The 72,089-nt window shown below is 35.0% G+C and overlaps 4 protein-coding genes and 1 pseudogene across 5 annotated transcripts; 2 read left to right on the forward strand and 3 right to left on the reverse strand.

Annotated features, from left to right (window-relative positions):
* Nucleotides 1-2,578: 2,578 nt before the first annotated feature.
* LOC143558920 (pectate lyase-like) lies at nt 2,579-4,185 on the reverse strand. The gene is made up of 3 exons (XM_077047658.1): nt 3,270-4,185; nt 3,041-3,179; nt 2,579-2,950 (listed from the first exon to the last, which is right to left on the reverse strand). Exons 1-3 carry the CDS (start codon nt 4,127-4,129, stop codon nt 2,729-2,731), a joined length of 1,221 nt encoding a protein of 406 aa, XP_076903773.1. The 5' UTR covers nt 4,130-4,185; the 3' UTR covers nt 2,579-2,728.
* Nucleotides 4,186-15,026: 10,841 nt separating this feature from the next.
* On the reverse strand, nt 15,027-15,664 carry LOC143558929 (BAG family molecular chaperone regulator 2-like). Its single transcript, XM_077047666.1, has 2 exons — nt 15,356-15,664; nt 15,027-15,256 (listed from the first exon to the last, which is right to left on the reverse strand). Exons 1-2 carry the CDS (start codon nt 15,609-15,611, stop codon nt 15,027-15,029), a joined length of 486 nt encoding a protein of 161 aa, XP_076903781.1. The 5' UTR covers nt 15,612-15,664.
* Nucleotides 15,665-29,775: 14,111 nt separating this feature from the next.
* Nucleotides 29,776-32,888, forward strand: LOC143558921 (putative membrane protein At3g27390). The gene is made up of 10 exons (XM_077047659.1): nt 29,776-29,966; nt 30,074-30,182; nt 30,388-30,580; nt 30,741-30,874; nt 30,967-31,255; nt 31,464-31,570; nt 31,658-31,793; nt 32,041-32,239; nt 32,312-32,555; nt 32,644-32,888. The coding sequence occupies exons 1-10, from the start codon at nt 29,873-29,875 to the stop codon at nt 32,870-32,872; spliced, it is 1,734 nt and encodes a 577-aa protein (XP_076903774.1). The 5' UTR covers nt 29,776-29,872; the 3' UTR covers nt 32,873-32,888.
* Nucleotides 32,889-34,250: 1,362 nt separating this feature from the next.
* On the forward strand, nt 34,251-38,819 carry LOC143558938 (peptidyl serine alpha-galactosyltransferase-like; annotated as a pseudogene). The gene is made up of 8 exons (XR_013139832.1): nt 34,251-34,674; nt 35,428-35,598; nt 35,693-35,936; nt 36,032-36,231; nt 36,359-36,834; nt 37,172-37,336; nt 37,485-37,728; nt 37,943-38,819. The product of XR_013139832.1 is annotated as a peptidyl serine alpha-galactosyltransferase-like (transcript).
* A 331-nt stretch (nt 38,820-39,150) lies between these two features.
* Nucleotides 39,151-39,981, reverse strand: LOC143558930 (uncharacterized). Its single transcript, XM_077047667.1, has one exon. The coding sequence runs from the start codon at nt 39,979-39,981 to the stop codon at nt 39,151-39,153; it is 831 nt and encodes a 276-aa protein (XP_076903782.1).
* Nucleotides 39,982-72,089: the final 32,108 nt, after the last annotated feature.

A 72,089-nucleotide genomic window follows, 5' to 3' on the forward strand; every position in this document is an offset into this window, starting at 1 on the left:
CTTGACAAAACAGTTGAAACCGAAGCAAGTAGGCCGGTTTGAAATTTATGTGGTTCGGTTTTGGTGGTGTAATGGTCCGCTTGACAGACTGGAAGTGTCCGGTGTAAATCCAATAAATTTTTCATTTTATGAAATTCACAATTATTTCATTTATATGTAATCCATTTTAAACCAAAAGGTCAATTACTATTTTCCAGTTGGACCAAATTGAGAACTTGTGGCATGTTTTTCTATTTTGAGAGTGGTTTAAATAGGTAAACTGAAAGCCTTACAAGAACCATAATTCTCTCCCAAATTATATCTACACCAAACAATTATATCTCTTCATCCACATACATTACACTGTACGAAAACAACTTTCAATCATTTTTTTTCACATTACATTACATTATTTCAAATTTCAAATAAGCATTCTCTCTTTACAATAAGTCCAGAGAATGTAATGCAATTTTCCACAGTTTTGAATAAAAACTTCCTTGTAAATAATCTTGCTTTTGTGCATTATGGCGCGCGGTTTGCATATTACCGCTCTAGTTATGATCGCTGTTACAGGCCTTATCATGGCTTCCCATACACCAGCACACTCCCACAAAGCGTCACCGCCAAAAGGTTCTGGCAAAAGCTCAACGCCATCTCCATCTAAAGCTCCGTCTTCTTCCGATGATTCTTCACCAACATCTTCGCCGTCTCCATCATCCTCAAGCTACGATGGTTCGTCCCCTAGCCCATTCGCTGATGAGTCTAGTGCTAGCCCACTCGCACCGGATTCTTCTGGCGCACCGAACTCTTCTGATGCCCCGGATTCTTCTGACTCACTGGGGATCGCTGAAGCACCAGGTTCAGAGGCTGATGCATCGTTTTCTGAGGATAATGCACCGGGACCTGAGGCTTATGCACCGGCTTCTGAGGCTTATTCACCAGGTTCAGAGGCTGATGCACCGTTTTCTGAGAATAATGCACCGGGTTCTGAGGCTTATGCACCGGCTTCAGAGGCTTATGCACCAGGTTCAGAGGCTGATGCATCGTTTTCTGAGTATAATGCACCGAGTTCTGAGGCTTATGCACCGGCTTCTGAGTCTTACGCACCAGGTTCCGAGGCTAATGCACCGGCTTCCGAGGCCAATACACCAATATATGAAGATGATACTGATGATGAAATTCGAGGGCATGACACTGCTGATATCTTGAAGGCTGCTATCGCCGATGGCGTTGAAGCGATTGCAGGTCTATTTCTCTTCAAAATTCGATTGTCGTAGATGATAGAACAATTTAATTTTTTTCATATTAGTATGTAAATACGTATATTATCTACATAGGAACCCAATTTTGGTAAATATTCCACTTTATATATTACAATTTACAAGATTTGATACAAATTATTTTAATTTTAATAACTTTTAGGTTTCTAATTTTAATAAACATTGTTGGATATTAAATAATAGGGGAGGGTTTAACGGATAACTAGGGAACCATGTCTTTTACATGTAAAAAATAATATAAAACTCGATTTCACATGTAAAAATATAGTTTTAACATTTCAATAAAAAAATATAATTTTGTAAAAAATGTTGCTTTTTTTTACCTTTTTTTAACTGCTTTTTTTAATTAAAAAAACTTCTTTTTAATGAAAACGACTTCTACATATATTTATACGTAAAAGCTAAAAACAAGATTATGTAAATATTTGCTTTTTACATGTAAAAATAAATTTCTTATTCTCTCTTACATATGGTTTCTCAGTTCTCCATTTTTATGGTTTTGTTTTAAACCTGCACCTTAAATAATAAATAAGTATTAAAATTATTTATTTATTTATTTATTTTATTTTATCAGGACGGGGGTAGTATATGACAGGCTGAATTGAATTGCTGAAAGCGATTGTTTCTCCTATCCACCCATGATTGACGGCCCAATAGCTCTACTTCACCACCACTTTCTATTAGAGGAAGACAAAAACAAGACTTGTATTCTAAAAACATTTGCTAAAACAAATATTTTAAAAGAAGATATGTATAGACTATTTACATGGTCTACTTAAGTAGACAAAAGTATTATAACTGAGTTTTCTTATATAAATTGTAGACGTTTGGATCGGGTTTTATGCATAACTAGGTTGTTTCAAACATTAGGCCTCTTCCTACTTGGTCCAACATTGGACTCTTGTGTTATCACATCTGAATATGTGAATCAATTTAGCTAAATGAGTCGCGTTCAAATTGACTTGTTAAATTTGTGAGTAGACTTGTTTATGTTTTTTTTTAATTCTAAAAAAATGCTTTACGTCGTAACGTTAACAAGATGAGCCACTTTAAGCATAAATGTTTTATACACATATTAGTATTTTTTTTAGTTCTAAGGTGCAAGAAAAACACAAATTAAAACAATTTTTCAGGTTTAAAAGGTCATGTTCAATTCTTGTTAACTCAAGAAAGTTGGCGTTGTGATTGGCATGATTTTTCATGTTTACGTCAACTCTCAAACATGATCCGTTTAACATCTCTAGGCTAGTTATTTTTTGGATTAATCTTATATTTTTCCTAAACGACAGATATTCAAATAATCAACTCTTATGCACTTAATTTCTCAATACATACGGGTTAACTCATCTTAGTTCATATGCAACCAAGCACAAAGGTTGACTTCTTAGTGAAAGCATGAACAACATACAACATCCAAGAAACTCAAAATGTAATACTGTTTGATATATGATTTAAGCCATAATCCACGATCAACAATGAGACCCTTTTCTGCAAATGAGTGCACCGGCGCTCTGCGTCATGGCCCCAACTAGCGTCGATGGCCTGCCACTTAAACTTGAAGCTCTTGCAAACGATGAAGCGGCACCTCTGCCGGATTCCCTAAAATATGCACCATTTAACATCAAGTCCCCTTCAGATCTCCAATTCCAGTTCTTCCATTCACTTTCGGGTGCATTTTCATGCTTCGTCACCTATACATATACATTCATCCGCTATTTAATTCTCTATATGAAATATACAAAACTTGTAAACAAAAATCACTTATATGCATGCTTGCATACCTCCTTGTCAAATCTTGTATTAGGTGCCAAAAATCTATTGCCTTGGCTATATATGGTAGGAGATGCACTACCTCCAATTGCATACATCTCCCAATGAGTATAATCATTATTAACCACATGGAAATACCCATGTCTACATCTACAATATTTCACATTCAAAAGTAAAAAATTTAACTACCAAATGGTTAAAGCAACTTGTAGACCAAAGCAATTATGTGGTAACTTTTACCTTGGCATTCTTTGAACAAGACCTTCACCAAAATGGTTAAAAGCAATGGTGACTTGCATATCTTTATCTTGTGTATAACTATCACTATGTCCCAACAACATGACTTTATCATGATGAGTCATGTAATTGTTAGATATCGTGATCGCGGTGGACCCATGTATGACATCAATGAGCCCGTCATGACAATTCGACAACGAACAATGATCGATCCACACGTGTTTGCTAGCTAGAATCGAGATCCCATCACCGTCGGATTGATCCCAGTGTCCTGCATGATGAGGTGAGTTTCTAATGATACCATTACCAGCCTGCTGACAATCATGTATGTGAATGCCATGTATGATAATATTATTAGCATCATGAATAGTTATGCATGGGCCATTAGCAATATGAACATTAACACCTCTTCCATCTATGGTTTTAAACGAGTTCATAACAAGTTCTTGACGTAATTGTATAACCATGTCACGTTTGAATATGATCCATAACGGTTCATCTTGAATAACCGCATATCTAAGTGTCCCGGGAACCGGGTTCACTGGATCATCATTCCCGGGATCGGTAATGACGTATATTCGCCCATTTCGGCCGCCAATCGCGTTCTTTCCAAACCCGATGGCGCAATCAGCTAACCGTTGGCGATTAGTTTCCCACTTGGGGTCACACCGCCAGCAGTCGTCAATGGGGTTGCCCGTGGCACAGGAGAGATAACCCAAGTTTCTCTGGGAAGCGTTGATGCTCCGATGGACTTCATTGACGACGAACTCGGGTGTTTGATTAGGTGGTGATGAAATGGCAATGGCTAGTGAAGAAAGCATAAGGATTAATGGAAGAAATGTATTGGCCATTTTCAAATACATTTTATCCTGTTGTTAAGGGTTTTAAGTCAGACCTGAAGCGTTAAAAAACGCTGATAGGAAAAAATTGGGAAGGTGTGAGATTAATGAGTGTATGAAGAGTGTTTAAATAGTAATAAATGTGCCGTGATAAATGGCGTAATTAGTCTGGTATTGGAGAACCACGTGTAACTTGTGGTTAAAAACCTTAAATTTTTCTTGTAGTTCTTATTGTAGGTCGTTTATTCGGTTAATGTTTAAGCTTTTTCAACAGATTTCTGGTCAATGTTTATATATTTTATTTATTTATATATTATACTAGGTTACTAACCCGTGTAGTACACGAGTGGAAAATAGAAAATTCGTCACGTAAAGAAATTTGATTATATATTTGATTATTATATTATTCGTCTAATAAACACAAATAATTTTAACTGACAATATCGCCCGTTCTTGAAAGTAAGTTCATTGAACTTGTCTAAAATCGAAGGATACACAAAGTCTATTAAATCATATACTGGATATAATGAATTGTTAATTAGAAGATCATCGGTAATTTGTACATTCATTTGTCGTCATTTGGACCCCCACCCCCAACATTCCCTTCATCTATATCCAATAATTAATTCGCAAATTATTTTATCTCTTCAACATGTAAGGATTGTGAGCCTCATGTTTTTTTATAGTTTAATTACATTTCACTTTGACAAGATGTAGGAATAACTTATTGAAGCGTAATTTAAAATAAACACGAACAAAAGTCTATACAATCTAACTATTTATTTAACAAAAGTATCATAAATTTAATATTTACAACTCCCTAAATACTTCCTTTTATACAAGGTTTATACTTTAATTTGTAGCATTTCGTTGTTGTCAAAGATTAATATAAAAAATAACAAATTGGTTTTTTTAATAGCTAATAACTAAACACTTAGAAACATCAATTGACTTATATGACTTGAACAACTCATAGAGCCATACTTTGTATACACTCTAATATTGACTTGAACTTGTTATGACTTCAACTCAAGATGCTAATAACCCATCTGGTATAATAGTATTTTTCATAATACCTTACCGGAAAACCGTAATAGTTCAACATCTCCATTGAATTTTTTATTTTGATATGGAACTTAAAGAGATTATAAGAAAGTTATATAATAATGAAAATCAATACAAACAAAAAGGGGAAAAAAAGAATTGTTAATGAAAAAATGAATAATATGAGAATCAACTATTAGAGTATCAAATTAAACCTTACCGGAAAATAATTAATCTCCCTTACCGGAATTGGCGATAATGGAGATAGTAATCCGAAACAGAGAGAGAGAGAGAGAGAGAGAGAGAGATTACAATGGTTAGGGTTTTCAACCTTAAGATTTATATAATGTAAATGAGATGATTTAGTATATTTTTGAATTCTAATAATAATTAAAATAATTAATATCATAATTACATTAATAGGTTTATTATGGATTGTTTGATCAGATTGTAAAAATATTTAAGTTATTGTAAATTTTAAAATTTAAAATTGGATATCTTTTTAGTATAATAAATTTTTAATTATGGTACATTTAGACATTATGGAATGCTTGACCAGTTAAATTTAAAAGTTTAAAATTTAAAACTGAAAATCTTTTTAAAAATAATAAGTTTCAATCGTAGTAATGTTACACATTATGAAATGTTTGACCATTGATTTACAAAATTTACCTTTAAGTTACAATTTAAAGTTTTAAAGTTTATAAAATCATTAAAAAATGACATAAAACTTTGAGGACTATGGTTATAATATGGTGACACAAAATAAACATAGCTAAAGTTCATTCTGCTGGATTCAAACATATATATATATATATATATATAGAATATTTAGAATTGGTTATCGGAAATATATGGGTTTTATTTAAGCCATAAATCTTGAATTTAGACATTATTTACATTTACACGTAAATAAAATGTAAAGTTTGATGATATTGGAAACCATAAAATCATATATATGTATCTATTATAATTTTAAAGAAATGTAGATGTCAAATTAAAAAAAAAGATCATTTTATATTAATTACAAGATGTAGCATTTATATTTTAATTCAAATACAAAAACATACAAAGACAATCAGAGATAAATCAAAATTTAAAACATGTTTATAAATAGAGTACAAATAACACATGTTAATTAAAACATAATACTCAAATGAAATCAACATAAAAATGTATTGTCTTAAACACATTTTGCATTACTAATTTGACAACAAATATAAACAATTTGTGTGTGTGTGTGTAATTAATGAGTATCATAGTTTTTTTATAATATCGGTTTTTGTAATCTTAAATTTCAAACAAATAATCATTGATAAACACACGACTGGCAGCTGAGTCATAAGAATTTGGGACATAAACTTTTTCTACGAATGAAAAATATAATAAAAGTTAAAAATTATTATATGTTGTACGTAAACTTTTGAAAAATCTGAAAAAAAAGTCCGTTTTAAGAATTTTTGAAAAAGTAAAACGTCTAATTGTGTCATAAATTTCTTCCAAAATTGATTTTAAAAAAACGTCATAACTCATAACTAATAAATTAATTAGTGGTCAACATATATTGTAAAAGCTTAAAATCAAACAATTTACATATATAGAAAGTATAAATGGTTTTGAAGTTGGCAAAATATAGTATCATTAATTATGATTATATCATTTTGGTCAAATGGTATAAGATTAAAGGTTTGTTGAGATTGAATACATTAATATTGATAGTTGTAATTAGAAACTATAAAAAAATATTTTAAATTTATCAATTTCTGTATTTAATAGGATCTAAATTTGTTATACTTGAGAGTAAATTGATGGTCAAATTTCGTAACTTATTAAGGAATCTGAATTAATTTCCATAACCAATTGTATTAAATATTTTTTTAGAATTCAAAATTTTTAAAACTTTCCATTTTTTTAAGTTGACTAGCCAAATAATATATAGTTAAAATAAATAAAAGGTAAATGTAAAGTTTAATGAGATTGAAAACTATAAACATCTTTTAAAATTTTCAATTTGCGTATTTAATATGGTATAAATTTGTTATGCTTAATAGATGGTTATATTAATAAAATACATTTAATATTAATAGGAAATAGTATGTAAATAATATAAAATTTTACAACACCATAAGAACTTCACTTAATACAAGAAACTTTTAAGTAGAATTTGACCTATAATAAAAATCATGGAAATGTGAAAATAAATGAAAATCATGGAAAGTTTATTATTGTATTTATGTAGCTAAAATCATGAAAATATATTAAATAAAATTTGACCAATGAAAATCATGAAAATATATTAAATTGGATTTGGCAAAGATATTTTTTAACAAATGGTGAAATTCAAACTCTATAATATATTTTTGTAAATTTCATATAAATGATGAAAATTGAATTTTGATATATATATATATATATATATATATATGATATTTGAATGGAGAAAATCGGTTTCTAAAATGCCATATCAAATGTGTATAAATCTAAAAATGTAACGTAAGATAATATTGGAAAATATAATAACGTTTTAAATTGCGTTGACATTGGTAAATTAATTGGACTTTGACCAACAACAATATAAGATTGATTATCTTACTATAGATAATTTAATGTCTTATAGAATAATCAACTAAATTTCATTTCCGGATTATATAATAATCAATTGAATTACATAAATTGTGAAAAATAAATAAATACATGAATACTAACAGAAATATACATTAATATTAAACAAAAATAAAAGGCATCTTATCAAACAATCCTCAATCCATGAAATTAATTAGCTATATCAAGTTTGGGACAATAACCTAAAATGATAAAATTAAATATTAATATTAATATCACATAATTAATAAATTACAAATTATGGAAGAATTGAATCATGTGAAAAAATGTAAAATTGATGCTAGGATTTACAACCGAAAAATTTGAATCGTGTTACTGGAAAAACGAAATAGTGAAGATATTCATTGAATCTTCGATTTGATATATAACCTAAAGAGATTATAAGAAAAAAATCATATAATTATTAATATAAATACAAACAAAAACATAAAACAAAAATAATTGTAATTGATATAAAACATCATGCTTGGGAATGCAAGACTTCCGTACATAGGCTTGAATTCTATTACCCTGAAACATTAATATTAACATTAGTAAAAAATTGTATGAATGATATAGAAAAAATAAGAATGTGTAAGAATACCATTTCGTCTTGCACAATCATTTCGATCGACCAATCCTCCTCGGGCTTTGAATTGTCCTTCAGACGCCAATACACTTTGAGGATACACTCACTGTTAAGAACATCAAGTTGGTTCAACATGGTGATATTTGTTGGCTCCATCTTACCATAATCTTGCTATGGTGAGAAATAAAAAATAAACAAAACATTAATATCTGAACAATAACAATTTTAAGCCAAAAAATAAAAATAAACATGGAGGATATAAATAGAAGAAAAATTATAAACCTTAGAAACAAAGATAATCGTTTTTGCTAAAGCGGGTTTGATAGTGTACGAATTACCCTATGAAAGACAAGTATTTATACGGATTGAACTTTGGTAGAATGGATTATAGAAGGAATGTATATAGAGAATTAATTAGAAACAAAAAGTTAGGGAATTCAAATTAAACCTAAATTAAGGTCGAAAATTAGGCAATTAGGATTAATGAATTTTGAAAATTTTAGGGTATATCTATATTGTTATTTGAAAATTTTAGTCAATTAGGTTTAATTTACAATAATATAATTAATCATCAATTATAATACCGTATATCTAATATATAAAATTATATTATTAATATTAACACAATTTTATCAATTTAACACAAATTGGTTTTTATTTATTACTAATAACACAATTTTAATATAATTGAACATCAATTATCAATTACAATATTATCAATTAGAATATTTAAAAGTAAATTGTTTACAACTCAGAATTCCTCTATTTAGCATCAGTCAATGGGTCAACATTCTTATTTATAGTAAACCTTAAAATGGCTTAATCAATTCCTTAATCATCAATCCTTAATCAAATGAATTACAAAAATTAATTTAAATATACAACTTCCGTAATTAAATAATTTTGGTGATGCTAAATAGAGGAACTCTGTATTTATAGTAAATGTATCAACAATAATTAAATAGTTAATAGTAAATGGGTCAACATCCGTAATTAAAGATCCGTATTTATAGTAAACCTTAAGTATGGTTAATCAAATAGTTAATAGTTAATCAAATAATAAACAATAATTAAATAAAATATAGAAATTCCATAATTAAAGAATTCTTGAATCAAATGGTTAATTAATTCCTAGATTCCTAAAATTTAATATTTGTATAGTTAATTGGTGAAATTCATAAATTTTCATAAATATTATATTAGAACCAATTATACTAAAGTGAAATTGATAATCTTTGTATATTGAATCTTGTAACCTCTGTATATTAAATCCTATTGATAATTATCAATTAATTATCTAAATTTGTATTATCTAAATTACATTAAAGATGGTGGAAAGCATAATTATGTGAATGAAATCAATCAAAATTAAAAAATTTCATAAATTTTCAAAAATATAATATTAGAACAAATTATATTTAAATCCGTAATCTATATGTATTTAATCCTATTGATGAAATATCAATTAACTATCTAAATTATCTATTATCTAAAACACAAAATTGAAAAATTAATTCATTATGAAATTTGTGAACGACAAAAGATATTATATCAACCAAAGATATTCAAATTTGTGAATGAAATCAATCAAAATTAAAAAATTAATATTAATTTTAAAACATAACTATAATTTGTAATTAATTATGAATTATAATTAGTAAGTTGAAAGATAATTATAAAAAATTGAAGATTAAAGATTAAATAAAAAATGAAAGAGAATAATTAAATAGAATTAATTGTATCTTACTTAAATTTATTATTGATTTATTTTATTGAGATGAAAATTAGAGAAGTGATTCATATACATGGAAACTATAATTAACAGCCAATAGGAAGGGAGGAAATGGATTTAAAGCCTATTGCTTTAATAGTATAGTTAGATTGTTATGAGTAAACTAGAAAATTAAACTCGTTATATAAAAAATATTTAGATCGTTGTAGCAGAGAGGGAGGATCATTGTATGGTGTGGTTAGAGAAAATCGATGAGAGCCATCCGAGCGGAAGAAAACTTTAACAGAATCAGGTAACACGCAAAATCTGGATTTAAAACATAAGACAATGATTCTCGTTCTTGTGGTATAGTAGTAGGAATCGAAAAGGTAATGTTCCAGGATTGAGTTAAGAACCTTCTATAACTCTATTGTATTTGTAGGGAAAAGATCCAATACAATAATGTCTTAACGTACATTACGTACGCAAATCCATTTTTTCATGAATTGATCCATGAAATCACATCCAAACATCTCGGAATCGTCAATACATATCCAATCAATCATTGGTTCACCGAAAAACACAGTTTTGGGTGGTTAATCGGTCAATTTTTCACTTTTTTTTTCACAAAGACCTATTTTGAGCGTTTAATGAGCGTTTAAGTGTTTGTGAGTGTTTTCTGAGCTTTTTAGGGTTTTGCCTTTGTTTTTTGCCTTTGAGTATCTCGTGTACCTACCGTACGTTAAGGTATTAGCGTACAATAACTGCACCCTGTATTTGTAATGCTCTGTTTTATACTTTTATGTTTTGGCTGTTTGTTAAAGACTGTTTTTGTTTTATATAATACCTCATTTCATAAAAAAAAGGCGAATAAACTCTTTTAATAATGACGTATCCAAAGGAAGAATCAACGTCATATGGTGGCAATTGGATTTTTGACTCGGATGAGATGGAAACAAAGTCAACTTTTTTTCCAAAATAGGCGGACAAATCTGATTAGCAACGGATATAAAGTATAAACAACCATCCATTGAGGAGATAATTTCACACTTCCAGGAATTTTTTTTTATGAGAAGGGTTTTTTCAAAGGGTTGATAACCATGGGTTTTATTAGATAGCCTTTCACAGTTACTAGTGATGAAATAGAATGTGAAGTTGCTTTTAAAAGAATGTAAAAAAATACGTTAGAATATGTTATTTCGTCACTAGAAGAGGCCAATTAATTAATTCTCAACAATGAGTTGTAAATTAATTCAACACCCTAACTTGCTAACTGGGAATTGATGTTGATTTGCCACTAGGGTGTTGGATTAGTCTGCCACTCCTAGCAAATAATTAGTTAATTCACCAATCCTGGTGACGAAATAATATATTCTATGACACATTTGCTTATTGTATCTAAAAAGCAACTTATACATCTTATTTTGTCATTAGTATCCGAGAAATACCCACATGTGAATAAAACTAAAATAAAGCCTCACAGTGATCAACCGTTTAGTGAAAGCCTCATTTATAAAAAAAAATCTACTTTCAATAAATACACCTTTCACTAAGTCCAAGTGTTATGTGTGCGGGGCACTCCGTTTCTTCATAATGCATTGGCGACTAGCGTATGGTGTTGTGTGGGTGAAAAACACCAAGATCAGACAATGCCACATTTAAATTCCTCAAACGATTTTGGGAACTTTTGAAAAGGATTTCAGTTAATCATAGAGATTTTTTTTGTAAGTGGTAGAATAAACCAAAGATGTAATTGATAATCGCTTTGATTCCCAATGTAAGTGATACTTTACGGCTGACAGATTATCGACCCATAGATCTTATAGGCCGCATTTATATGGTGATAGCAAATATACTTGTAAATAGACTAAATAGTAAACTACCATTTTCGTCTATGTGGTTTAGTTACTTTCACCCATTTTTTCTTCCTTGTGTACACTTTGCGAAACATCATAACCGTGGTGCGACCAACAATTGGATCTACACAAAAAAACATAGCCTCTTTATTAACAATCACAGCGAAAGTCTTAAGCCCTTTGCAAGGGTACAATAAACTTGAATTAGGTTATATATATATTTGCACCTTTAAAAAATAAAATAAAAAAAATAAATTTTGAATTAGGCTATGTCTATTAGGGTTCCTTGTGTCAAATACTGCTTGTCTCAGATAACCACGTGATGCCTTCTACGAAACTTATTACTCTTATCCTAAGAATTACATGCTAAAACAAGTCAGCTTTCGTTGGTGAGTTTTATATTTATAGTTGTTAAAGAATAAAGTATAAAATGCTTTAGGATACAATATAAGTTTGACACTGAAATTTAATTCAAGGTCACAGTTTAGATTTTCAAGCCGCTCATCTGGTGTTGGTTGCCTATTAGAGCCACCAGCTCTACGGTTTAGAGTTACCTGCTCTGCGACAACCTCTACCTAAGCGTTGTTGGGTTTTGGTTATCTATTAGAGCCGCTAGCTCTACGATAACTATGGCTGTTCAAAAAGCTCACGGCTCGAAGCTCGCTCGAAAAAAGCTCGGAGAAAGCTCGCTCGAAATCGGCTCGATTGTAAACGAGCCGAGCCTAGCTCGACTCGATTTCTAAACGAGCCGAGCCTGAGCTAGCCCCGGCTCGACTCGAGCTCGCTCGATAGGCTCGCTCGATTGGCTTGAACTATTTTATTTTAATTTATTATATATATATACATACATACATGCATGCATATAATATCGAGCCCAATTATTTTAACACATGGGTTTTCCTTTAATCCAGCTCAATTTCCTTTTTCATTCATAATTCATATTCATAATTCCATATACAGAGTAACTGAGATATGAGACTTCATAGTTCACACACTCGATAATTAGTATACGTTCCATTTTCCACCCTAACCCTAGCCGCTCATATTCACCTCCGCCGCCGGCCACCGCTCATATTCACCACCGCCATCGGCCGTCGCTCATAGATAATACTTCTCTGTTTAATTTTGTATTTGGTTTGGTTTAGACTTGTTGAACATATTTTGTTTTCGATGGTGTTATTAGACGTATTTATTTAGTTAGTATTTGGTTGGTGTTGATCTTAACGTCATATTTATTTAGTTTAGCTTGATAGTTGCATATAATTTTTATTATTACAGGTAAACTCGAGCCAAATCGAGCCGAGCCGAGCCGAGCCGGCTCGATTTAAAACCGATCTGAGCTTGAGCTCAAATTTTTAGCTCGATTAAGAGCTCGGGCTCGGCTCGATTTAAAACCGAGCCAAGCTTGAGCTCAAATTTTTAGCTCGATTAAGAGCTCGAGCCGAGCCAGCTCGATTGATTATCGAGCCGAGCTTGAGCTTGCCTTGGCTCGGGCTCGACTCGGCTCGTGAACAGGCCTAACGATAACCTCATCCTTCACCAATCAATCCCAATGCAACCAGCAAGCTAAGCAGAGCTCCTCACATTCAGTGTCACTAAACAAATCAACATATAGTTTGTTTGATTTGCAGTCAAGAACAAAGTTGAAAAATTGTTCGTAGGTACTCAACATCTCCCAACGCTTTCCAACGCATGGAACCAAGGCGGATGGGCGGCTATGTCCTAGGCGTTCGAAACTTTTAGAAAATAAACATTTAAATTGCAATAATATATATATATATATATATATATATATATATATATATATTATCTCAATACTTATATTAAACATTTGAATTATATAATACATATCTATATCATTAAACAATGTTCTCTGTCTCATCTCTAGCTCCCCATCCTTGTTTCTAACTTGCGGGTGCTATTGAGATTGGTTTTGGATGGTTATATGACCATCTAATCGTCTTACTACACTTGCATCTTTGATAAAATAAACTATTTATTTAAAAAGGTTAAACTTAACACCCCATGACCTATTTTGTAACACCATAAAAGATAAAAACCTTAAAAACAAATCCACAAAAGGAATTGTACATTTGCACCTACCATTTTTAAATGAGGAATGTTAGTCATAGCCCCACTCCCAAAAGTGGGAAACATCAAACATATGGTTTTTTGCTTCTTATTTGAGGTTGTACAAAAAGACATCATCATTCTTTACAAGAATTTTGCTTGAAAAGAAAGCCTTATTCCTTGCATAAATGAGCATCTCCCTGTATACATTATTAAATTAAACAGTTGTGTCATGTCGTTCCATATATAACAGAATATAGTTAAAAGATATTTTGTTAGTTACATGATTAGAAACCTTATGTTTTCACCAACTATCCCAATCTACTTTCGTATTCTTCGATCTAGAAATCACTTAAAGAAAGCTTTGTTAACTAATATGATTATAAAAATATATAATTATAATGTATATCTAGAATTATGGGCCTTTGTTGAAGCTTTAGAGGAAGCATAAGTAACGTAGCTTTATGTAATTAATAGTTTGTACAACTTGGGACTACTCAAAAGTAGATTCATTTTCAAGACTCCTCATTTCATTTCCAATATTTCTTGGCCTATGAATGAGTGCACACTTCCCCTAATTTCTCATTTTATATGCTAGTTTATTTCATTACATATAATTATTTTATTTGTTAAATCATATATAGAAATATAGAAACAAATGTATGTAGGAGTAAATTGCAAATGAACATCTTCACTTGCTTATGGTTATGATTGTTTACAAACTAATCTTTATTTATATAACTTTAAGGAATTGTAATCTTGTTTTCTCCTTAATATCTATAGATTTATATCTTATAATGTTATTTTATAACTTAGTTGATTTCTAGTCAATAATGGATTTTTTGACAACCTTATAAATACTCAAATGATGTTAATAACTTAATATTAATACTAAACTCTTACACGGGAAAGCAATTATAACACGAAAACGTTATAACTAGTCTAGATTTAGGTCGACCAAACGAATACCAAAAACAACATTGATCAACATATGGCATCAAGATCACATAAATAAATTAGGATTTTTTGTTTCTTGAACAATTGGTGTTATTATACACTAATTGCATGATTAGAAGCTCCATTGTGATTTGTGGTAGCTAATAACCCATGTAGTTTCTTCTCTTTGATGGCTGGATCTTCCAACACTACAACCTTGTCTTTGTCTCCAACTCCAACCATGTGTAGATGTTCCACATCCTCCCTCTCTTTTCCCTTAAACAACACCCTTTGCTCCTTTGGCTCCATGCCAGTCACTATTGATAACAACATCTTCAATTCTCCTATTTCAAACCAAATGATATACAAAACATGAATGATATGCACATAATTAATGGTATAAGTTAAGACCATGATGTCGTTTATTTATCGAGTGGGCGTACCAAATGTTGAAGTTGCTTGGATGGATATGTCATGCCATTTGGAACCATTTGCAACTCTAACCAAGATATATCCTTCTTTTTCAACACTTTGGTTATCAATGTCTCTCTTTTGAACAAGCATCCCTCCGGGTCTTAATTCCCATTTGATCTCTCCGGTGATGGCGTTGCCACACTCCTTGTCTCCGTTGCTACCGTGACCGCCAATGCGAAACTTGGAAAGGCTCCTTTGGAATCTCTTTGACTTCAACTTTATCATCTTTAACTGTTTTTCTTTCCAAGAGGGAGACAAGTAGTAATATGGTTGGGGGTGCTTATATAGCACCCAAAAAGACTGGGGGTTTGGTGTTGGACACTTGGACCCTTGTAAAAAGATGGGCAACCACATGGGGGTAAATGGCCAATAAATTCAACTTTTTTTTTTTTTTTCATTTTGTAGAGATTCTTGAACAATCAAGAAAAATATTATTATTTTGTAGAGATAGATAACTCAACAGTAACCTTTCAATAATAAAAAAATTATAAAATAATAATAGTAATAATAATAATAATAACAACAACTAAAATAAATAAAATATATTATGTTGTTGACAAAGTTTATATTATAAATATACAAAAAAATAATTATATATATATATAAAATAATTAATATTTAACAAATGAATTAAGCTCGAGTTCAATTAATATAGTTCAATTACAAAGAAAAAAATGTCTTATAGTTATAAAATTTTCTAATACATTCATCTATAGTCCCGTACATTTGTCACAATTTGCTAGGACCAAGGCAGATTTTCGATATCATATTTTAGACTTAGTTTAACCTATTAATGGAACTAATAAAGATGTATAGTTTAACCGATTGTTGCTAGGCAAGACATGTTAAAGACAAAATCAGGAAAAATTGTTAAGCACAAGAAGACATGTGTCGAGAAATAGCACGTCTTCATTCCTTTTGATACATTTTGGTCTCTTGCCCCCGATGTTGCTACGTTTATGAGAAGAGTTCAGGTTATGCACAGTAACTTATCTACGCCGAATAACTATAACTTGTTTTCAGTATGATCAGATTTGTCATTCAAACACGGGGGTGGCGGCAAAACTTCTTACCCGCTAACATGTCTCTCTATTGTAATCAGATATTTTGTCTTGGGTATTAAAAAAATAAATTCATGTATAGTTTTATAGTACTCGTGACAAGTGACTATTGTTGTTAAGATCACTATCTTGATGTTAAGATCAAATTCAAATAGAATATGCACAGAGTTCATGTAGTATATTTTTTGCAAGCGTATTATCTCGAATAGGATCTTGTATAAACGTTGATCACAGATTGAGATTATATTGTCCGGCTCAAACATGTGAATTACAAAAGTGTAAATGGCTCAATAATGTCAAATTAAAGTAAATAATAAATAATAGCCAATATACCATAAGAGTAAATTCCACCAAATTATTGAACTTTAATTGCTTAGTACCTAATGTGTGAATACTTATAGATACCCTAATGAGTTAATGGCCATTTTTGTCTCTGTGGTTTGCTACTTTCGCCACATCAGTTCAAAGTTTGAAATTTTGTCAATTTAGTCCTCATAGTTTTAAATCTTAGCCAATTACGTCCCATCCGTCTAAAGACATCCAGCTATGCCGTTAGTTTAAGGGTATTTTTGTCTTTCTTCTTTTTATTTTGAGTTAATGGTCATTTTCGTCCCTGTGGTTTTATACTTTTGTCACTTCAGTCCAAAGTTTGAAAATTTATCAATTTAATGTTCAGTTTAATTCTTTTTTTTTTGTTTATAACCCTGAAGAGCATAATCCAACCCCAAAACAATCGATCATCAACTAAAATAGGTCTGCATTTTCCTGTCGACGACAGTAATCATGCCCCCTCCCCTCGTATTTAGTTTCTAGACGGTTTATAAACTCTCCCCCATTGTGGAATTCATTGGTAAAGTGGTCAAAGCAATTCCCTGAAATCGAATTGTACAGAAAAAACTAAAAATCATTTCTTTGATGAATGCATAATAGTTAGGGTTTAGAGATTAACATATCGTAACGAAAATCTGGGTCGAAATCAACTATTATACATTAATCAAAGAAACATTTTTTTTTCTGTACAACTCGGTTTCAGAGAATTATCTTGATCACTTTACCATTGAATTCCACCATAGGGGAAAGTTTGGGAAATGTCTAGAAACTAAATACGGGGGGGGGGGGGGGGTATGATTACTGTTGTCAATAGAGTAAATGCATACCTGTTTTGGAGGTTGCTCGATGGTTTTGGGCTTGGATTATGCTCTTCAGGGTTATAGACAAAAAATCTTTTTAAAAAAATAAACTGAATTAAACCGAACATTAATTGGACAAATTTTCAAACTTTGGACTGCAGTGGTAAAAGTATAAAACCACAGGGACTAAAATGACCATTAACTCAAAATAAAAAGGAGAAAGACAAAAATACCCTTAAACTAACGGCATAGCAGGATGCCGTTAGACGGACGGGACGTAATTGACTAATATTTAAAACTATGAGGACTAAATTGACAAAATTTCAAACTTTGGACTGAAGTGGCGAATGTAGCAAACCACAGGGACGAAAATAGCCATTAACTCTACCCTAATTTATCATTTACACCATCATGTTCACATATCATACATATATATATATATATATATATATATATATATATATATATATATATATATATATATATATATATATATATATATATCATCCAGGGCCGTCTCCGAGAATACGAAAAAAATCTGGGGCCTGGGACATGAAAAACAAAAGGCCTTAAAATGCAAAGTCAAAAACTCTTATATATTTTAGACAAATGTGATGATAATAATAATAATAATAAACGATTTTTTTTAGGAAAATGATCAAACAAAAATACTTAAACGAATCTAATGCTCCTCAAGCATTTTTTTTAATGATCCTTGATCTCTAAAACATCGTTCTAAATTGTAATAATCGTCAATCCATTAAGTCTTTCTTAGAACATTGTTGATCTTCCTCTAACCTAAAAACATGTGTATCTTCACATTTTTCTCTATTTGCGCTTACTTAACTCTTCTCTATTTTCATATTTCTACATTTTTTTACTAACGAATAAATGTTTAGCTTTAGGAGGATAATATATATATTAAAAAAATTAACAAAACAAGTCTATGGATTAACTACTGTTAGATTAATTAATAGAAATATAGAATTAATTAATAAAAATATGAAATACATATAACTAAAAACACTAAAACATTAGAATAAAAACATGTGGACCATTAGGGAGAAGCAACATTTGATTGATGCTGGTGGTTATTATTTATTATTATTATTTTCAATTGTAAAAGTGAAGGGTGTGATGAGCTGGTCCAAAAAAATACACATATATAAAAAAGTTATTTATAAACTTATGGGTCCTTAGGGAGAGTGGGCCTTGGGCTTGAGCCCTCCCTGCCCTCCCTTTGGGTCGGGCCTGATATCATATAGCCACTCGCACTATTGTTTGATTGAAAGGAGCCCCAATATGTTACCTATCCAATACTAGAGGTGAAAAAAAATACCGTAGCCGGAACCGGACCCGAAAAAAATACCTGAAACTGTTTTTTTTATACCCGGGTATTCGATACCCGAAACCGGAACCGACCCTACCTGTAGGGTATGGATAGGGTATGCATTTTGAGGTCAATACCCGTACCCGGAACCGTACGCTATTTATACCCGTAAATACCCGGACCCGGTCATACCCGATACCCGGTTATACCCGATACCCGATACCAATTTTCTAATACCCGAAATACTACATGAGTTTTATAGTATATTTTTATGTTTACTTCACAACTTTTATGTTTAAGTTTTTGTAAAATGCATATTACTAAGTAAATAATTTGTAATTAAGTGGATTTATGTTTTTGTAATAAAGTTTAATTATTTTTATAAATTACAAAGCAAATTTAAATTTTAAACAAATTTAAAAATGAATAAATAATTTACAAATTCAAAACCGGGTATTAATACCCGGTCGTACCCAGTTCCAATACCCGAACCCGATTATACCCTACCCGGGTACATAGGATTGAGTTTTTCTCGTCAATACCCTACCCGAACCCTACCCGATTTCTCTCAATACCCGATTTTCCAATACCCGATCATACCCGAAACCGGTTTCATACCCGAACCCGGGTATTAGAAAAACCCGATTTGTGCACCTCTATCCAATACTAATCCACCAAATTATGCTTAATTCTGGAGTTCTCCTCTCATCCACATACATTATGCCAAAAACACATTAATGGTATTTGAGTTACAATATTCCTTATAATTCAAATACCTCACAATTCTCATATTCATGATTGAAGAAACACTAATCGGACCCCGGGCAGATTACGGATAACCTGGGGGTTAGATAGATGTTTCCCACGAGGGGTTAGACCCGGCAAAGATGGTTCTTCTGATAACCAGCAAAACAGACACCGTGAGCTCGTCCCTGAGAAGGGGGGGTTCCTCCTTGTGACCACCTTCCGGCATGAGAATCAGACTAGATTGCTCTTGAATATAAATGTATATTAAGAGATTGCTAGAGCAGATATCAGGTATAATATGTAATACGAGATAGTATATGATGATAATGTGATAAGATGAGATGATCATACCATTTGGGGTATTTATAGCCGAAGGTAGGTTTCCAAGGAGGTGTAGCCGGCTGAATAGTATTCCTGTTCTACCAACTGTGGCCTACGCACGTGCCATGCTGGTAGTTGGTGGGTAGGCAGCGGCTGACAGTGACCAGGCCTGCTGTGTACTATTCCTTTTCCACCAACTGCCGGCTATGCACGTGGTATGACAGGAGTTGGTGAGTAGGCAGCGGCTAATAGTGACATACAGTACAAGAGCATGCTGCTCGCCATACTGTTGTCAATAAGCTGTCGTATCTTTGGTCAGATCTTTTGCCCATACCTCGTCAGGTACAGTACAGAAGATCTTCCCGTATCGTACGGACTGGCTTATTTGGGCGGGAGTATTCCCCCTCCCGCCTTTGTGCGGGATTGTTCCCGGCTTTGCTCATTCCTTCAGGTGACAACTGAATTATTGAGAGATAAGTGCCTTGTGCGTGTAGCCTTGCTGCGCGGGTGGTCTTCCCTGATGGCTTGTATCCGCAGCTGCGGGAACAGGCAGAGTACTTCACCATTGGGAGGCATTTCCTGCGGGAACAGCTTGCGTACTGCGCGTAAGGACGTCACGTCTCTGAGCATGGTGGGTCCTGCGGATCCAGTTGGTTTCTGCGCAGACGTCTCTCTCAAAGGTGAGTCCTGCGGGTCCAACTGGGCTCTGCTGGGACCTACCTCTTCAAGTCCCCCCAGTCCAATGTTCTTCTCATGAATGTTTAATAAAGTGAGGTGAACTTTTGGACTTAAGCAAAGGGTTTTGAAAAGGGTTTAGTTTAAAGGTTTTCCATGGGGATTCTTCCCGCGGAAGTCCTTATGTCACTTGTAGAAATTCCCGAGTTTCCTGCTTGATCTTTGGGTATGATGCGGGTAGGTCTGTAACCTCCTCGCAAGTCAGGAGCGTTGAGTCCCACTTGTGTGGATTCTCCATGAGGTTTTGGTAGTTTTCAACATAGTGATCAATTATGTTAAAACCACCAATTCCATCCTGGAGCTTCAAACAATGTAGTTCTCGACGTTCCCGCTATGCGGGGATGTTATTTCCGTTTCCGCAAGCATTGCCCAGAAGATCCTTCTTGGTTTCAATTCCCTGCGGAGCGCTAGGTATGTGAAGGGTTTTGCCTTGACACTGTACCCGCGCTCGTCTTACAGTTATTTTACTTCCAAGGTATTCCTGGCGTCAATTCCCTGCGGGTGCTAGGTATGTGAAGGGTTTTGCCTTAACACTGTACCCGCACCCGTCTTATGGTTACTTGGTTGCCAAGGTATTCCTGGCGTCAATTCCCTGCAGGTGCTAAGTATGTGAAGGGTTTTGCCTTAACACTGTACCCGCACCCATCTTATGGTTACTTGGTTGCCAAGGTAAGGGGTATTTTCCCGCTTACTTTTGAATCTTTTTGAATTTTGAAATTCGAAGAGTTGGTGAAAGGATAAGAACAGTCCAAACCTCTGAAACGTCGTGCGACGGTTTCTTCTGACTGTGTCAGGACGTGCAGGAAGTTATGGCGACGTGACAGTACATGGTCATTCCAGACGCTTTTTCAGGCGCGTGGGCGCGATTTTTCGGGCGCGTGGCCGCGAAATTAATGGTACGCGTCCTTTCAACAGCTGTTGCCAGCTTTCTTTTTGCCACGTGTCATAGTTTCATTGCACCTTCGATTTCTCTCTCTTCCGCATTAAATTCATTGCATTAATTGCGATTAGTATATAAAGGGGGAGAGGGTTCTTTGTAATCCACACTTTCACTTTTCTCTTCATCCTCAAAACGATTTCCGGCGAATACTCACCTTTTCAGTCGAGCATTTTCTTGAAATCGTTTTCTTCTTTCATCTGCAAGATGTCTTCTCATGATCTTGAGGCTACAGCCCAGGAGGCTGGGGTGTACGCCGATGACAAGAGTACTGCTGGCGAGTGCCAGTGTGCTCTGCCTGTCGATCTATATCAGTACATCGTCAGGAAGTTCATGCTCGAGTCTCTCGTGCCTGAGTTTCCTGAACCCCATCAGACGGTGTATGATGCCCCCAGAAGCAAGATCGGGGTATATGCTGCATTCCTTGTCTATGGGAATCTTAGGTTCCCTTTGACAAAGTTTGTGTACCGTGTCCTAGAGAGGCACGGTGCACACCTGACCGAGGTGCACCCGATGGCGATTGCGAAGATTCGCCACTTCGAGTGGGTGTGCCGGATTCTGGGCATTGAGCCCTTCGTTGACCGCCTGATGACCTTCTACTCTTGGAGGTGCATCCAGGGGTGGTACACGCTGATAACCCGGATTAAGGGTTTGAAGATTTGCGCAACCGAGCGCAGTCTTCGCTCGTGGAAGCGGGAGTTCTTTTTTATCTCCGCTCGCGCCATCCCCCTTGCCATGAAGTTCAAGAATGGGCAAGCACTTCCCAGCCTTCACGCCTCCAACTACCAGAAGGCGGAATGGTTCTCGAAGATATCCCGAGTCCAATCTCCGGTTTACCGGTTTGCGGAGTCCGGGATGGTGATGCTCGGGATGAGCCGGGTGTGGAAGGATGCGGATGCGCGAAAGATCCCGATTGTCCTCGAATACGGTTTGAACTCTGTTCCTTACGGTATGCTCTGTTTCTTTTTGTTGATTTAGAATCTCTTCTAACTTCTTTCCTGTTTATTTCAGAGGGGAACGACTTGCAGTCGCTCCTGTATCCGCGGGAGGCTGACAGTCCCGCTCGGATGGGTACTCGCGCTCTAGATGAGAACGAGTTGCCCATCCTTGAACAGACGGCGGATCGGTTCGTGGAGGTCTACCCGTCAGGCCACGAGATCCTGAGCGCCAGGCGGCCAGGTAAGGCGTTATTCAACCCTCGACCCCTCAATGCTGAAACCTCTGCTGGTATTCCTCTAATCTTATGTTCTGATGAGGAATCCGCAGATGGTCCTCCGTTGGTGCGGAAGAAGAAGGCTGCCAGCGGGAAGGGGAAGGAGAAGATGGCCTCCACTGCCGATCCGGTGCCTCGGTCTGATTCAGAGGCCGAGAGCGAGGAGGTGGCGGGGAACCCCGGTGGTGACAAGACCGCTGCTCCGGAGGCTGCGACGACTGTCAGCTCCGGAGAGCCCAGGATGACAACGGTGAGCGGCGTGAAGAGGCCGGCTCCATCGGGTTCATCCCCGCCTGTCCGCACTTTCAGGCTCAAGAAAACCCGTAAGTACAAACTTTATTTTTAACTTCATAACTTTCCATCATTAATACGTATCTTCTTTGTGCAGGCGTGGATGTTGACGCATTCCAGGGTGGAGCGGGGAGGAGTACCTCTCCGCCCATGACGGTAGGCTTGGTCAGCCTACCTGAGGCGACGACCCAGGCGGCTGCGCCTGCTTCCGCTGGTTCAGTTGCTCACTTCGTTGAGCCAACTGTTCCAACTGTGATGACATCACCGCCGGCTGTCAGTGCCATATTTACCGCATCTTTCACTGAGCCGGCGGTTATTTTTTCTGCGCATTCCGCAGCGCGACCACGGTTGTGAGTTCACCTCCGGTGAGTTCACCTCCGTTGGTTTCTACCGCGGCGGCCTCCATGCCTCCGACGTCGGCAGCTACAGCCGATACTTCAGGTATGCTTGGGGCTTATCGCCAACCTCTGCCTCCTTCCCATCTGCCTGACCTCTTGGATGGATTTCCCTTGGGTTCAGGTGATGGGTTTGGCGGCTATCGGCCTGTTGTTGACCCTACAGGTGCGTAGGGTTCTTTTGGCCTTTGTTTTTTTGTTTTTTTTTATATCATCTTTTCCTAACTGCTTTTTGTTTTTTGCAGTATCGGATTCCAATGAAGTGTATGTTCCACGATGGAACATCCGCCGAGGAACAACCCTTCGCACACATGTGGAGTGCGTGGAATGGGCTCGTCACGCAGCTCCCAGTGGTGCGTTGGGGGAAGCCATGGCTAGCTACCAGGAGGGTAGGCTAACCAATGAGCTTCGGGTTCTCTTGGCCCGGATGCAGCCGCGCGTCGAGCTGCTTTGTCGTGAAAACGACAAGTTAAAAGCAGCTCGCATTCAAGAAGTAGCTCGAGCGCGGGCTGTCCGGGAGGAGAACGTAAGGCTTACCGCAGTGGCTGCGGAAAAAGAGAAGGCCTTCAAGGCCCTCGAGGTTGAAGTTCAGGCCCGGCTCGAGGCCCGTTCCAAGGCTGCCCAAGCTGTTAACGAACAGCTTCGGCTGGCTAAGGAAACTGCAAGGAACGCAACCGAGAGGGCCACCAAGGCTGAAGCTGTTGCTGAGCCTCTACGCATGGAGAATGAGGAGCTTAAAGCCAAATTAGAGGCTCTCCAGCAGGCTCATGATGCCTTGGCGATGGAAGACGCCAAAAAGCTCCAAGAAATCTTGGACCAGAGGGGGGTGCTTGACCACACTGAGCGGAAGCTAAAGGGCGTCGAAGAGGCTGCGGCTAAAGAAGTGTTGCTTGCCAACCTCAACAAAAGTGAAGCCGAACGCGCCCGTAACGAAGCTCAAGCCGCCCTCCAAGAAGCTCTGGTTGCCAAGGAATGGCTTCTTTGAGAAGCGTTGTCTCAGGTAAGCTTTTCATGTCTTTACGCTTTTCTTTGTAAATAGAAAAGGTTTTGATACTTGTATATTTTTCCTTTTTGTAGGTTGTGCATCGAGTCTTCACGGATACGTCTTATGACGATGCTATGAGCGCAGCCCTCAACGCTTCTCATGAGGATGGGGAAAAGGCCGGCTTCCTGCTTGGTCTAGGGTTCGTTGAGAAAGGCATCCCGCCTTCCAACTTCCCTTTATTTGATGTGGATACTGAAGCTGTATACGACCAAGCAGTGAATCAGTATGCCGCCTTCCCGCATCCGGTGGTGGAGAAGGTGAACGAAGCTGCTGCTGCTGATGATGGGCTAGCTATCCTTAAAGCTTTCCTTGAACCGCCACGCTCTACTGATGGTGCTGGTCCAAGTGGAAGTGGCCCAGAAGCTTGATCCTGAAGATCCCTTCCCACTGTTAGGTTTAGCTTGTATAGATTTATATTCTTGTAGGCGGGTAGTTACCCGGCCATTCTTGTAACGAATATTATGAAATATAAATCTTTGTGCGGGTAAGACCGCTATTTTCACTGGATTCCTTGCTTTATAAACGTTATATGACTTGCATATTTTAGTTTAAATTAGCAATTTTCCAAGTGTTTAGAATAAGTTAACCTTTGAACGTGGTAGATAATAGGTTGAAGTTTTGCTTCCTCTTTCGTGATTGTGCGGGTAGGACCGTCACTTGCACTTAGTAGGATGGCTAAACTTTACCTATATCTGACCTGCGTAGAGGTTTTCCTCATCTTTTTAGAAATTTTCTAAGTGTTTAGAATAAGTTAACCTTTGAACGTGGTAGATAATAGGTTGAAGTTTTGCTTCCTCTTTCGTGATTGTGCGGGTAGGCCCGTCACTTGCACTTAATAGGATGGTTAAACTTTACCTACATCTAACCTGCGTGTAGGTTTTCCTCATCCTTTTGTTAGAAATTCTCTGTTTTGAATAAGTTAGCCGTTCGACGCGCGGTTGTCAATAGGTTCGGTTTCCTCTCATGATTTGTGCGGTTAGGACCGGCACTTTCATTTAGTTGGATGACCAAAGTTTACCTATGACTGACCTGCGTGAAGGTTTGCCGTTTTTTGGGTTTATGCGGGTTTTGCCGCCTTCCCCACGCAACGACTTTCCACGTAATTATGCGGTGAAAACCGGCATATCCGTGTTGACTAAATTAACCGTTCGACGCGCGGTTGTTAATAGGTTAGTGTTCAGTTTCCTCTATCATGATTCATGCGGATAGACCGGCACTTTCATTTAGTGGGATGACTGAACTTTACCTTTAACTGACATGCGTGAAGGTTTGCCATTTTTTGGGTTTATGCGGGTTTTGCCGCCTTCCCCACGCAACGACTTTCACACTTATGTATGCGGTGAAAACCGGCATCAGTGTTGAATAAATTAACCGTTCGACGCGCGGTTGTTAATAGGTTAGTGTTCAGTTTCCTCTATCATGATTCATGCGGATAGACCGGCACTTTCATTTAGTGGGATGACTGAACTTTACCTTTAACTGACCTGCGTGAAGGTTTGCCATTTTTTGGGTTTATGCGGGTTTTGCCGCCTTCCCCACGCAACGACTTTCACACTTATGTATGCGGTGAAAACCGGCATCAGTGTTGAAAGTTCATAAAAGTATAAATGTAAAATCATCAGCGTCGATGTTCTAAGGAGAATCATTTCCATTAGAAGTGGCTCTGGGCCTTTTCTTTACAAATTTGGAATTGATCTACATGCAAATTGTGTAATTGAGCTCCCTTCCATGTTGTTGGGATGGGAGTGCCATCGAGCCGATATGCACCTGGTTCGGGATCTCGTTGTTTGCGCAGTATGTAGTCTCCAACATTGAAGCTGCAATTTTTTTTTTCGTGTTTTCCCCAACTGGGGTTCTACACGCATCAGCCTGCTCAGCGTTCATTGCGCCACGAGGTGCGCGAGCGTCCCATCTCTGACAAATGCTTCGACCATGTCCTTTACGTCTATGCATTCTTCAGTGTTGTGGCCTTTTGTCCTGTGAAAGTCACAGTATTTGCTCCGATCAGCGTTGTGACGATGTCGGATTATTGGAGCCTTTGGCCATGGGAGCTCCTCAGTGGCGAATATCTCGGTGACGCTTTTGGTGAGTGGCGTTCATCTGGAGTTCTTGTTTGACTGTACGTTATCCCTTCCGCCTAACCGATGTTGCAAGCCGGATGAGGTGTCAAAGTTTACCCTTGACTGCCAAATGCCTAGCTTCCGCTTTTTGTTTAGTCGGGCGGTAAGGACGTTGTCTTCTCTTGTTTTCTGGGTGTAGAGGTTTGTGCTCTGTGGGAGATCTCTACCCAGTTGCTTCTCCGTTTCCGCAAAGCGTTTTGCTGCTGTCATGATGGCATCCCATATGGATGGCATGCCATCTTTACCCGTTAAGGTGCGGATGAGCTCTGGGTCGTTCGCGCCCTGGATGAAAGCAGCGCGAACAAGATCTTCGCTGATATTACCCAAACTTAGCTTATTTGAGTTGAAGCGAGTGATGAAGTCTAGCAAAGATTCATCTTCCTCTCGAATGCATTTGAGGATTGTCCATTGCTTTTCGGTATACTTTCTTTGTTGGCTGAAGTGTTGGCTAATCTTTTGTTGGAAGTCTGCCCAGTCGTAGATGTGGTTGACCGGTAGACGATCGAACCACGCTCTAGCTGCCCCAACAAGCGTCATTTGGAACATGTAACACCACGTAGGTTCCGTCCAACTACTGACGGTTGCCCCCGCTATGAACCTGTTCAAATGATCGTCTGGATCAGATATACCATCGTAAGTGCCGATGTTGGACATCTGTTTGGCACTTTTCGGGGCGATTGCTTCCGCAATGTCCCTTGCAAATTTGGACGTTCCCGCATTTGCCACAGTTGGTCTGAATGTTTTGGAGAAGTCACGTGGGTTTCCACCCGCGTTTTTTGGTTTGAAGGTTTCTCCAAAATACTTTCTCGGTTGGGAGTCCGTTTCCTTACGCTTCCCTTTTGCCCTATGGCGAGGGTTCGCGTCGGTATCGGATTCCTCCGAATCATTGTCCCAGTACTCTCCGAATTCCTCAGGCTGTTGGAGTGAACGTAAGCGTTCATCCAACTCGGCTTGGAATTCTTTTTGACGTGCCTCCGCCCACGCTTTAACTTCATCGAGTGTTTCGCGGGGGAGCCTCGTTCGTTCTCTTCTAACCGGGTATCGGTGAATCCCAGTGAGCGATTATTTACTGCACTTGCCCCAGCTTGGGTAACTGGGGTAGTGTTCGTAAAATTTACTGCACTTGCCCCGGCTTGGGTAACCGGGGTAGTGTTCGTAAAAACTGTGTAGTCGCCGGTATTCCCCCCAGTAGCTGGGGTTGTGGTTACCTGAGTTTCTTTAACCATCTTTCCAGAAGTTTGAAAAAACTGAAAAGAAATGAAGTTCTAGCTTTATGCACGGATGGCGCCAATGAAGAAACACTAATCGGACCCGGGCAGATTACGGATAACCTGGGGGTTAGATAGATGTTTCCCATGAGGGGTTATACCCGGCAAAGATGGTTCTTCTGATAACCTGCAAAACAGACACCGTGAGCTCGTCACTGAGAAGGGGGGTTCCTCCTTGTGACCACCCTCCGGCGTGAGAATCAGACTAGATTGCTCTTGAATATAAATGTATATTAAGAGATTGCTAGAGCAGATACCAGGTATAATATGTAATACGAGATAGTATATGATGATAATGTGATAAGATGAGATGATCATACCATTTGGGGTATTTATAGCCGAAGGTAGGTTTCCAAGGAGGTGTAGCCGGCTGAATAGTATTTCTGTTCTACCAACTGTGGCCTACGCACGTGCCATGCTGGTAGTTGGTGGGTAGGCAGCGGCTGACAGTGACCAGGCCTGCTGTGTACTATTCCTTTTCCACCAACTGCCGGCTATGCACGTGGTATGACAGGAGTTGGTGAGTAGGCAGCGGCTAATAGTGACATACAGTACAAGAGCATGCTGCTCGCCATACTGTTGTCAATAAGCTGTCGTATCTTTGGTCAGATCTTTTGCCCATACCTCGTCAGGTACAGTACAGAAGATCTTCCCGTATCGTACAGACTGGCTTATTTGGGCGGGAGTATTCCCCCTCCCGCCTTTGTGCGGGATTGTTCCCGGCTTTGCTCATTCCTTCAGGTGACAACTGAATTATTGAGAGCTAAGTGCCTTGTGCGTGTAGCCTTGCTGCGCGGGTGGCCTTCCTTGATGGCTTGTATCCGCAGCTGCGGGAACAGGCAGAGTACTTCACCATTGGGAGGCATTTCCTGCGGGAACAGCTTGCGTACTGCGCGTAAGGACGTCACGTCTCTGAGCATGGTGGGTCCTGCGGATCCAGTTGGTTTCTGCGCAGACGTCTCTCTCAAAGGTGAGTCCTGCGGGTCCAACTGGGCTCTGCTGGGACCTACCTCTTCAATGATCTATGTTGTAATTACCTAAAGTGGTACATTACACCTACCGGGAGCTGATGTGGATCAGCGGCATTAGGGAGACATCATGGCACCCATGTAGTTTGGTATATGAAACTTGGCCCTCGGGATTGTTTAATAAAAGCACTCCAGTTTAAACTTTAGTTCGTAGTCAAGTAGAGTGGCCATAACGATTTCACAAGACTTATTTAATGATCCCCGTGTCAAACAACATGATTTTCTTGTTATAGAAAAAAAAGCTAAAAGGAAAAAGTTTGTTTGTAGAGGGAAAAAAACCAAAAAAAATATTTTAAATGGCTTTTTTTCGTCAATTAAGCTTAATTTCATTTAAAACTAATATACTTTCATAAGATGAAGATTTAAAACATATATATTTAAGTAAATATCAACTAACTATACTGATTTTTACGCTTACTAACTCACTTGACATCATAAAAAAACTCATCACAATTGAAAAATAACATCGAGTTCAGTTTCAACCCTAACCATCACCACCCAACCCATGGTACTGTACCATAAAGAAAAAAAACAGTAACTAAAATAAAGTGTTCATTTAAATTTATAAAATATAATAAAATGTAGTAGAAAATAATAAACATAAAAAAAAAGAATAAAGGTGGTGTGTGTCAGTTGATAAATAATCTAGACACCCAACGGTTACTCAACTGCCTATAGCGTGATCCCCCGTTTTCATGAAATTCCGCTTTTTTCAATCCTCACACTTTACCAATTTTTAATTTATATTTATTCATGAACACTTTACAATTGGACTCCATAACAAAACGCTAATAATAATAATCTGTAACATTCGACGTCCATTAATTTCGTATGATCCCAAGTTTTTAAACAAGTATAATCCGCAATGGAACCTCCACAAGGGTTTCTGCTGCATCTATGGACCTTCATATGTTTCTTACCTTACTTCATTGGTCTTCTTCTAGTTGGTGTTCTCAAAGGTCTTTTTATTATTATTATTATTATTATTATTATTATTATTATTATTCTTTTCTGCTTAAAACTTATAATAATAATTATTTAACCTAATTAATATGTTGTATTTCAGGTGCTATTGTTGCCCCAATAGTTTGTGTAATTATGACAGTTGGCAATTCTGCTATTGTTTTAGGGCTCTGGCCACCACATGCTGTCTGGACTTATTTTTGCATTTTAAGGTATTATTATTATTATTATTTAGTGTTGTAAAAGTCGGGTTCCAAGGCCGACTAGTCGGTCCTCGGCATGTTTTGCAACCTTGTTATTATTATTATTATTATTATTTTAATTATTACTTTATTTATTTATTTTATTTTGTATTTTGCTGTCTGTGTATATGTAAATATGTAATGATTGTAGGTTATTTTTTGAATTGTATGGCAGTGCTAAACGACTCGGGCCGGTGATGAAACTGGTGATGTGTATATTGGTTGTGCTACCACTCGTTTTATGGCCCGTTTGTGTTGTTGTGGGTAGCATTATTGGTGGCTTGGCTTATGGCTTTCTTGGACCGGTTTTTGGAACGGTTAAAGCTGTTGGTGAAGGAAAAAACGATAAGTTTCGTCATTGTGTTACGGTAAGTAAATTATTATTATTTGAGAGGTTATGAGCTTACCTTGTTGCCATAACGCAATAAGCTGATAACCGGATGCTGTATTAACTTATTAGTTTATTCGGCTTATTAGGAGTTAGTTATTTTAGTATTTTTACTGAATGGTAAGTAATTCGGTTGTCAGGACGGGATATGGGATACAATCAAGTGGAGTATGACATTTGTTAGGGACTTGATGGATGTATGTTTATATTCGTACTTCTCAATGACGGATGATCTTCGGAAACAAGACCCTCCCGGGGGTAGAATTGAAATCAGGTTTGAAATGTTTTGCTTTTCAAAGTTTAAATAATGAGCCATTTAAGCTCAACTCGGTGTTAATTAAAGCTCATTTTGTGTTTGTGTTGCAGGGTGGTTTATGTTCCTGTAGCGATTATTGTTGGGCTGCTAGGGTTTGCGATTGACTTTCCTGTGATCACGGTTATTGCAGCCTTAAAAAGCCCGGTTATGTTGCTAAAAGGGTGGCACCGTTTGTTTCATGACTGTATAGGGCGAGAAGGCCCTTTTTTGGAAACTATTTGTGTGCCATTTGCAGGTCTTGCAATCTTATTGTGGCCTTTTGCTGTTGCTGGAGCTTTGTTAGGGTCCATGTTGGCTGGCATTATTCTTGGTTTTTATGCAGCTGTTGTTGCCTATCAGGTTAATATTACATCATAATCTCTTATTGTTTGACTTCCAAAGTCATATAAATGTCTTCTAAACTTCAAAGTGGATTGCTTTATATTGACATCAAATTGATCATGCAAGAATGTATTTTAAAAAGTGGATGTTGAAAATGTAGTAAGTCTGATGTCAATTTTGAATATGAAAAGTAATATATTTGACCTTAAAAGTCAAACTGTAACAGGAGTCGTCTTTCTATTTCGGGATTTGCTATATTTTAGCTGCATTGTCGATATATGATGAATACAGCAATGATATTCTCGACATGCCTGAAGGATCTTGCTTTCTGAGGTATAACCGCTGCTCTTTAATATATTATAACTTAACAAGTTGTTAATTGGCCTCTGTCTTCATGGCTAATATTTTCCACATGAACAGACCTAAGTACAGAAGTAATGCGGGCCGGCAATCTGGTTCAACTACACCTTCAGTCTCAAGACCTGCTTCCTTCAAAAATCCACCATCTCCGTCCAGTTCTTTCACCGCCCCCATGGTCGAGTTGAAACCATTGGTGGTTAGTCACTCAACCCCTTTTGCTTTATAGGTCGTATTTTATCTTCTACGATTCAAACAGATGAAAGTTTAAACTTGCGAAAATGGAGACCAGTTAGATGTATTGACTGGGTCAAAATAATCTTAGTAATACTTTTAACTATTTATAAAAATTACCTTGTGACGAATTACCTAATCCGCCTATTTTCAACCTCTTATATATGATATGATTATAATTTTCTAAACTTGATCCGATAAAAATGGCGTAGTTGCTTGATAGCTTATTTCAAGAATGTCGTCGACAAGGTGAGTTTATGGTTTTAGAAGGATTAATAACCGTTAAAGAGATTGACGATGCAAAATCTGGGAAAGCTAGTGGAAGAGTGATTAGTATCGGTCTCCCCGCATATTGTCTTTTCCAAACACTTTTACGGTCTGCAAATGCCAATAGCGCCGGCATATTACTAGGTAAATAAAAACACTATCGATTTTTTTTTATTAAATATTTGTTATAACATTTGTTTTGATATTATGCTCTAGAGGATAACGTGACGGAGATAAATACCACTAACAGGCCAAAAGACGGGTTCTATGACTGGTTCTTGAATCCTCTTTTGGTGATCAAAGACCAGATTAAAGCTCTGAATCTGACCGAGTCAGAAGCAGAATACTTGGGGAAACTAGTGCTATTGAGTGGTGACGCGGAGAAGCTGAAAAACTCGAATATTGGCCCGCCACCAGAGTCTGAGATTAGACGGGCTGAGCTTGATGCATTAACCCGAAGGTAATACTACTTTGTTTCTTTAATATCATAAAATGTTTGGTTAAAAGTTAATTTGTGCTAACGAATGTATGTTTGTATGTTTTTTTAGACTTCAAGGGATCACAAAGTCAATATCAAGGTACCCGACATACAGAAGGCGGTTTGAGAGTAGCATAAAGGCGATACTGGAAGAACTGGACCGCAGGGAGACCAATGGACGTCAGTCATTATCAGGATCGGAGAATACTAGATTGTTTAGTAACCAGAGATCTTTTAAAACTAAAACGAGTAACCAAGAAGATGATCAAGAGGCTGAAAGAGATGTTGATATTGTATAATTGGATTTTACATGTATCTAATCTTTAATTGTAGAAATGAATATGGTTTTCTAGTTAATCAGTTTCTCTTAGAAGTTATTAAATTTTGTTAATATTATATTTTATTTACCGCTCTTGATATCAACATGGCCGTCTAATGAATGTGCAAAACTACGATTTCAAAGTTGTTGACATATTATGAATGGCCATTTAAAGACAATTAATATAAAACTCTAAGTGCTGGAATTGAATGTGAAATTATTTTAACACGACTATACAACAATATATTGTATTGACACTTGTGTATTTCAGGTTATATTTAATGAATACATAATACATACCAAGTTCCTGCTTTCTAACTACATGCATACGCAAATGGCTTTACATAGTTTGTTTAATTCTCTTCGTTAGATCTTTTGTCGTGTTTCTGTCCTCCCGATAATATTTCTTTCTTTTAATTTCAAATTTCCCTATTCATTGAATATGTATGTGAGCAATGTTTTTAATAACTGATATTTTACCCGTACAAGATTTAGTTAGAAATGGTACAACCAGTTGAACCGGAATGTATCGGGAGGTTCAATCAAGTTGAATAAATTACCTTGAAGACAAAGTTTTGAATTATGTTTCAACTTAGTTTTCCAAATTCGTTTTAATATAAATTAAAGTCGTTTTCTATTAAAACCAAGTTGACGCCTAGACCAATTGGTTGCACACTGTGTTCAGAAGAGGAGGACCCATGTTTGATCTTTGGGTCTGCTGTTTGGACACGGTGTTTACAACCTAGGGCTCCTCGATTGGAATCCTTGGGTTTTCAACTTTGCATTTTATTCTAACGAAATTTCGGTGGGTTACCGGACCAATAATCCAATATTCGGCTTGCCTCATCAAAACCTGGGCCACCAATTATTATATTATATTTTATGCCACATTTATTTATATATATATATATATTATTAAATAAATATATTATTGTTAACCCATCACATTTTATTATGATAACCATCAAGGTCTATTAAGTTACACAAACAACCTTATAAGTTTTTAACATTTACAAAATCTACGCCGTTACACATGGGTTTTCTACCTTTCTTTCACTCCACGTACACAAAAGAACCAAACTGAACTGATATCATAAGTCCGTAACAAATCAAACTAATACCGTCCGAGTTAGTCTCACGTCCATGCTGCAACGCATTTAAATCAATAGTGTCCCAATTCTAAAAGAGTAACACATCATGTGACACGTGCTTCTTCATTTCTTCCTCTATAATTAACAAATCAATGCCATCAATCATCATCTATCGCCTTTGACTTTTGATTAAGCCAACTCTCCACGTCTTTCTCACAAATCTTAATAATTAATAATAATAATAATAATAATAATAATAATATCAATGATACAAGAGCAGTTGAAACCCAAATCACACACGCCAATTTTCAATTCAAATACAAACTCATCCATCCTTTGACTTTGTAAAAGTCATGCGATTCAGATCTCTAATCACCGTATGATCAATTTCAATATCAATAATGGCCGTAACAGTACTGGTGATATTATTATTACTATCGACTTTGATCAATGCCGGGTCGGGTCAGGAAGCTCCGTACAGGATCCACACATTGTTTTCAGTTGAATGCCAGAATTACTTCGACTGGCAGACGGTGGGGCTCGTTCATAGCTTCCGGAAAGCGGGTCAACCCGGCCCGATTACCCGGATGCTGAGCTGTACGGATGAGGAGAAGAAGAAGTATAGAGGAATGAATTTGGCTCCCACTTTTGAAGTGCCTTCCATGAGTAGACACCCTAGAACTGGTGACTGGTAATTTTAGTTTTTTATTTTATTTTATTTTTATTTTTTGTTTATTTATGAATTTATTGCAATTTTGTTCAAATATTTGTTTAAATATACTCAGTGTTGTAGAACCCGCTAGGTGCTAGCTGGCCAGTGGCGTACCGACTAGCAGTTCATCAGGATTAAGGTTTAGGGACATGGATTAATCGGATTGGAATTTTATATGTAATTTTCGAAATATACACATAAATTTTCAATTTTGACCAATTTTATACATAAATTTTAAAATAGCGATTATGTGGCGATTCGTTGGACTTGGAGGGGTACCGACTAGCGATTATATGGTGCCTAGGCATGATTTTTACAATCATGAATATAGTTGCATGTGGTATTGTGATCATCAGGTTTGAAAAATGTGGTGAAATTAGCTTTGTTAATTTTATTGTTTATCTGGATTTGGGTGTTTTAGTTTTTTTTGTTTTTTGTTTTTAATTGTGTTTTGAAAGTGATTATGTAACATTGTATGGTAATAATCAGAAACTGCTTTAGTGAAACTTGTAAACACAATAATCAAATAATCAGTTTCAAACTTTCAATATGCAATGCCAAACAGCCTCTTAAGAAAAGTTTGGAGGAGTTAGTAAAGTGCTTGTTGCTAGTGTTGTTTTTGCATGCAATTATGCATAATGTATATCATGAATAACACATGAAAATGTTAATAATGTTATAGGATTCAGCTTATTAGCATTTTGAAATAAAGTATCTGTTTATTTAATACAGGTACCCTGCAATTAACAAACCAGCAGGAGTTGTCCACTGGCTCAAACATAGTAAAGATGCACAAAATGTTGATTGGGTTGTTATACTAGATGCAGATATGATTATCAGAGGCCCAATTTTACCCTGGAAGATTGGTGCAGAGAAAGGCAGACCTGTTGCTGCATATTATGGGTTTGAAACTAATCATTTTCATAATCTTGATTTTTATCTTTAAGTTGTTCTTAACGGAACTTTTTATGTTTACAATATTTTTTTTGTCGATTAGGTACCTTGTGGGATGCGATAATATACTTGCCAAATTGCACACTAAAAGACCTGAACTATGTGATAAAGTCGGTGGGCTTTTAGCCATGCATATAGATGATCTTCGGGCCTTAGCACCAATGTGGCTTTCTAAAACAGAGGAAGTAAGAGAAGACACAGCCCATTGGGCCACAAATATAACTGGTGATATTTATGGCAAGGGATGGATCAGTGAGATGTATGGATACTCATTTGGTGCAGCAGAGGTAAATTTGTAATTTGTAACTCATAATATATTTAATCATTTCCTCTGGTTATTATAAGTTTTTAGCTAATTCTATGTTTAATTGTTAATTATCAGGTGGGACTTCGACACAAAATTAATGATAATCTAATGATCTACCCAGGATATATTCCACGCGAGGGCGTTGAACCTATTCTTATGCATTATGGATTACCATTTTCTGTTGGAAACTGTCTTTTAGTAAATTAGAACACCATGAAGATGGTATTGTTTATGATTGTGGGCGGCTTTTTCCTGAACCACCTTATCCTCGTGAGGTAATAAATTGTGAACTTAATTAGTAACAAAATAGCTTAAAATTTTCCCACTTGACCCGTTAGTTAACTTGCCTGTTTTATAATCTATAATGCAAAAATATGCACTTACTGTTAATAATATGTGCAGTTAAGAGCAATGGAACCTGATCAATACAAACTGAGGGGACTTTTGTTAAATTTAGAGTGTATAAATACACTAAATCAAGGTCTCTTGTTACAACATGCAGCTTTTGGATGCCCCAAGCCAAAATGGTCAAAATATTTGAGCTTCTTGAAAAGCAAAAACTTTAATGAGATGACTGGACCAAAAGGTTTGACACCTCAGAGTCTGCAAATAATGGAAATACACCATGAAGAACCCATTTTTGATGAAACTGCAAAACCAGATACAAAGATCCACACACTTTTCTCCACAGAATGTACTCCCTATTTTGATTGGCAAACAGTTGGTTTGATGCACAGTTTTAAGCTAAGTGGACAACCGGGAAATATTACAAGGCTTTTAAGTTGTACGGAAGAAGATTTAAAACGATATAAAGGTCATGACTTGGCTCCCACGCATTATGTCCCGTCTATGAGCAGGCATCCATTAACAGGCGATTGGTAAATATTGGTGCTTTAAACTTGTTCACATTGTTATTTTAGGATGTGTTGACAAAAAAAGGACCTGTTATTTACAAGTTCAGTTGCAATCATGGAAAAAAAACTTGTCTTTTAAAACTAAAGTCGATTTTTTCATTGAGTTTTAATCATGTGTGAATTAAGGGAAAGCCATAGAACTTTTTTGACATTTGTTACATTTGTTATATATAATACCCAACAACATGTTTTAGAAAAAATTAACTTGTTTAACCCGTTACCAACCCGTCTGACACAACAATTTGCCACCTCTTTTTGAGTAGACTGTAATATGTTGTTTATGTATGCATGACATTATTAGGTATCCGGCTATAAATAAACCTGCTGCAGTGCTTCATTGGCTAAATCACGTCCAAACTGATGCAGAATATATAGTAATTCTTGATGCTGATATGATAATGAGGGGACCGATTACACCATGGGAGTTCAAAGCAGCACGTGGCAGACCGGTTTCAACCCCCTATGAGTAAGACATCTTATATTTATATCCATTCCCCCATGCCTTTTTCTTTGTGCACAATACTTCAAATTTGACAATAGGATCGGATGATCACGATGAAACAAATATTGGATGACCTGTCCATTAAATTTGTGATTTTTTAAAAATATGTCAGCTACCTTATTGGATGTGACAATGAGCTGGCAAAACTTCATACAAGCCATCCTGAAGCATGTGACAAAGTTAGTGGCGTAATAGTAATGCACATTGATGATCTCAGAAAGTTTGCTATCTTATGGTTGCATAAAACAGAGGAAGTGAGAGCTGACACTGCTCATTATGGGAAAAATATAACTGGAGATATCTATGAATCTGGTTGGATTAGTGAAATGTATGGTTATTCTTTTGGTGCAGCAGAGGTAATTTCCTTCACTGATTATCAATTATAACAAGCAAATTCATCTACTTGTTCTTATCTTTTCGATGATTAACGAATGATTCCATGTGAATCCAATTCTTATGCACTTGTACTTTCGGCATTTATAGCCTTAAAGTCTTAAAAACTGATCTGTTAACATAAACGGGTCCAAATTTCCATCTCGAGTGTCCAATTTTCCTGAACTCTTTGTGCAGCTGAAGTTGCACCATGTTATAAGCCACGAGATATTAATATACCCCGGGTATCCTCCTCAACCCGGTGTTAACTATCGGGTGTTCCATTACGGGTTAGAGTTCAAGGTCGGTAACTGGAGCTTTGACAAAGCCAACTGGAGAACCATTGACGTGGTCAACAACTGCTGGGCCAAGTTTCCCGACCCACCTGACCCGTCAGAAGCTGACAAAACAAATGAAGATACTCTTCAACGCGACTTACTAAGCATAGAATGTGGAAAAACCCTGAATGAAGCTCTTGTGTTGTATCATAAGAGGAAATGTGGTGACCCGAATTCCCTGGGCCCACCAGACCCTGAAACGGTCAATGAAGATGACGAGAGCGTATCTAGAAAGTTTGACCAAGTTGATGAAATTAATGATGTGACAAGTAACACATCTTCATCTGTAGTGGATTTTACTGCAGAATCCAACCAAAAATTTCTTGACTTTAGATTTTGGATGGTATTTTTATGGGGGTCTTCGGTTTTGGGTGTTGGGTTGGTGATGATGGCGATACTTAGAGGGCGTAAAGGTCAAAAGAAAAGAAGTAAAGGTTTGAAGAACAGAAGAAGATCATTACATTCAGGGTTCTGGGACACGAATGAGCAAGATAGGACCGTTCACAGTTCTGACGTGGCGTGAAAACTTGTAGGAGAATGATTGATCTTTAGTTTTAGCATATACTTTTGAAAAAATCCTGAAATCTTGAAAAAAATGTGTAATTTTGTTGTAATGTTAGGTTATATCCGGTCTTAAGTATGGAGAATGTAGATTTTGGTTGAAGTTATGATTATGAGAGGCAAAACGCATAATCTACGAGGAATGACTTATTATTATTATTTTTTTGGTTATAATTTACATTTGATGTTATATACTAATGTTTTATCTGATTATTAAGTTATAAAACTCATGTATTCAAGTTCTAGTGTTTGAATAACTTGGTGAAACTGATTCTATGGATTTAGGTGACAGATAAATCAACTTTGTATATAAGTTCTAGTGTTTGGTATCTTTTTTTGAACATTTATGTAAATATCAAAGAAAGAATGTGTCTATATATAATCCAATCTCAAAACAATTTGAACCAACAAACCATACAAAAAAAAAAACAAATAAAAACACCAACATTACATCTGAAACAAAACAATCATAATAATCATATTATTCATAAAGCTTCTTCTCAAAACTCAAATACATAAACTATGTTTATCTCTCCTTCTTAAAGGAACATTAGCTTTCTTCTTTCTTTTCTTCTCAGCCTTCTCCAACTGCTCCACTCTCCTACTTAACGCGTTAATCATCCGCGTCTGCATCTCATTCCTCTCAGATATCTCCGTCATCAATTTCATTATCTTCTCATTATCATCCATCAAACTCCCCCAAATCTCTCTTTTCTCCTTCCCAATCTCACTCGAATTCACAGCCGGACCGGTTTCCATACCTTCCACTTCTCCAATTACACCCGCAGCCTCTACACGATCAACGCCTTCCAAATGATTAACAGCCTCATCAACAGAATTAGAAGCTGACGTATCCGTACACGCATTGTCCATATCATTATGATCACTACAAGCAATTGAGTCCACCTTCTCCTGTAACGCAATTGCTTTCTTGGTAACACCTTTCCTCAAATCCCTAACTCCGGAATCAACGCCGCGAATGGAATCCAGTTTAAAAAGCAATGCCATCAGTGTCTCATTCACTCTCAACCGTTCCTTGGCATCTCCACGAATCAAATTAACTACTTCCATATTATTATTAATCCGTCTTCCGATTTCATTAACCTCGTGTCTGATTGAATCGATCTTCTTCACGCTCTTCCTCACCGTAAATCCTCTGAACAGTTTCTGGATCTTAATCGCAGCTGAATCCTTCAACATTGATATTGTGGTTGGTGGTTGATCGGACGAAATGAAGTGGACCGGCACGGAAATGACTTTTTGAACCGTTTGTTGAACCGGAATGGATCGTGATGGTTGTTGGGTCGAATAGCTTCTATAAAACGGGCCGTTCATCATCGTTTACCTTTTAACTCACAGTGAAAATTTTGTTTTAAGCCTTTTATGGAATTTGATTTGATATGTAAATTTGTGATGTTATGAATGGATATGGAGGGTTTGGTGTTCATTTATACGAGAAGTTTGTTATGGAAGGAAGGAAGAGTATGTTATGTTCTACAACATTCTAGATGCCTTTTGATGACAGCCTAAATTGACTTGGGATATGATTTGAATGACCTAAACCTCTCAGAGGACATGGTTGATGATAGTAATTATTGGAGAAGTAGAATTAAAGTTAAATAATTTTATGAAGAAATGAACACTTTATGGCGTTTATTTACCTTATTATGGTCAAACACAATAATGGTATTTTCTTCCCATATATATGTACATAATATTATTATTATTTACTGTTGAACTTTGATATTCTTATATTGCCTCATATATATGTATTTTGAGAGTTGAGTATCTCTATAAAAACCACCTCTTTTATCTCTTTGATGGAAAAAATAGTGACATTAAGCTGCTAACCATTTGAATAATTGAATTTCATGTTTTTTTGTTTTCTACAAAAATTGTATCCACGAATGAAATTGCTTCCGGTTTGTTTTGATAGTTTCCTTTTAAATGCTTGTATAATTCAAATTATCAAATACAAATAAAAAATAAAAAATACTTAATTTATGGCTAGTTAGGGTTGGGGGTATTCCTAACCCGACCCACTTGAACTGGGCTCTTACTTGAGCCCAGTTGTATGCATCTCGGACCCACTTGAACTCACACCACATTCCTATCATATTGACCATATAACCTGAACCCAATTCAACCCACAACAATTCTACTATATATAGGAAGTGTCGCTCTTACTTGAGCCCAGTTGAACACATTTCGTGTCCTTTCCTTTCCTAAGTTTTCTCTCTTTATCAGGCATTGCAACTCGCCAACCAACCTGTGATGCAAACCCACAAGGTTGCGACCTCAACCCTCCCCAACCCACGCCCACCCGTGTGGGTTTCCACCTCAAGCCTCGCCAACCAACGCCTACCCGCACACTAACGGGTAGAATGCCCCTTCCACCCTTATAAGCATTGCTTTTCTTTTAGTGATAGGGCGTGTATCTCGAAATTGAGTAAGAAAAAACTCTTGTTTTAACCCACTCCTAGATTCGGTTATATACCTCCAATTTAATTTTATACTCTTGTTTTAAATATTTTGTTCGTTTTAAAAAAATTGTTAATGTACTTATAAAGTTGTTACTTCATATTTCTCTCTTCTCTGTCCAAATTATAGCACAATCCTCATTCTTAATTACTTGGCGATGTATTAATTTGAATGAGGTGGCAAGGAATAGCGCCCTATATATCACCTCTTCGATGAGCAAAGCTTATTTAGACACCTGATCGTTAAAGACACCTGATCTTTAAAGTGAGCGAGATGGCAGGAAGTGACACCCTCTATTTTTCTCATTTGTGAATATGCATTAAATCAGTTATATACTTGCTTAAGTTTAGTTAGCATACTTCAAAACTCAACAAAATATTACGTAACATAAAAAAGGAATGCCTTCATATATAAATCAATCTTCACCCACAAAAAATGAAATCAACATATACAAGAAACTAAACACAGACAACAACAAGATCAGATACAAAACAATCACATTATTCATTAACCTTCTCCTCAAACTCACTCAAATGCAGAAACTCTCTTTATCCCTCATCCTCCTCCTCGAAGGAACCCGCGCTCTCTTCTTTCTTAGTTTCTCAGCCTTCTCCAGCTGCTCCACTCTCCTGCTCAAATCGTTAATCATCCGCGTCTGCATATCGTTCCTCTCAGATATCTGTTTCATCAGTCTCATCATCTGCTCATTATCATCCATCAAATTCTCCAATATGCCCCCCTTTTCCTTCCCATCATTCTGCTTCCTTGCAGCATCATCTTTCCCCCAAAATTCACTCAAATTCACAGCCGGACCGGTTTCCATTGCTTCCACTTCTCCAATTACACCCGCAGCCTCTACACGATCAACGCCTTCCAGATGATTAACAACCTCATCAACAGAATTAGAAGCTGACGCATCCGTACACACATTGTCAATATCATTATGATCACTACAAGCAATTGAGTCCACCTTCTCCTGTAACGCAATTGCTTTCTTGGTAACACCTTTCCTCAAATCCCTAACTCCGGAATCAACGCCGCGAATGGAATCCAGTTTAAAAAGCAATGCCATCAGTGTTTCGTTCACTCTCAGCCGTTCCTTGGCATCTCCACGAATCAAATTAACTTCTTCTTCGATATTATTATTAATCCGTCGTTCGATTCCGGTAACCTCGTGTCTGATTGAATCGATCTTCTTCACGCTCTTCCTCACCGCAAATCCTCTGAACAGTTTCTGGATCTTTATCGCAGCTGAATCCTTCAACATCGATATTGTCGTCGGTGGCTGATCGGATGAAACGAAGTGGACCGGCACGGAAATGACTTTCGGTGACGGTTTTTGTTGCGTTTGTTGAACCGGAACGGATCGTGATGGTTGTTGGGTCGAATAGTTTCTGAAAAACGGGCCGTTCATCATCGTTTGCCTTCTTCACTTTCAATGAAATGATTAATGGAATTTGATTTGTAATTGTAAATTTTTGATGCTATTGCTATGAATTGAGATTTGGGGGTTTGATGTTTATTAATACGAGAATTTAGTTATGCAAGGAAGGAAGAGTATGTATGTTCTGGATGTTGTTTTGATATTTTCGCAGCGGCCATTTTATCTGGGCGGGTGTAGAATCTTCCAAAAATTAGTTGTATTCTATTGACCAGCTGGATGACGCAATGGCGCCTGTTATATTTACTTTTAACCAAGGACATACATTTTATGCTTTTATTTCGGTTTTGAACAACCTTCATTTAGTTTGTTCGAGATATATGACACCCAATATGTAAATAGGTAAAGATTATCCATTCTGATAAACAGATAAACCTAAAAGAATATCTAATACATAAACACTCATTTTCTTAAAAGTCTAAATGTATATAAATGTATGATTTTATTGATTTTTTAATTTCCACCCCACACGTATAAAATAATCTCAAATACCTTATTACTTTTCAAAAAGTTAATATAAATTGGCTAAAATAAGTAATTCCACACACTCCTAAAAACAGGTGAAACATATTTTCTTTTAATTTTGATAATTGAACTTTTAATTTTATGAAATATGTAAATAAACATGTTTAAATATTTCTTGTTGAAAGAACTTTTAAATTTAAGACTTTTTTTCTCATACCTTAAGTTCTTATTTATTTTTTAACATTTTCCCAAATTATCTTGCCCTATCTCCTGTCATTTTCTTCTGTTTTAGACATTTTGTCGTTCATCGTCATGAATCATGAGCTAAAAACTGAACATCGCAAATGGTGAGGAACGACAAAGACCAACTACCTGGTCGTTCTTCTACTGAGCCATGCTCTTGCTCTTGCTCTTGCTCTAAAGGAGATATTGTCATGGAATGTATAGTGGTCATAGAAGAATGTAGTGATGGCAAAGATTCATTAAGACCATGCATAACGATTATCGATTATGTTAACTTCTTTCTTCTTATTATATGGAAAGAATTATCAAAGTCTTCTTAGTTTCGAAAGGTGATCATCATCTCTTTATATTAATTCTTGCTAACTCATATAGTGATTACCTTTTATCTTCTCACCAACTTGGTAGGTGACATTGTGAGTTTGTGACTACCAGATGTAAACATGCAAGTGAGTTGCGTAACAAATGACGCAATTAATTGGAAAAAAAAGAAACAAGAAACAAGAAACTATATTTCTTATTCAACATCTTCTTCTTTGATCTTGCAAGTTAATGAGATATGCGAATGCAAAATCACTTAAGATGATATAAATTTATGATTCCCGAATTTAGAATGTTGATACAAATAGTTCCAAGTATAGAGTTTATATAAAAATGAAAACTAAATACAAAAGTAATAGCAGTTTGATGGTCGGTCGAGGAACACAATTGTCATTTGCCAAGCTTGGATTGGAATTTTTGCAAATTTTGTTTCTGATAAATTATAAAATACATCGAAAGACAAACCTTTCCGGAATACGCCCTTTGAGCCACAATTTGTTACTCACGGTCACGGGTAAGTGGCCAAGTGGGTAACAGTCAAATTCACTAGCAGGCCTCAACTTGGATTTCGGCTTTCTACCTGATATTAGCCACCAATCCACCACCTCTAGTTTACTCAATGTTTTAAAAACCGGTATTTTACTCATACCGGATGTTGTTAAAAAATGATATACAACCAATTGAACCAGGGTGTACCGAGAGGCTCAACCGGATTTAGTAATTTACCCTAGCTAGAGATGCACAAATCGGGTGTTTTTAGGAGCTTGAATTGAGTAGGAACCGGTTCCGGGCATCGTGAATAAAAGTCAAGAAATGGATCAGGTATGGTCAGATTTTTGACCGGGTTTTCCGGGTTTTTATCAGATCCGGGTACAATTTTTTCAAGGAACCGAAACCTTGTTCGACCCATGGGCCGCGTAGGACCAAGCCTGGTTCCGGGTCGGGTCCAAAACCGGGTTTTTTCCTACCTCTACCTCTAGTCTCAACTCTACACAAGAATGCACAAAGCCGGATTTTAGAGCAAACAAGTTCGAATCGAGTCAAAGAAGGTCTAAACCAAATCGACCTAAATCGATCACTTAGGAGTAGAAACTGCTTTTCAAAGAAAATAATCAAATTCAAACCGGCAAATCGTATCTGAGAGAGCCAATGCGGTTTCTGAATCAGGATCCAGGTTCGATATGCACCTCGACCTCTAGGGACTAGTTTTAAGGATTGTATTTCAATTTCGATTTAGCATTATGTCTTTCCTTATACGTTTGCTTTGAGCATATATTTCAAGCTAAACGTCTATACCAACATTTAGTTTGAGGGAGAATGTTAACGATCAGTTTTGATTGTGAGAGTAGTTAATCCTCTGCTAAGCTCGAGTTTGTAAAATTACTCACGAGTCAAGCTTAAGATCTAGAGTCTTGACACCTAACTTCAAACGCGGATCTTATTTCACCTTGCCTTCTTTTATATCCGGCTCCTTCTCGAACGTTTGTAGATACTGTTTGTTTCTTTAAATAAGTTTTCAGCGTTTCGATTTCTTTAATGGAAATAATTTTATATTGATTAATTATTTAACCTTAAACGAAAATATTCTAACCAACCTACAAAAAATATAATTCAAATTTCAAAGTCGAACTCTCGATAAAAACATCCGAGAGACCAACTATTTATTTCATAAAATAAAATAGTAAAACACAAATACATAACATAAGATGTCCATTACTGTACAGGTTAGAAACCAGTAAAGGAATAGTAATAATAATACAATTGACGATCCAATCTGATTAAATCACATAAAATGTCAAACCAAATACCATCCATCATCTTCATCTTCATCTTCATCTTCAATCCCAATATGTTCATCTCTTACAATTCCAAATTCAACGTTATCATCAGCATAATCATAGTCATAATCATCATCATCATCATAGCCTTCATCGCTAGCTAAATACGCTAACGCTTCAACAGCCGAAGTACCAGTCGGACAACAACCACTCATTTCACGATCATGAGATTCAACTGATCTCAACTTCATGGTTCCCTTGGCCTTGTCTTTAGACTTACAAACCGGATGCGCATGACACCCGAGGCATCGTGCCGTACCGCATTTTCCAGTGAACTTGGACTGGTTTGTGGGCTTATTTGAAACTTTGGTGAATAAACCGGCTACTGAGGCTGAGTCCACAGTTTTTACGTATCGGCGTTGACGAGACAAGGGAGTGGGGAGGATTGGGAAGCTCCGAACGACGCCGTGTTGACGACCCTCTCTTCATTGGAACTGTGATTGTGAGCTGATGATTTTGGATGTAGAATTGAATTGTGTTATAGAAGGTTATTTGCTTGGGGAACAAGATTATTTCGTTGGTCAACTGTGCGTGCGTGTTCCACAAGGATTGACTTGTAGTTTGTGCTCCATACGATGTACATTCCTTTATTCTTTTAATATTATTTTTGTGTTCATATTGGTTGGCTATGTCTATGAATTTAAGCTTTAAGACTTGATGGGATGCTGTGGTGGCGCGGATGAGTGATTGGCGGGGTGGTGCCCCCTCTCCAACGGCTAGTAACGTAAACTTAAAAAAAAAATTAATTATTTTCTATATAATACAAACAATATTTCAAATATTTACTCAAACAAATCTCAAATTTGACTCTAAATTCTCTCAATTTTCTACAACCATGGATCCTTTCTCAAACCTAAACCCGAACACAAGCTCAAGCTCAAACCCGAACACAAGCTCGAGATCAAACCTGAACCCAAACCCGAACCCATGGGATCCGGCTCAAAGGTGGTGGGCTAGTGTGCTCGCAAACAACAATGACCCTTCCCTTTCTATGCCAACCAACATCTACCCGTAATGCCTCCAACCATGCAACTGTTTCACAACGATATGCTCTATCGACTACCAATGCCGTTTATGCCTCCGCAAGTAGCCAAAACGCAAACACACCAAACCCAAACACCCCAAATCCAAAAACCCGAAACCCAAGTTCCCGAAACCCAAGTAGACGAACCGCAAGTTCCTCGCAAACGAAGTCATAAAAAGAAGGTTGATGCCGGTCAAACAACTACCGAAAGGGTTGAAAGAAGAAAGTGGGAAGATGATGAGGAAGAGGCGTTGGCGCAAGCGTGGATCAACTCATCCGAAGACTCAATTCAAGGTAAATCATAAAATTATTTATATATATTTTGTGTTTTATTTTGTTTGTTAACTAATAAATACTAAGCTTTTATATGTATCGTATGTGACGGTAAACACATCTCTTAATTTTAGGATGAAATACGTACTAAGTTCTTTGATATAATGGGTCGAGGTCGCTACCACGGGGATGTTTCCGTCTCCAACAAATGGAAGACAATGCGCAAAAAAATGAACACTTATATGAAATTCACACCATCGTTACAAACAATAGAGGTAGCGGCACAAGCGATGTCAACCTCACTGAGACTTGCTTAAAACAATTCGGTATGTGGAAATTTGGAGGAAATGCATGAGCTCGCAAAAGTGGCATCCGATCCCGACATCTTTACGGCGACCGTCAAACGGTCAAAGACAACGTCTATTTCGGCCAATCAATCACCGTCTCAAGTCGGGTTAGAAGAGATTGATCCTGATGAACCGTATGAGTTTCCACATCCGGTAGGAAGAGATAAAGTCAAGGCGGCGGCTAGAGGTGTGGGGTCTTCGTCTAGAATGACATCCTCGATGAGTTCCGATGTGAACTCATGTTTTGACAACTTGGAGCTTGCACTTAAAGAGTTTGCTGATGCTAAAAAACACTCAGAAATTGAACTCAAGATAATGCATGAAGAAAGAAAAGCGATGCATGCGAATTATAAAGCCATGCATGCGAATTACAAAGCCATGCATGAAGAGAGAAAGAAAGAAAGCCAACTCGGAGCGGCACCAAAAAAAGGATTTCAAGCTCATCTCAAAGGATCTCTCGCATCTAGATCCGCCCACGCGGGCGTTTTTGGAGAAAAAAAAAACAAGGATAATGGAAAAATACGCAAACGAGGACGAGGACGACGAATATTAGTTATATATTTTTCTGTTTTTAATTTTAATTTTTTAATTTTTATGTTTTTAAAATTTAATTTAGTTTGTTTATTACAATTATTATTATTGTAATTTATAAATTTGTTGGTTTTTTTGTTTTATAAAAATAAATAAATAAATAAATAAAATTTAAAGGGGCATCGATGCCCCCTAACCATAGAGGGGCATCATTGGGTGGAGTTTCGATGCCCATAGTGCCCGCATGGCGCTGACGTGGCCTTGTGGAGGGGGCATAGATGCCTCTTACCATAGAGGATAGTCTAATACAACTAGTGGATGCCCGGCACGTTGTGCCGAAGCTATCAGTTGGTTGCGTTTCCGTCTCGTTTGCTTAAGTAACAGTCACGCATTATAGTAGTAAATGTTAGCAGGTTTTTACAAAAGTCTTACCTATTTATATCTAGATTCATATATAAACTTCCTTGCATGTCCTAGTTTCATCTTAGATTCATATTTACATACAAGGTTCCTTGCATCTACGAGCTACAAAAGCTATGCCAGGCCATATTAATTTTTTGCAAAAGCACTAGCTGTTAGACCATGTGTAGTCATTAAGTTTCACATCCAGGGGTTATGCGCCACGTGGCGCCCAGTCAGAGTTATGGTTTTGTACAAAAACAGGCTGTAGTCATAACTCTCCACATCCAGGGGTTATGCGTCACGTGGCGCCCAGTCACTTTTACAGTTTTTGATTTTGTTTTTTAATTTTTAATAAGAATAATCAAATAACAATAATATTTTATTAAATAAATATTACAAGAAAATAAAAAAAAACTATTCGTCGTCGTTGTCGTCGTCGTCTTCGCCCTCTTCGTCGTCGTCCTCGTCGTCGTTTTCATCGTCTTCGTTGTCTTCATCATCGTCTTCATTGTTACCCTCGTTTTGATCATCGTTTTCACCAGGCAGGGGCCGATACATCCAAAGATGTTGGACCAAATCCTCCTTTAGTGCGTTATGTATCTCTCTTGACCGCACGAAATTCGAGTTTTCGAGTCGTTGCTCCATACTTGCCGGAGTCCGTGGTGGATCCGGGTCCGGTATGAAAGTTGGACATATTGCTCTTCCCTCGTCCTCGATGATCATGTTATGCATTATGATACACGCATACATAGCACATCTCATTCTTTCTAAAGACCACATACGACAAGGATTTTTAACATAATGCCATCGTTGTTGAAGAACACCAAAACACCTCTCGATATCCTTTCTCGCAGACTCTTGCACTTTCTTAAAATACTGTCTTTTTTCATCCATCGGGTCTCTGAATGTTTTAACAATTATCGCGAACTCTGGATATATTCCATCACCCAGATAGTACCCATGATCGTAGAAGTTATCGTTAGCCCAAAATGAAGCGACGGGAACGGTCCCAGATATGTAACTCTCCATCACAGGAGACTGCTCTAAGACGGTTATGTCATTGTTGGAACCGGGAACACCAAAGAATGCCGACCAAATCCAAAGGTCGTATGAAGCGATCGCTTGAAGGCTGACCGTTGGTCCCTTTTGGTCACCTCGTGTGAATTGACCTTGCCATGCAGTTGGACAATTAGCCCATTCCCAATGCATGCAATCTACACTTCCTATCATGCCGGGGAAACCATGCACCCTTGTATGTGCCTCGTAAAGACGTTGTAGATCGTTAACGTTGGGCTCTCTCAGATAATGTGGTCCATATAGTTTAAATATTCCTATATTTTACAAAATTTTTATAAAATAAATGATCACAGTAAACAAGTGATAAACTATTTAAAAAAAAAAACAAAACGTACCGTAACAAAAATACTCCAAGGTGTCCCGGGTTGTTTTTTCGGCCATCTTTAAATAATCGTCGTTGATGTCGGTCGTGTTTCCGTAGGCTAGCACGCGCACGGCTGACGTAACCTTCTGAATAGCCGTGAATCCTAGCGTCCCTCGAGCGTCAGACTTTTGCTTAAAGTAATCAAACTCACGCTCCAAATCATTGGTGATGCGCATAAATAAATTTTTAGACATCCGAAAACGGCGCCTAAAGGTCTTCGGGTTCTTGTATCTCGGCGTGTCGCAGAAGTAATCCGCCATCAACCGGTTGTTGGCTTCGGCACGATCTCGTTCGATATATGCTCTTGTTGAAACGGGGGGTGGAGAGCTAATCACACCCGTAACGGAACTCATATACTGTGTCGCGAGCATAATCGCACTCGTAACCGCCTGTTCCACCTCCACGTCCTCGGCTTGTTGGTCGGGCCCGAAAAACTATTTTACGACATGTTTAATCACTAAACGCGTCTTTCACAATTTGTTAGACTTCAACGCATCTTTCACGATGTATTTCTTTCTTTCTTTTATTTAGAATGACGACTTTCTTGTATTTATTCTCCAAATTTGAAGAACCCTGATGTTTCACTCTCGCCCGACTATGTTGTCTTACACAATTTGACTTGGGCGTTCCTTCAGAAAACCATACCATTGACTGCCACTTGACAGTCATTAATAATACATTATTATAACTAATTTTACGTATATTTGGTTTCTCTTTTATAACTTTTAATATAAAAAGTTATATATAATTCAAATAGGTTTATTTGATTTTAATAATTCATACTGAATGATATTGGGCGATAATAATTCATATTTAATTTATCGTCACTGGCGGTCTTAATTTAATAAAGTTGGTCCACAACCCCCCCCCCCTCTCCACGGTTAAAAAGGACTTAACGACGTTATACTTTTTTCTGAATTTCAAACTAATGTTTTAGGGCTTTTGATCGGAAGAAGAATACGAGCCGAGCCAATTGATGTAAAACTTTGTTCGAAATGATGGTCGTATTCTTTTTCCGATCAATGATGGGTGTTGAGTCATCGTAATCATATTAAAAAGCAATCCTAATGTTTAAAATCTTAACATGATCAGGGCCATTGAGGCGTTGACGTTCCATGCTTAAAAAGTTAAAGTAAAAGTGTTAAAGTCATAGTTATGCTTTCATGTGCATCACCCACTTGGGTCTATTTGTTTAAAACGAGAACCCATCAACCTTTTTGGCCTAAATCTAACATATAGGTTAGGTGTGGTATTAGAGCATTCTCATCCCACCATTTATCGTATGTGAGGAATTTTTTTATAATTTATATAGTGATTTAAGGTGTTGTGAGTGAAAAGTTTTTATATTTTAAAGAATAAAATAATTTTTCTGTATATTTGAAAAACCATTGTTCATCCCCTAATCCCTATAATTTTTTAATCTTTTTTTAAAGTGGTTGCGAATTAGAGAGGGAGAGAAAATATAATGATAAATGTATAAAAAATATTATTTAATTGAAATGAAAAAAGAAATTGTAGTGCATTTTAGTGTAATTTTGGTTTATATATATATGGGTGAGATGAGAATGCTCTTCGATTTGAGTTCTTTTTCGCAAGAGTTTTGGTGGAATAAATAATATGAAAAGTAAAAATAACTTTAAAAAATAAAAAGAATTCCCATTTTATCTCTCATTTTTTCAAGATTCCATTTATGTCTTTTATAAACTTGGTCGTCTAAGACAAATTTTGAAATTCAAGACATGTTTTGCCTCAAACTCGTCTTTAACAACTAGTTTGACCTCAAACTCGTCTTTCACAACCAGTTTGGTCACAAACTCGTCTTTCACAACCTACTTGGTCTTACATTTGTTTTTAAATATATGATTAAAATTTAATTATAATTATATAATATACAAAAAAACAACTAACAGACCAAATAGGGCGTGAAATATGAGTTTGTGACCAAACTGGCCGTGAAAGATGAGTTTGAGGCAACGCTAGTTGTCAAAGACGAGTTTGAGGCAAAACATGTTTTGAATTACAAAAATGATCTTAGACGACAAGTTTATAAAGGACTTGGGCTTGGATTGACAAGTGCACTGGTGTTTAACCTTATCGGAATGCACTGATGATATTGTGGTGTATTTGGACGCGTCACATCATGGGCTTGGATGAGTACTTATGCAAAGGCACGGGGTAATAGCATATGCCTCAAGAAGATTGAAGGCTCACAAGACGAAATACCCAACTCACTATCTTGAGCTGGCAGGGATAGTCCTCGCACTAAAAAATTGGAGGCATTACCTATATTGGGTGAAGTGTACTATTTTCACCGACCATAGAAGCCTGAAATACTTCTTTGGCCAAAAGGATTTTAACATGAGACAAATACGTTGGTTGGAGACGGTAACGATTATGACCGTGAAATCCATTATCACCCCTAAACTGACGTTCGGAGTGAAATAATAATTCAGATATTGGAAGACATGCTACGAGCATGCATAATATATTTTTGCGGTAGTTGGGACAACCACTTACAGTTGGTCGAATTTTCGTACAACAATAACTATCATTATAACATTTTTTTTATTATCATTATAACCGTATTAAAAATTTCAACCTCAAGATGATGATTTTGTTGAGCCTGCTTATGTTTGATGTTTCTCGTTTAAAGAAAAGGAAAAAAAAGGTTAATGATTTCTATTTGCTTTGGACTATAAATTTGTTTGAGCTTTATTTGATTTGAACTTTTAAAAAATGATGATTTGTTGAGCTTGTTTATATTTAAGTTTGTTTTTGTTTGATGTTTCTAATTTAAGCAAAAGAAAAAAAAAAGATTAGTTGTTTTCATTTGCTTTGGGCTATAAATTTGTTTGGGCTTTATTTAATTTGAACTTTTAATTTGGTTGGCTTTTAAACAAATACGGGTAACATAATATTTTTTTTCAGAGGTAGCGAAATACAAAAACTACCCAAAAAGAAAAAAATATTTACACTGCCGATGAAAATTTGAGGGGTAGCGGATGTTCCACCTTAATATAAGCTACATCCGCCACTGGTTGGAGAAAGAGGCCGGTTCTCATCAGAGTAAGCTGAGGAAGACGAGAAACCTTTTTGGTGAGCGGTTGAATATCGATTAGGTTACACAAACACAACAAAATCCCAAGTATACCCCCTGGTTACTAAAATTCCCAAAACAACTGACGGGCGCATCGAAGTATGACCCGTAACTGTGCTTAATTGATATGAAATCTATGTAATAAGTGTTAATTTTATGAGACGAGATAAGTATTGTTGTGTGGTTATTTGTAGGATAGAAGGGGATTTCGGAGCTTCTATGACATGCAAAGAGGAAACCGAAGGGACCGGTGACTCGATAGGGCCAGAAAATGAGAAAAATGGAGTTGGTGGATGAAGTCCACCGTACAGTGGGTTCCGAGGCACCGTGGCCCACGGCGGGCACCGTGGGCTACGGTCCGGAGATCGTAACTGCAGAATTTTTTAGTTTTTATTCCGTTTTTCCTTGACTTTTGAGATATCCAACATTGGAGAACGACCTAGAGGCGAATTTTGAGTCCAAGAACAATAGTTTGGTGATTGTAATAATTGATTTTGGTGTTTGTGATTCGTATGTATACTCTAATTGCTGTGATGATGAATCAAATTATGTGTGGCTAAAATTATTTGTGTTCTCTCCCGAATTGTAAGGTTTTCAATTGAATGTTTGTTAATTGTTTATTTTATTTGTGGGATAATAGTTAATCTTATTTCACTAACTGAAAACACACATACACATTTATCATAATCTAGTTGTTCCATTTATGAGACGATAATGGTGTGGCCAATGAACTTTTGCATGTTAGACCTCAAAGAGAAATAAAAATGGAGTGATTTAATTGATTGATGATGTGTCAATAAGAGAAATAAAAATCAATTTATCATAAATATTTTTTTAATGGTTCAAAATGGTTCTCTTATTGTACAATATATATATATATATATATATATATATATATATGTTTAAGTTCAAGAAAGAAATCAAGTTATTGTGAGAAATATAAGAAATCATTTCAACCAATCACAAGTTTTCTTTTATGTTTTTTATTTAATTAATTAGTGGGGTAAATTAGTAAAGTCATGTAAGTTGTTTTATATAGTAACTAATAAATTGTGCTGAGGTTTCACATAATAGGTTTTTTATATGTCTATATTATTTTAATTGTTTATTCATCATCATCATTATTATTTAGTTTTCGAATTACTTGTTTTAAATTCTCACGATATCAAACGTAGTTCAAGTAGCTCAAACTTCAATTCCAAAATAATTTTTCTTTCTTTCCTCCATCCTTCTCATTATTAACTTTCACTACAAATAAATTATTTAACAACTAAACACTAAATATAAAGTTACACAACTACATTAATTTTTAAAACTACAAACTATGTAATACATTCCATTTATGTATTCATTAATCACATACAAGTGTAATACAACCCCAAGCCTACACGGTAAACATACTATCCTACACTAAAAAACCTATTGTACATGTTGACATCCTACACAATGTAAACACGACCCCAAGCCTACACGGTAAACATACTATCCTACACATAATAAAATACCCACATAACAACCATAATATAATACACAAAAAATTCAGTTACATTCATCCTTACTATAGAGACTTTAACTACCATTCTACACTACAAAAAGTGAAGTTCCTACACACTAAACATATTATCTTACACACAATTATAGTACTTTGTAATCCATATTGTACTTTGTAATTCACCGTGAACGTATAACCAAAGTAAGAAAATAAAAAATCAACCTACATTGAAGCATTTAATTTAAATAAATACAACTCTAGAATTATAGTATAGGTAAAATTATGCGGTATTATACAACATGAATTCTGAATATAATTTGTTCACATAATATATATGCATAGCATATAAATAAAAGAAAACTGTCATAAAGTAGAATTGGTGATACACAAAATAGTGTAGTAAAATGTAGAATTATTTGGAATCATATATTGCTCTAAGTATATAATAAAGTTACTAAAAATAGAAACCTAATTTCTTCCAAATTATTGTTCAGTTTCATTATTAATACTTTGCAATTTAGGAGTGAATTATAGTAACTTTTGAATACGTACATGTTTTTCTTTATTTGCCTTATACATAATAAGACTAAATTACTCTTTTAATTAAAATGCATTAAAATTATGAACGCAATATTTACAAAAATGCCATAATTAATATAGTCCATTGATCAATCTTAATCAAGGGTTATAAATCACTTCTCACACTTCTTACAATAAAATGACTTCTCTCTTGAACCATCCCATATATATATATATATATATATATATATATATATATATATATATATATATGGTTAGTATCATTTGAGAACTCCAAAAAATTTAAGAACTTCTACGAACTCATAAGGAATAAACATTTTTTTTAATTTTTTTTCATAAATTAACATTGTTTAAGACTAGTTTTGCCATATTTTATATATAAATTTGTTATTACATATATAAATCACAAGTTTACATATGTGTAAAATTTATGTAATAACAAATTTACATATACGCAGAAAAAAGTTTAGATATGTGTAAAAACTAATTTTCATAATTGTAATCGTAATTATAGATATAAAAAGTGATAAAACTACACTCAAATATGACTAACATACAAAAAAAATTATAAAAAACGTTATTTTTTAAGGGTTCCTTCAAGTTCTTAAATAATTTAAGAGTTCTGTAATGATATATATATATATATATATATATAAAGAAACAAGATCAAATACATTTTATTCTTAACATGAAAACGGTGAGAACCAATTTGTTGTTATGATTAGGTTTATTTTTATAGGTGTTTGCTGCTATTTTTTGTTCGTATTTGCTAATTTTCGATTATGAGACGTTATAAGTATTTGTTTATTTATATTTTGTTGTTATTATTAGATGTTTTCTTTTGCTGTATAAGTATTTGCTGGTATACGTTGTTATTATTTTGTTCTTGATTTTGATTCTTTTGTTGTAGTTTTTAGGTTCTTTTCTTTGTTATTATACGTCATTGTTTATGTAGATTGGTATTGTAGTTGGTATTGTTTCTTACGTTCACATTTTTAAATAAATTGGCAGTATTTCCTACGTACTCATGTTAAGATCAAAATGTACATGAACCTTCCCCTATATATATATATATATAGGATGAGTATCATTACAGAACTGTTAAATTATTTAAGAACTTAAAGGAACCATTGAAACCTAGCGTTTTTTATAAAACTTTTTGTATGTTAATGTTATTTGAGTGTAGATTCATCATTTGTATATTTATATTTACAATTATAATTTTTAAAATTAGTTTTTATACATATGTTTTGTTTTACACCTATGTAAATTTGGTAGTACATAAAGTTTACACCTATGTAAACTTGTGATTAATATATCTAATCAAATTTTTTTATATAAATATGATAAAACTACTTTTAAATAATGTTAGTATATAAACAAAATTAAAAAAAATTTGTTTGTTTAGAGTTTCTAAGAGTTCTTAAATGATACCAACCATATATATATATATATAATTGATTTCTTTTGAGAACCGCTTTGAGCTTTAAGAACTCGAAAGAACTCAACGTAATAAATTTTTTTTGAATTTTTTTACACATGTGTAATACGTAAGTGTAAGTAATGTACAAAAAATACTGCAATTTTTTACACACCGAATCGACTTATTACACATGTGTAACTAATATTTAAACTTGTATAATTATCAAAAATATATATTCTCTCTCCTAATTCATTTTTTAATCAAATTTATTCTCAGTCACATATTCAAACTCATTTAATTAAATGTGTGGTTTAAAATTGAGTTCTTAAAGTTCTTACAACTCATCAAGTTCTCAAAATATCTCTCCTTATATATATATATATATTGGCAAGTTACTATACAATACTACCTTATTGTACAATAGGTATGCGAGAACTTTGAGCCCCGATTTCATTTTCACATGATGACATAAATGTAAATAACCTAAATCTAAATTCACCGTCTAATTCATCGATTCAACTGATCGACCGAGCTTACTCAATACTATATGTGTGTGAGAGATATGGATGAGCAAATTTGGTATCGACACCGAAATCGATACCGGTTTGGTACCGTCGGTACTGAATCGGTACCAAAGTTTTGAGTTTCGGTACTGGTACGGTATCGGTATATCCTGAATTTTACATTAAATATCGGTACCGTATGATACCGGTACCAAACCGTAATATTTGATACCGGTATCAAGAATTTGTAATTTTCAAAATCGAGATTTTCGGTACTGGTACGGTAATAATCTCATCTCTTGTGAGAGAGAAATATAATCAAAACCGTGTTGAACCTTAAAACCCCAATACTAAATGTTGATCGTCCTAATCATCGATGGGATATTTATAAGAAACACCTCCATTACTTTTTTGTTAAAACAAACATAAAAAAATAGTATGTGTTATGCCTGTTGTTAAAAAAAAGGTGCGTGTAATGATTAAATTCTAGAGGACTTATATTAATGAAAAAGATTCCTATTTGGTCATCATAAATAAAGTTTCCAAAATTCTCTTATAAACATGTTTTTACGATATATTTATCCTTAACGCGTATTTTACGACATGTTTAATCACTAAACGCGTCTTTCACAATTTGTTAGACTTCAACGCATCTTTCATGATGTATTTCTTTCTTTCTTTTATTTAGAATGACGACTTTCTTGTATTTATTCTCCAAATTTGAAGAACCCTGATGTTTCACTCTCGCCCAACTATGTTGTCTTACACAATTTGACTTGGGCGTTCCTTCAGAAAACCATACCATTGACTGCCACTTGACAGTCATTAATAATACATTATTATAACTAATTTTACGTATATTTGGTTTCTCTTTTATAACTTTTAATATATAAAGTTATATATAATTCAAATAGGTTTATTTGATTTTAATAATCCATACTGAATGATATTGAGCGATAATAATTCATATTTAATTTATCGTCACTGGCGGTTCTTAATTTAATAAAGTTGGTCCACAACCCCCCCCCCCCTCTCCACGGTTAAAAAGGACTTAACGACGTTATACTTTTTTCTGAATTTCAAACTAATGTTTTAGGGCTTTTGATCGGAAGAAGAATACGAGCCGAGCCGATTGATGTAAAACTTTGTTCGAAATGATGCTCGTATTCTTTTTTCGATCAATGATGGGTGTTGAGTCATCGTAATCATATTAAAAAGCAATCCTAATGTTTAAAATCTTAACATGATCAGGGCCATTGAGGCGTTCACGTTCCATGCTTAAAAAGTTAAGTAAAAGTGTTAAAGTCATAGTTATGCTCTTCATGTGCGTCACCCACTTAAAAAGTTAAGTAAAAGTGTTAAAGTCATAGTTGTGCTCTTCATGTGCATCACCCACTTAAAAAGTTAAGTAAAAGTGTTAAAGTCATAGTTGTGCTCTTCATGTGCATCACCCACTTAAAAAGTTAAGTAAAAGTGTTAAAGTCATAGTTATGCTCTTCATGTGCATCACCCACTTGGGTCTATTTGTTTAAAACGAGAACCCATCAACCTTTTTGGCCTAAATCTAACATATAGGTTAGGTGTAATATAAGAGCATTCTCATCCCACCATTTATTGTATGTGAAGAATTTTTTTTATAATTTATATAGTGATTTAAGGTGTTGTGAGTGAAAAGTTTTTATATTTTAAAGAATAAAATAATTTTTCTGTATATTTGAAAAACCATTGTTCATCCCCTAATCCCTATAAATTTTTAATCTTTTTTTAAAGTGGTTGCGAATTAGAGAGGGAGAGAAAATATAATGATAAATGTATAAAAAATATTATTTAATTGAAATGAAAAAAGAAATTGTAGTGCATTTTAGTGTAATTTTGGTTTATATATATATGGGTGAGATGAGAATGCTCTTCGATTTGAGTTCTTTTTCGCAAGAGTTTTGGTGGAATAGATAATATGAAATGTAAAAATAACTTTAAAAAATAAAAAGAATTCCCATTTTATCTCTCATTTTTTCAAGATTCTTAATGTCTTTTATAAACTTGGTCGTCTAAGACAAATTTTGAAATTCAAGACATGTTTTGCCTCAAACTCGTCTTTAACAACTAGTTTGACCTCAAACTCGTCTTTCACACCAGTTTGGCCACAAACTCGTCTTTCACAACCTACTTGGTCTTACATTTGTTTTTAAATATATGATTAAAATTTAATTATAATTATATAATATACAAAAAAACAACTAACAGACCAAATAGGGCGTGAAATATGAGTTTGTGACCAAACTGGCCGTGAAAGATGAGTTTGAGGCAACGCTAGTTGTCAAAGACGAGTTTGAGGCAAAACATGTTTTGAATTACAAAAATGATCTTAGACGACGAGTTTATAAAGGACTTGGGCTTGGATTGACAAGTGCAGTGGTGTTTAATCTTATCGGAATGCATTGATGATATTGTGGTGTATTTGGACGCGTCACATCATGGGCTTGGATGAGTACTTATGCAAAGGCACGGGGTAATAGCATATGCCTCAAGAAGATTGAAGGCTCACAAGACGAAATACCCAACTCACTATCTTGAGCTGGCAGGGATAGTCCTCGCACTAAAAAATTGGAGGCATTACCTATATTGGGTGAAGTGTACTATTTTCACCGACCATAGAAGCCTGAAATAGTTTTTTGGCCAAAAGGATTTTAACATGAGACAAATACGTTGGTTGGAGACGGTAACGATTATGACCGTGAAATCCATTATCACCCCCTAAACTGACGTTCGGAGTGAAATAATAATTCAGATATTGGAAGACATGCTACGAGCATGCATAATATATTTTTGCGGTAGTTGGGACAACCACTTACAGTTGGTCGAATTTTCGTACAACAATAACTATCATTATAACATTTTTTTTATTATCATTATAACCGTATTAAAAATTTCAACCTCAAGATGATGATTTTGTTGAGCCTGCTTATGTTTGATGTTTCTCGTTTAAAGAAAAGGAAAAAAAAGGTTAATGATTTCTATTTGCTTTGGACTATAAATTTGTTTGAGCTTTATTTGATTTGAACTTTTAAAAAATGATGATTTGTTGAGCTTGTTTATATTTAAGTTTGTTTTTGTTTGATGTTTCTAATTTAAGCAAAAGAAAAAAAAAAGATTAGTTGTTTTCATTTGCTTTGGGCTATAAATTTGTTTGGGCTTTATTTAATTTGAACTTTTAATTTGGTTGGCTTTTAAACAAATACGGGTAACATAATATTTTTTTTTCAGAGGTAGCGAAATACAAAAACTACCCAAAAAGAAAAAAATATTTACACTGCCGATGAAAATTTGAGGGGTAGCGGATGTTCCACCTTAATATAAGCTACATCCGCCACTGGTTGGAGAAAGAGGCCGGTTCTCATCAGAGTAAGCTGAGGAAGACGAGAAACCTTTTTGGTGAGCGGTTGAATATCGATTAGGTTACACAAACACAACAAAATCCCAAGTATACCCCCTGGTTACTAAAATTCCCAAAACAACTGACGGGCGCATCGAAGTATGACCCGTAACTGTGCTTAATTGATATGAAATCTATGTAATAAGTGTTAATTTTATGAGACGAGATAAGTATTGTTGTGTGGTTATTTGTAGGATAGAAGGGGATTTCGGAGCTTCTATGACATGCAAAGAGGAAACCGAAGGGACCGGTGACTCGATAGGGCCAGAAAATGAGAAAAATGGAGTTGGTGGATGAAGTCCACCGTACAGTGGGTTCCGAGGCACCGTGGCCCACGGCGGGCACCGTGGGCTACGGTCCGGAGATCGTAACTGCAGAATTTTTTAGTTTTTATTCCGTTTTTCCTTGACTTTTGAGATATCCAACATTGGAGAACGACCTAGAGGCGAATTTTGAGTCCAAGAACAATAGTTTGGTGATTGTAATAATTGATTTTGGTGTTTGTGATTCGTATGTATACTCTAATTGCTGTGATGATGAATCAAATTATGTGTGGCTAAAATTATTTGTGTTCTCTCCCGAATTGTAAGGTTTTCAATTGAATGTTTGTTAATTGTTTATTTTATTTGTGGGATAATAGTTAATCTTATTTCACTAACTGAAAACACACATACACATTTATCATAATCTAGTTGTTCCATTTATGAGACGATAATGGTGTGGCCAATGAACTTTTGCATGTTAGACCTCAAAGAGAAATAAAAATGGAGTGATTTAATTGATTGATGATGTGTCAATAAGAGAAATAAAAATCAATTTATCATAAATATTTTTTTAATGGTTCAAAATGGTTCTCTTATTGTACAATATATATATATATATATATATATATATATATGTTTAAGTTCAAGAAAGAAATCAAGTTATTGTGAGAAATATAAGAAATCATTTCAACCAATCACAAGTTTTCTTTTATGTTTTTTATTTAATTAATTAGTGGGGTAAATTAGTAAAGTCATGTAAGTTGTTTTATATAGTAACTAATAAATTGTGCTGAGGTTTCACATAATAGGTTTTTTATATGTCTATATTATTTTAATTGTTTATTCATCATCATCATTATTATTTAGTTTTCGAATTACTTGTTTTAAATTCTCACGATATCAAACGTAGTTCAAGTAGCTCAAACTTCAATTCCAAAATAATTTTTCTTTCTTTCCTCCATCCTTCTCATTATTAACTTTCACTACAAATAAATTATTTAACAACTAAACACTAAATATAAAGTTACACAACTACATTAATTTTTAAAACTACAAACTATGTAATACATTCCATTTATGTATTCATTAATCACATACAAGTGTAATACAACCCCAAGCCTACACGGTAAACATACTATCCTACACTAAAAAACCTATTGTACATGTTGACATCCTACACAATGTAAACACGACCCCAAGCCTACACGGTAAACATACTATCCTACACATAATAAAATACCCACATAACAACCATAATATAATACACAAAAAATTCAGTTACATTCATCCTTACTATAGAGACTTTAACTACCATTCTACACTACAAAAAGTGAAGTTCCTACACACTAAACATATTATCTTACACACAATTATAGTACTTTGTAATCCATATTGTACTTTGTAATTCACCGTGAACGTATAACCAAAGTAAGAAAATAAAAAATCAACCTACATTGAAGCATTTAATTTAAATAAATACAACTCTAGAATTATAGTATAGGTAAAATTATGCGGTATTATACAACATGAATTCTGAATATAATTTGTTCACATAATATATATGCATAGCATATAAATAAAAGAAAACTGTCATAAAGTAGAATTGGTGATACACAAAATAGTGTAGTAAAATGTAGAATTATTTGGAATCATATATTGCTCTAAGTATATAATAAAGTTACTAAAAATAGAAACCTAATTTCTTCCAAATTATTGTTCAGTTTCATTATTAATACTTTGCAATTTAGGAGTGAATTATAGTAACTTTTGAATACGTACATGTTTTTCTTTATTTGCCTTATACATAATAAGACTAAATTACTCTTTTAATTAAAATGCATTAAAATTATGAACACAATATTTACAAAAATGCCATAATTAATATAGTCCATTGATCAATCTTAATCAAGGGTTATAAATCACTTCTCACACTTCTTACAATAAAATGACTTCTCTCTTGAACCATCCCATATATATATATATAATATATATATATATATATATATATATATATATATGGTTAGTATCATTTGAGAACTCCAAAAAATTTAAGAACTTCTACGAACTCATAAGGAATAAACATTTTTTTTAATTTTTTTTCATAAATTAACATTGTTTAAGACTAGTTTTGCCATATTTTATATATAAATTTGTTATTACATATATAAATCACAAGTTTACATATGTGTAAAATTTATGTAATAACAAATTTATATATACGCAGAAAAAAGTTTAGATATGTGTAAAAACTAATTTTCATAATTGTAATCGTAATTATAGATATAAAAAGTGATAAAACTACACTCAAATATGACTAACATACAAAAAAAATTATAAAAAACGTTATTTTTTAAGGGTTCCTTCAAGTTCTTAAATAATTTAAGAGTTCTGTAATGATATATATATATATATATATATATATATATATATATATAAAGAAACAAGATCAAATACATTTTATTCTTAACATGAAAACGGTGAGAACCAATTTGTTGTTATGATTAGGTTTATTTTTATAGGTGTTTGCTGCTATTTTTTGTTCGTATTTGCTAATTTTCGATTATGAGACGTTATAAGTATTTGTTTATTTATATTTTGTTGTTATTATTAGATGTTTTCTTTTGCTGTATAAGTATTTGCTGGTATACGTTGTTATTATTTTGTTCTTGATTTTGATTCTTTTGTTGTAGTTTTTAGGTTCTTTTCTTTGTTATTATACGTCATTGTTTATGTAGATTGGTATTGTAGTTGGTATTGTATCTTACGTTCACATTTTTAAATAAATTGGCAGTATTTCCTACGTACTCATGTTAAGATCAAAATGTACATGAACCTTCCCCTATATATATATATATATAGGATGAGTATCATTACAGAACTGTTAAATTATTTAAGAACTTAAAGGAACCATTGAAACCTAGCGTTTTTTATAAAACTTTTTGTATGTTAATGTTATTTGAGTGTAGATTCATCATTTGTATATTTATATTTACAATTATAATTTTTAAAATTAGTTTTTATACATATGTTTTGTTTTACACCTATGTAAATTTGGTAGTACATAAAGTTTACACCTATGTAAACTTGTGATTAATATATCTAATCAAATTTTTTTATATAAATATGATAAAACTACTTTTAAATAATGTTAGTATATAAACAAAATTAAAAAAAATTTGTTTGTTTAGAGTTTCTAAGAGTTCTTAAATGATACCAACCATATATATATATATATAATTGATTTCTTTTGAGAACCGCTTTGAGCTTTAAGAACTCGAAAGAACTCAACGTAATAAATTTTTTTTGAATTTTTTTACACATGTGTAATACGTAAGTGTAAGTAATGTACAAAAAATACTGCAATTTTTTACACACCGAATCGACTTATTACACATGTGTAACTAATATTTAAACTTGTATAATTATCAAAAATATATATTCTCTCTCCTAATTCATTTTTTAATCAAATTTATTCTCAGTCACATATTCAAACTCATTTAATTAAATGTGTGGTTTAAAATTGAGTTCTTAAAGTTCTTACAACTCATCAAGTTCTCAAAATATCTCTCCTTATATATATATATATATTGGCAAGTTACTATACAATACTACCTTATTGTACAATAGGTATGCGAGAACTTTGAGCCCCGATTTCATTTTCACATGATGACATAAATGTAAATAACCTAAATCTAAATTCACCGTCTAATTCATCGATTCAACTGATCGACCGAGCTTACTCAATACTATATGTGTGTGAGAGATATGGATGAGCAAATTTGGTATCGACACCGAAATCGATACCGGTTTGGTACCGTCGGTACTGAATCGGTACCAAAGTTTTGAGTTTCGGTACTGGTACGGTATCGGTATATCCTGAATTTTACATTAAATATCGGTACCGTATGATACCGGTACCAAACCGTAATATTTGATACCGGTATCAAGAATTTGTAATTTTCAAAATCGAGATTTTCGGTACTGGTACGGTAATAATCTCATCTCTTGTGAGAGAGAAATATAATCAAAACCGTGTTGAACCTTAAAACCCCAATACTAAATGTTGATCGTCCTAATCATCGATGGGATATTTATAAGAAACACCTCCATTACTTTTTTGTTAAAACAAACATAAAAAAATAGTATGTGTTATGCCTGTTGTTAAAAAAAAGGTGCGTGTAATGATTAAATTCTAGAGGACTTATATTAATGAAAAAGATTCCTATTTGGTCATCATAAATAAAGTTTCCAAAATTCTCTTATAAACATGTTTTTACGATATATTTATCCTTAACGCGTATTTTACGACATGTTTAATCACTAAACGCGTCTTTCACAATTTGTTAGACTTCAACGCATCTTTCATGATGTATTTCTTTCTTTCTTTTATTTAGAATGACGACTTTCTTGTATTTATTCTCCAAATTTGAAGAACCCTGATGTTTCACTCTCGCCCAACTACGTTGTCTTACACAATTTGACTTGGGCGTTCCTTCAGAAAACCATACCATTGACTGCCACTTGACAGTCATTAATAATACATTATTATAACTAATTTTACGTATATTTGGTTTCTCTTTTATAACTTTTAATATATAAAGTTATATATAATTCAAATAGGTTTATTTGATTTTAATAATCCATACTGAATGATATTGAGCGATAATAATTCATATTTAATTTATCGTCACTGGCGGTCCTTAATTTAATAAAGTTGGTCCACAACCCCCCCCCCCCTCTCCACGGTTAAAAAGGACTTAACGACGTTATACTTTTTTCTGAATTTCAAACTAATGTTTTAGGGCTTTTGATCGGAAGAAGAATACGAGCCGAGCCGATTGATGTAAAACTTTGTTCGAAATGATGCTCGTATTCTTTTTTCGATCAATGATGGGTGTTGAGTCATCGTAATCATATTAAAAAGCAATCCTAATGTTTAAAATCTTAACATGATCAGGGCCATTGAGGCGTTCACGTTCCATGCTTAAAAAGTTAAGTAAAAGTGTTAAAGTCATAGTTATGCTCTTCATGTGCGTCACCCACTTAAAAAGTTAAGTAAAAGTGTTAAAGTCATAGTTGTGCTCTTCATGTGCATCACCCACTTAAAAAGTTAAGTAAAAGTGTTAAAGTCATAGTTGTGCTCTTCATGTGCATCACCCACTTAAAAAGTTAAGTAAAAGTGTTAAAGTCATAGTTATGCTCTTCATGTGCATCACCCACTTGGGTCTATTTGTTTAAAACGAGAACCCATCAACCTTTTTGGCCTAAATCTAACATATAGGTTAGGTGTAATATAACATATAGGTTAGGTGTAATATAAGAGCATTCTCATCCCACCATTTATTGTATGTGAAGAATTTTTTTTATAATTTATATAGTGATTTAAGGTGTTGTGAGTGAAAAGTTTTTATATTTTAAAGAATAAAATAATTTTTCTGTATATTTGAAAAACCATTGTTCATCCCCTAATCCCTATAAATTTTTAATCTTTTTTTAAAGTGGTTGCGAATTAGAGAGGGAGAGAAAATATAATGATAAATGTATAAAAAATATTATTTAATTGAAATGAAAAAAGAAATTGTAGTGCATTTTAGTGTAATTTTGGTTTATATATATATGGGTGAGATGAGAATGCTCTTCGATTTGAGTTCTTTTTCGCAAGAGTTTTGGTGGAATAGATAATATGAAATGTAAAAATAACTTTAAAAAATAAAAAGAATTCCCATTTTATCTCTCATTTTTTCAAGATTCTTAATGTCTTTTATAAACTTGGTCGTCTAAGACAAATTTTGAAATTCAAGACATGTTTTGCCTCAAACTCGTCTTTAACAACTAGCTTGACCTCAAACTCGTCTTTCACACCAGTTTGGCCACAAACTCGTCTTTCACAACCTACTTGGTCTTACATTTGTTTTTAAATATATGATTAAAATTTAATTATAATTATATAATATACAAAAAAACAACTAACAGACCAAATAGGGCGTGAAATATGAGTTTGTGACCAAACTGGCCGTGAAAGATGAGTTTGAGGCAACGCTAGTTGTCAAAGACGAGTTTGAGGCAAAACATGTTTTGAATTACAAAAATGATCTTAGACGACGAGTTTATAAAGGACTTGGGCTTGGATTGACAAGTGCAGTGGTGTTTAATCTTATCGGAATGCATTGATGATATTGTGGTGTATTTGGACGCGTCACATCATGGGCTTGGATGAGTACTTATGCAAAGGCACGGGGTAATAGCATATGCCTCAAGAAGATTGAAGGCTCACAAGACGAAATACCCAACTCACTATCTTGAGCTGGCAGGGATAGTCCTCGCACTAAAAAATTGGAGGCATTACCTATATTGGGTGAAGTGTACTATTTTCACCGACCATAGAAGCCTGAAATAGTTTTTTGGCCAAAAGGATTTTAACATGAGACAAATACGTTGGTTGGAGACGGTAACGATTATGACCGTGAAATCCATTATCACCCCCTAAACTGACGTTCGGAGTGAAATAATAATTCAGATATTGGAAGACATGCTACGAGCATGCATAATATATTTTTGCGGTAGTTGGGACAACCACTTACAGTTGGTCGAATTTTCGTACAACAATAACTATCATTATAACATTGGTATGCCTTCGTACGAAATTTTTTATGGTCGTAAGTGCCGAACCCCCGTTTGTTGGGAAGGAGTGGGTCCTTGAGAACTCGCTCACAAGATGTGGCTAGAGCTACATATGAAAATACATATGTGATTCGAGCCCATCTAAAAGCGGATCAAGATCGACAAAAAATGTATGCGGATAAAAAATGAAGACCCATTGAATTTCAAATAGGGGACAATGTAATGTTGAAAGTATCTTATTGGAATGGAATAATTCGATTCATAAAATGGGAAAGTGGGTCCCCAATTTCTTGGGCCTTTCAAAATAATCGACCGGGCGGGGTAGGTAGTCTACTGTTTTGGAATTACCGGAAGAACTAAATAATCATAATACGTTCCATATCTCGCATTTACGAAAGTGCTTTGCCGATGGGACGACCTAAGTCCCTCTGATGACTTAGAGTTTGACGCCAACCTCAGTTATGTGGCAAGACTCATTGAAATCCTTGACCAAAAGGTTAAGAGACTTAAAGATATGGAAATTACATCAAAAAGAATCAGGCATCATGTGGGAGTTCGAGGAATAGGTGAAGAGATACTACCCATCCTTATTTGGTACGTGAACATGGTTTCGGGGAAGAAACCTCTATAAGGGGGTGGACTTGTAACACCCAAAAATATCAAACGTGAGCGTTTACATGTGTTATGTGTAATATGGCACATAAAGTTTTGTGATAACTAAGAGATTTAACTTGGTTAACTAGATTAAAGTGTAATGTTGTAAAAGGGGTTAACAGTGGTATTTTGAATAACCAACTAAAGTATAAGGGCTGGATAAGTACAAAAGCAAACTAGTAATGATAAAACATAAAATTGAGAGAACACACACATGTGTTGAACATCAAGAAGAGGGGAAACCTCTTTTTCATCCAATTTCATCAAAATTGAAAGACCAATTAGTGGTAAAAACCCTTGCATGTGGGTAAACTTGTAATCATATCAACTTATTGATCATAAAGTGTGTCTTGAAATCATATTTATCACTATATTTATTCCTTTTTCGACTTCTTTTTCTAAGTGCAGGATAGCACCAAGGGGTTGTGGGTTTTTTTCTAGTGAAAGACAGCTGAAAGTAGATTACTTGAAATTGATGAATGGATTATGATCATATAATAAATTTATAGTACATGAATGCTTAAATTCCTCTTAAACGTTGAAATTGTGGAGTATTTGGCTCAAAAACAATTGTTTGTTAGTGTTCGAGTCTACCATGAAGTGAGTTTTAACCTTAAAGTGAATAACCCCAATTTGATGAACAATATGTAATGTATTAGCTTTGATTGAATTGGCATTTACATGTAAATTGATTGTTTTTTAGTATTGATTGAAACTAGAATTATATGAAGTGGTAGAAAGTTATAAAATTAAGCTAAATGCATGGCTTAGTAATCATGCCTACAAGGTTTTTGATGATATGCTTCACCAAGAAATATGATGTCTAACATGTCATAAGAAAGTTGATATGAACTCTTTGGATAATGTTGGCATATGTTAATGAATAAGATATGAAAAGAAACATATCCTAATGAATAACTAGGCCATGATTTGTAGGCATCTCGAGTGACAATCTGAAAGATCGAACCTGTAGGGATGCGTGACAAAAAAGAAAGCTTTAAGGTACGTGGCCAGTTAACACGTTTTGGTTATGTTAAGGTTTATTTTAATTTTAGTTATCTTGACATACTGGTTTATAGAGGCTTGATGATTTAGTCACTTAATTAAGAATAAAATTTTGAGGATCTAAGTGAAGGAATGTCAAAACCGACGTGTAAATGACTCTTGGAGTCATAGAGACGAATGGAGTGTCCTAAGTATAAGAACATGACTATGACCATAGAAGTATTGAATGATAGCGTTGGATTCATTCACAAGTAATGGATATCACAAGAACGAATCAAGCGGGTCGTTTAAGGTTTATATGGGCCTAAACAAATATTGACATTAAAAACCAAGATATAAATGACCATGGTGTCGTAGAGCCCGTGGTGTGATCATATACCAACCATAAAGTGGATCATGGGTGGAAAAAAATAAGAGTTTCTTCTTGAAGCTAATTATAATAGATTACACTGAAAGCATAAATACCCTAACTGGACCAAATAATTAAGGTTAGAAAATGGGATGAAGAACATATAGAAAACAAAAACTTGTATTCCGGGTGTTGGATTATAATGAAAATATGTTAGTAAATGGACCTGGGCGATTTTTGTGTGGTTCGGATATGGTTTGAGGCTTTAAAACTTAAAAATAACATTTTAAAGTTAAGGCATGAAACTTGATGTGTGCAAAATTATACACATTGTTTTTATCATTTATCCCCGATTTTATACACTTTTCATTACAAATTCATTGAGTTTGATAGTAAATTATTTGTAACATGGATTTGTAGGTTCGAATGACGAATTGGTCCAAATAAACAAGAAATAACAACCAAAAGGACGCAATTCAGAAACCGAATAAAACCGGGAATGAAGTAACAAGGTCCGAAATGGGAATGATGCAACTTGGTCCGAAGGAAAACTGATGAACTACCGATAGATAGAACGAAGTCGGAAGAAATGAAGATCAAAAGCACTCGAAGATAAAAAGAATAACAAGACACTGACAAAACTTATGGGCTGTAAAGATTTGACGACTAAAGACCAGCTGAAACTTATAACCCATAAAGATTTCCAGCATTAGTTGACACTTATGGGTTGTAAACACCCTTACGACCCATAAAGAACCATCGGTCTATCACAAAAGTCGTCGTCGGTGCAACCAAGATCCAGAAAATCCAGAATAAATAATATCAAAACATTTAAAAATAAAACTTACGGGTCATAAAGCAATCTTACGACCCATAAAGACTGTCGGTAGGAAACATGATCCTAAAAATCTGGAGTTGGAGATAAGATAAGATAAAAAGTTACTCTTATGGGTCATAAGGATACTGTCGAAAACATTACGACCCATAAGTGTTCCAGATTTTCAGCTATAAATAGCAGCCCGAGTTTCAGTCAAAGACACACCATTTCTCACATCTCTTCTCTCTAATTAGCTAAATAAACTCCATAGGAGTGTCAAGGAGGTTCCAAGAGTCTCGAGGAGGTCCAAACCACTTCCCGGGAGTTTCGAAGCCCTTCCCGAACACCCCACGAGTAGTATTGTCACACCCCGACCAAAGGCGGCGGAACATGCTGGAGTGCAACCGATTGCCCAAAACACAAAACACTATTAACGCGACAATATTTAATCAACTCATTTTATTTCATAAAATCAATAAACAACACATCTTGTTCATACAAACAAATTTGATACAAGTAAACATATATATTGTTCGTTTTGCTAATATCCTAATAGTCTTGGTAACGTTTTTCATCAAGTCCTCAAGTCAATAAGAGTCAAACCTGTAACAATGCATAAAATAATATTTGTCAACACGTATGTTGGTGAGCAATTTCATAGTTTTGAGTATATGTAATATGAGCGAAATTCACAAGCGTATATGAGACTATAAATAAAAGCATCAATCGTGGTATATAAAACATATGTAAATGAGGATCCTTTCTAATCGGTAACAATCGAGATACTTGGATAATGAGGCCCTATTCTACTAGCACAAGGCTAAGTAGTTAGGGGAGCGTATGTCATACTTAATGAGGCTCAACAACAACATAAAAATAAACACTCGTGTACATAAAGCATATGAGACATATAACACACAAAAGAACAAGTATTCTAAGTATCATACACCCTAAAGTTTGTGGTTTGAGAAATGTGTATAATAAATCATTCTTGTTTTGAATAAGTATGCATGTTACCCCCAAAATATAAAAGTGAAAACGGGGGATGAAATGTACTCACCTCGATTGACGAATCGAGAAATAATAAATGATCGAAATATAGAAAGCTTGCGAACGAAATGAACAAATCCGACTTAAAAGCTAAATGAAAACGAATAAATAATATATTAATGAACTTGAACTTTAGTTGAAACTACATTTGAAACATTGAACGGGAAGGTTCGGTTGTTAATCGGGTCACCGGTTAATTTGTTAACGATTTGGGAATCGTACTTAAATAATAATTTAAATTAAAATAATATTATTTTATTGGGCTTTTAAATAACTAAACCAATATTAAATAGAAACAAGACGTGTTTAAATCAAGAGTTCGGTTTTTATAAAGATGGATTGATTAAAGCTTATAACAATATTATTAATTAATAATGATAGTAATGATAATAATAACTCAAAAAAATATGTTATATATATATATATTTATATATATAGATATATAAGATAATGTTGGTAATAATAATAACAATAATTATTATTGATATTTATATATAGTATAATATTAATAATAATAGTTAAAGAATAAAAATCTTAGTATTAAGTAAAGTGTTGTTGATAAAAAAAAAGTATTATTAACAACAAATAATATTGATAGTAATAACAATACCATACTCGATGTTGGTTCGATTTCTAAACGAGTTCACAAAATAAATATAATAATATTATTGCTAATAATTAATGATAAAACTATGATTTTAATAAATAATAATAATATGATCTTTATTAATAATAATAAAAACTTTAATATTTATAAAAATAATGATAATAAAAATAATATTGATAATAAATACATATAATAGTAAGTTTAACATAATTATACTAATAATAATTTTTATGTAGTAATAATAGTACTAATAGTAACAAAATTTCGTTAAGTATAACAATAACACCAAAACCGGCCTAGGATGAGACGCGAAACCCGTGACCTCTAGTTCAACATCTAACGTACTAGCCAACCGAACCAAGAATAACAATTTGTTAATTAAACTCATAATTAAACCCACAATTGTTAATTTACCTATTATTTGAAAATATGGTCGTCGAAAATAAAGGCTGCCGGAGACGTGGTGGGTCACTACGTCCATGCTTCATACTCTATTGCCGGAGCCGATTTCGGCCGTCGGAGGCGTGCCAGAAAAACGATCCAGAGAGAGAGAAGAGGCGGAGAGAGAGAGAGAGAGTGAGTGAGAGAGATTGAGAGACGGAGAGAGAGAGAGAGAGAGAGAGAGAGAGAGAGAGAAAGAGAGAGCAATGGAGAGAGAGAGGGGGACGAAGCACGGTCTTCCGGTCTCCGGAAAAGCGACTGGAGAGGGAAATAGAGAGTGGCCGGCTAGGTGTTGGGATCGCCAGAAAGACGATAAGGGGAAGGGAGGGTGGCCGGAGGTGTTGGGG

This window comes from Bidens hawaiensis, unplaced genomic scaffold (assembly GCF_021521415.1).
Source record: "Bidens hawaiensis isolate Kalapana, Puna unplaced genomic scaffold, B.hawaiensis_p1.1 tig00019675_1, whole genome shotgun sequence".
Taxonomy (NCBI): domain Eukaryota; kingdom Viridiplantae; phylum Streptophyta; class Magnoliopsida; order Asterales; family Asteraceae; genus Bidens; species Bidens hawaiensis.

Bases quoted from the DNA above. Each gene is read 5' to 3' on its own strand.
- LOC143558921 (XM_077047659.1), top strand. From the start codon at position 29,873: ATGGAACCTCCACAAGGGTTTCTGCTGCATCTATGGACCTTCATATGT. The intron at 30,183-30,387 runs GTATTATTATTA...ATTGTATGGCAG, and splicing joins ACTTATTTTTGCATTTTAAG to TGCTAAACGACTCGGGCCGG. The intron at 32,240-32,311 runs GTAAATAAAAAC...ATTATGCTCTAG, and splicing joins TAGCGCCGGCATATTACTAG to AGGATAACGTGACGGAGATA.
- LOC143558929 (XM_077047666.1), bottom strand. From the start codon at position 15,611: ATGATAAAGTTGAAGTCAAAGAGATTCCAAAGGAGCCTTTCCAAGTTT. The intron at 15,257-15,355 runs GTACGCCCACTC...GGTTTGAAATAG, and splicing joins CCAAGCAACTTCAACATTTG to GAGAATTGAAGATGTTGTTA.
- LOC143558920 (XM_077047658.1), bottom strand. From the start codon at position 4,129: ATGTATTTGAAAATGGCCAATACATTTCTTCCATTAATCCTTATGCTT. The intron at 3,180-3,269 runs GTAAAAGTTACC...GAAATATTGTAG, and splicing joins CTTGTTCAAAGAATGCCAAG to ATGTAGACATGGGTATTTCC. The intron at 2,951-3,040 runs GTATGCAAGCAT...GTATATGTATAG, and splicing joins ATACAAGATTTGACAAGGAG to GTGACGAAGCATGAAAATGC.
- LOC143558930 (XM_077047667.1), bottom strand. From the start codon at position 39,981: ATGATGAACGGCCCGTTTTATAGAAGCTATTCGACCCAACAACCATCA.